At 40.2% G+C, this 72,089-nt stretch overlaps 2 protein-coding genes and 2 long non-coding RNA genes across 4 annotated transcripts; all 4 read left to right on the plus strand.

The window, feature by feature from the left end:
* The first annotated feature begins 8,298 nt into the window (after positions 1-8,298).
* On the plus strand, positions 8,299-9,680 carry LOC134637998 (uncharacterized). The gene is made up of 3 exons (XR_010095214.1): positions 8,299-8,491; positions 9,182-9,293; positions 9,602-9,680. It is a non-coding gene; the product is annotated as an uncharacterized LOC134637998 (long non-coding RNA).
* A 1,782-nt stretch (positions 9,681-11,462) lies between these two features.
* LOC134637948 (uncharacterized) lies at positions 11,463-13,523 on the plus strand. Its single transcript, XR_010095206.2, has 6 exons — positions 11,463-11,571; positions 12,220-12,331; positions 12,643-12,731; positions 12,845-12,996; positions 13,112-13,144; positions 13,449-13,523. It is a non-coding gene; the product is annotated as an uncharacterized LOC134637948 (long non-coding RNA).
* A 9,134-nt stretch (positions 13,524-22,657) lies between these two features.
* On the plus strand, positions 22,658-24,152 carry LOC134635621 (phospholipase A2 inhibitor and Ly6/PLAUR domain-containing protein-like). Its single transcript, XM_063485020.1, has 5 exons — positions 22,658-22,703; positions 22,968-23,084; positions 23,164-23,307; positions 23,713-23,823; positions 23,908-24,152. Exons 1-5 carry the CDS (start codon positions 22,658-22,660, stop codon positions 24,150-24,152), a joined length of 663 nt encoding a protein of 220 aa, XP_063341090.1.
* A 19,637-nt stretch (positions 24,153-43,789) lies between these two features.
* Positions 43,790-52,847, plus strand: LOC134636965 (4-galactosyl-N-acetylglucosaminide 3-alpha-L-fucosyltransferase 9-like). Its single transcript, XM_063487249.1, has 2 exons — positions 43,790-43,814; positions 51,757-52,847. The coding sequence occupies exon 2, from the start codon at positions 51,765-51,767 to the stop codon at positions 52,845-52,847; it is 1,083 nt and encodes a 360-aa protein (XP_063343319.1). The 5' UTR covers positions 43,790-43,814; positions 51,757-51,764.
* Positions 52,848-72,089: the final 19,242 nt, after the last annotated feature.

Consider the following 72,089-nt stretch of genomic DNA (forward strand, 5'->3'; position numbering starts at 1 on the left):
GTTGAGCATAGCCTTTTCTGAGTCCCTAAACAGTAGAGAGGGACAGCACTGGCTACACATGCAATGAGACGTGCATGACATTTAGCTGGGGAGAGTGTAACCCAGTAGAGAAAACAGCTTTTGTTGTTATTCTTTCTTGGTTTCTTTTTATTTGTATAAATGTATTTTCATTCTTTTATTTTGAAAAGCAACATTTATTTTGAAAAAAGGAAGTGTGATCCTCCAGCAAACTTTATTTTTCTGTTGCCAGATCACAAGGGGTAAATGCCTTTTTCATTGGTTGAAGGTGGTTTTAGCCCCGTCTTCCAAAACACCAGACCATCATTTCACATGAGCTAGGTCTTTTCGCATGTGGAAGTAGACGAGACAGGCCACGGATAGCTCGTGTGAAATTTTCTAACATTTTGGCTAGGTTTTTTTCCCTTGTTCGTGTGGAAGGAACTAAGATTCTGGATTATGATGGATTCTCTCCGGATGGAGATGGCGAGCCTGAGCCCGGACTGAACTTTGCAGAGGAACTTACTCTTCTTCCTCGACGGAGACTTCGAAGTGGTAACACACAAACCACAAACGAAAGAGAAAAAGAACTAGACTAAGAATTTTTGACATGACGAATGACCAAAGACAAAAAGACAATTGAACATTGAGCTCATAGGGACTATTTTTGGGGTTATTTTTGTTTGCCGGCTTATTCTTATTATTGTTATTGTTATTATTACCATTACTACTGTCAATGTGGAATTTGTGTCTTGTTTATTTCATTTTTGTGCAAAATAATAACCGTTGCTGCTCAGATTCCTGTCTCCAGCCATTTCATTCCGTATTCGCCTCACTTTCTGTTGTAACCCTGCCGAACCTAGCAACTGGTCCGTAGTTTGGCTGTCCTAAACTATTTTAAATGAGTCAGTGGTTACAACACTCTTGGCATTCCCTCGATGAGTTTCATGAGGTAGTCTCCTGGAATGGTTTTCCAACAGTCTTGAAGGTATTCCCAGAGATGCTGAGCACTTGTTGGCCCCTTTGCCTTCACTCTGCAGTCCATCTCATTCCAAACCATCTCGACTGGGTTTAGGTCAGGCGACTGTGGAGGCCAGGCCATCTGGAGTAGTACTTCATCAGTCTTCTTCTTCAGTCTCCTTCTTGGTCAAGTAGTCTTTACACAGCCTGGAGGTGTGTTTGAGGTCATTGTCCTGTTGAAAAATAAATGATAGTCTAACTAAACGCAAACCGGATGGGATGGCATGTTGCTGCAGGATGATGTGGAAATCATGCTGGCTCAGTGTGCCAATAGTGTCACCAGCAAAACACGCAGACACCATTACACCTCTTCCTCCATGCTTCACAATGAGAACCATGCATGTAGAGACCATCTGTTCACCTTTTCTGCATCGCACAAAGACATGGCGGTTGGAGCAGAAGATCTCAAATTTGGAATCCAGTAAAAGGACTAGATGTTACAGTCCCTGAAAACGCATTGCTTTAAATGGAGAGAATCTTGAGGGATGGCTGTTACGAGGAAAGGCAGCCCATCGTTGTGTGTCTCAACTTTCGGTCTTTTACCCAAGCTAATCTGCCATTTTTTCTTCCTTGGTTAGGTTTAGGGATTAGAGATCTGATCTAGATTATCATATTAAAATTTGGACACACTGTCAGGAGTGAACCTTCACGATGGGAACCATGCATGCAGAGACCATCTGTTCACCTTTTATGCATTGCACAAAGACATGGCGGTTGGAGTAGAAGATCTCAAATTTGGAATCATTAAATCAAAGCACAGATTTCCACTTGTCTAATATCAATTCCTTGTGTTTCTTGACCCAAACAAATCTCTTCTGCTTGGTGCTTTTCCTTAGTAGTGGTTTCTTAGCAGCCATTTGACCATAAAGTCCTGATTCGCGCAATCTCCTCTGAAAGAGCTGATGTAGAGATGTGTCTGCTACTGGAACTCTGTGTGGCATTTTTAGGGCTCTAATCTGAGTATGTAGTATCTTCAGTCTTCAGTGGACACTCCATTTCTGGCACAAAACACCTGTAAAAGATGGTCGATTTAGGAGGTGACCCAACAACTAAAGCCTGTCAAACATAGCAATGGAGCAGTATGTTTTAAAAAAAACTAATTAAGCATGCACTCAGTACCCTAAGAATTATTATGGTAGTTAAACACAGTGATAGTCACATATCATATCACTTCAAACAGAGGTGATCCAGTAATGCTGCACTAATGAATTAGACTAACTATTCACTTTAGCTAAAGTTATTAAGTTAGCTAAAGAGTTGGGATGCTGTGTAAGACATAAATAAAGCTAAAATACAAAGGTTTGGACACCGTTTTGCATGTTTCCCTACTGTAGGGGTCTCTGCAAGCATACAGGGCTCTGAGAGGGTACAAGATGACAACTTTGGAATTCTACTAGAAACAGTCGATCATATTTGTTTGTCAAAGCTGAATCCAGGGCAAACTATGCTAAATTAGCGTTTTTAGCTAACAGCTACAATAAGCATAAAAGTTACTGTACGGCTATCATTTGTTAACATGACGCTTGTTCTTATACATGTAATACATTTATTACCAACCTGAGAGTTTATCCGCTGGTCATTCGACATGACGAATGACTTCTGAAGTCTTAATTCAGCTCAAGATGCTTTAGATTCCCGTCAGTAACACTTTCGGTCCGCTAGTAAAACATAGTTCTATTAATCTGCGCTCATTACTCTTGAACCGGAACCGGATGTAAGTCCCAAAAAACTGAATTTTGGAACTGAAATTGAATTGTAGAACTGAAACTGAATGGTGAGAAGTGAATGTGAAATTATTCGAGAGCTAAATTTTTAAAGGCTAAAATACGGCTTCAAAGCAAATGAATTCATTTTCAAAATATAAAATTCCATTTCAATTTAGTGATGATCATTTTCAAACCAATAAACTGAATTTCAAATTAGGCTAATTCATATTCAGTTTTTAAAAGCATTTATTCAAGTTACAATTCAGATTCAATCCGAGCAATTCAAATTCAAATTTAACTTATTCAAATTCAGTTTCTGATGGCACAGATTTCTGCCCATATCTGAGGTGCTGTTAACTTGTGATTTCTGAGACTGGTGACTAGGATGATTTTATCCTCAGCATTAGAGGTGACTCTTGGTCTTTCTTTCTTGGGGTGGTCCTCATGTGAGCCAGTTTCGTCATAGCCAGCTTGGTGGTTTTTGTGACTGCACTTGGGGAGACATTTAAGGTTTTAGCAATTTTTCAGACTGATTGACCTTCAATTCTTAAAATAATGATGGACTGTTGTTTCTCTTAGCTTAGCTATTTGGTTCTTGCCATAATATGAATTCTAACAGTTGTCAAATAAGACTACCAGCGAGTACCAACGTGACTTCTCCACTACACAAGTGATGGTCCCAACCCCATTAAGAAGGCAAGAAATTCCACAAATGAAGCCTGAAAAAGCACACCTGTAAGGTGGAAACCATTTCAGGTGACTACATAATGAAACTCTTTGACCTCCAGTGTGTCTTTTCTTCTCCCCTCATGCTTAACCTGTCATGGGAAATGGCTACCCCACCTTGAGTCTGGTTCTGCTGGAGGTTTCTTCCTACCCAATGTCACCAAGTGCCTGTCACCAGGCACACGTTTCGTCACTCATCCAAGTGACTTCTTGACTTCTTGAGTGACGAAACGTTTCTCCCACAAAACGCTACGTCCAGATGAACAGAATCAACTTTTGGAGATTTACTTTCCTGGATGATTGAGAATGCATCAAGACTTGGTGACATTGGTTCGCCTGGGTTCGTCTGATTGTTTGGGGTTTCTCCGTGTTATTGTAGGGTCTTTACCTTACAATATACAGCAAAGGGACTGTTGTTGTCATTTTGTGCTGTATAATATCAATATTTGAATTGAATTGAAGCCAGCCAGACATAATGGCTGTTTTAGTGATACATGTTCTACAGAGTGTACACAGGAATGTTGCTTTGGTGCCGGATGTTTCCTTAGAACAAAGAAAAGCTGGTGTTTCATCAACCTAAAATAAACTGACTACCTCAAATGTCTTGTTTCATTCACATCACACTGGTTCAGAACCACTGGTCCAACATAGAATAAAGCGTAATGCTACTGGCTGTTAGCGTTAGCTTTCTGCTAAAATTGTGATGGATACAAATGATTGCGTCGCATAACTTTCAGTTGCTGATTTTTTTCCTGTCATATGTAAAAACAGTAGAGTGAAAGGGCACAAGAACAGTATAGCATCTAAAATCGGTATTTCTGGTTTTTAGTGATGTACTGTTCTTATTCATATGCATATGATATATTGTCTGCATCAACAACACATAATTATAATTTGTGTGTGCAGTAACTTTCATTACTCCTAAACCACAGTAAGTTTCATTTTTGCTTTGTGCTTAACTGGGCAGCAACTTTTAATTATCTAGACTCAGAAAGTTAGAGGTCCTATGAAGTGCTTCCAATGTGATGGAAACGATTGCAATAAAATTTATTTTTATGATTGAACTTCTCATTATTACAGCAAAAAAAACCTCAAACAATAACCATATTATTAACATAATTAAGCTGTTTTGTTTTTAAGCTGATGTTTTTGGGCACTTAGCTAAAATAAGCAGGGAAACAAATATTACGTATATTTGTTATATATGTTTCATAGATGGCAGCTTGTCCTCTCCAAATGGGAAAAAGTGTTTCCAATGTGATGGAAATGATTGCACTAAAACTCTAAACTGCAATGGAAATAAGGACTATTGCATCTCAGCAGCAGGTAACAGGTCTACCGCGTTCAGTGTCTGCATGTTTGTTCTTTTCTGCTCAGAGGAATGTTCAGTGATTCTTTCCTTTCATGTCCTCAGTAACTGCAGGAGAGGAAACTACTAAATTAAAGGGCTGTGCCTCCAAGCTGCAACAGCCCCAGCAGTACAACTGCCAGCCTTCTGCTCTTTGTGAAACTGCTGATTCCTTTGGTCTTGTTATCTTAGCTGATGGAAACAACATCATTATAGCCCAATTTTTTTCCTCATCTTAACAATGCTTCCACTCTGCAGGTGGGGGAGAGACATAGGAGAGGTGGAGAATAAACCTAACCTGGGTGTCTGTTGTCTTGTGTAGTCTGGAGATGATTGAATGTTGGGGTGGGTACAGTTTCCTCTGCGGTGGGGTAGGGTGGGCTTCCCCAGGTCCTGTGGGGCTTGGCGGTGCTGCTGCCATAGGCCCCGGTCTGGATGGGCCTGGGCTCCCTTGCCTTGGTGGGTACCAGAGGACGGGGGTGCCTACTGGGGTCAGCGGGGGAGCTGGCCCTAAGGAGGGGCATCTTGCCCCTCCCTTCTTTTCCTCCCCATCCCCGGCTGCCTCCCTCTTCCCGCTCCACCACACGCACCCACACAGGTGTGCCTTGGGGTGCGGGTGTGTCACCAGGGTGCAGGGGAGGCATTCCCCCCCACCCTCTGTCCCCTTCTGGCCACCTGTGCCTCAATTTTATTCCACAACTTAGACATCCACATTATTCACACTCTCATAACACACACATATATATAGGGCCTTGAGGGTGACCACGTTAACGGCGTCCAGTGGACGGTCTGTGTATTCAACCCTACCTCTGGCGCCGGTGCCCACCTCTCAATTTTAAATCCATGTAGACATTGAGGGTTCTCGGGAGGGGCCGTGCTAACACCTGCTGCTCTCTGGCAGCAGCACCATGCCCTCCCTTGTTTTAAATGCACTTTAGAACAACACGCAGCAACACTACACATGAGCGGGAGGAGGGAGGTATGGGGTCTTCACACACCCCCGTTCTCTACTAGCCATCGGGGCGGGGGACTGGGAGGAGGTGTTGGCTGTCCGATTGGCCTCCCTGCTGCTGCGGAGCCTGGGGCGGTCTGCTTGCCTCCACCCCGGGGGAAAGGGTCACTTCTCTTGGGTCTGGGTGCCGTTTCCCCCTCTGGGGGCGAGGGTACCTGGACCCGTGATATAGAGTATGTTTGGGGAGTATGATTGTGTGTACATGTCCATGTATGTCTATCCCTACGTTGGGTGAGTGCTGAGTGTTTGTATATGTGTGCATGAGGGTGGGAAAGCATGTTTGTGTCTGTGTGTGCCTGTTTGTCTGTGTCTATATGTCAGGTCGGGTCTTAGACTCCACCTCCCTGGGAACTCCCAGGCCCTCCAAAGTGTGGAGGCCTATCTCCCCTCACCACACTCCCTGCCGGTAACTGATGCCCTCAGGGGTTGGTGCATTGGTGGTTCTTGGTGTCCGGGGCTGGGCGCTCAGGTATGCACCAGCTCACTCCCAGTGGCTACTTGGCGGGGCCTGGTGCCTGTCGCTCGGTCAGGCCTCTTCCGGGGCAAAGGGGGCCCTCGGGCCTCCGGCCTCGGGGCCTGCAACTCGGTTCACTCTGGCACAGCTGGCTGCCGGCAGAGCCGGCGGGCACGCCAGTGCAGCCCCCTCTGGCTTCTGCTCCGTGGCTACTGGGTGACCCCTCGTCTGGGGATCTCCTCAGCCCTTCCCAGGAGGGTGGCACGGATGCCCCTCCGGTGGTACTCCTTGGGCTCTCGCACTCTGGGGCCTCTGGATGTCTGGAGCCTGGATCTCCTCCATGCCTGGTCCATGCCCTGGGGGACGGGGCTATGGCCCTCCACACCCTCTAGCAGACCATTACATGGAGAAACCTTTTGTATACAAGGAATTTTGGGTTTTCATGAGTTATGTATGCCAAAATCATCAATATTAAAACAATGAAAGGCTTGAACTACTTCAGTTGTGTGTAATGAATCTAAAATATATGAAAGTCTAATGTTTATCAGTACATTACAGGAAATAATGAACTTTATCACAATATGCTAATTTTTTGAGAAGGACCTGTATTTAAAAATGTGCGCGGCAGTAGTCGCTTGTTCTGTCATCCAGATACAGCTTTGCTCACGTATCTGCTTCATAATCCGCTCAGCTGTTCGCACTGTGGGGAAACACTGGGACAGAGCAGCATCATGACTTATATATCATGTTTAACCTGAGTAGCGAAAGACCGCGGGGGTCTGAAAACGATGAAGCCGGGAGTCCGCTGTTCTCGCCGGCTCGAGTGACCATTGAACCCCCCATGCTAGCTATCGAGCTGGTGGGTAACAGACGTCTCCGAAAACATCGGAGCACTTTTGCAAATATGTGATGTCTTGATAAACCAAGCAGATATTTGAAGTTTACACAGCTACTTTCTCGCCTGAAAATATGTTAAAAGTTTATTTTGTGACCCAGAAAGATTAATAAGAGTAATATTAAAACTTAGTAGCGGCCGCCATTGTTGGAAACTGGAATTGGCTGTGCCGCACTATGAATTCTGGGATATGGTGGGCCACGAAGGACACACTCGACCCATGACTGTTAGGTTAATTGGTCTCTCTAAATTGTCCTTAGGTGTGAGTGTGTGCGTGCATGGTTGTTTATCCTGTCTGTCTCTATGTTGCCTTGCGATTGAATGTCCAGGGTGTACCCAGCCTCTCACCTGTTGAAAGCTGGAGATAGGATAGGCACCAGCCCCCCACCCCCACCCCAAGGGGATAAGGGGTATAGAAAGTGATGTTAATATTGCTTTGTTGTGCACAAAGTTAACCTCCTCACCAACATATCAAACTACCTTTTAACATCAATCTGTGAAATGTTATACAATGTTTTTGTTTTTAAGGAATTCAGTCTTAATGTATATAAATCACTCGACTTAGTCTTTTCACTAAATTGTATCTCCCTACAGACACAGAGCATTGAGAAGAAAAGGGATGTCCTTATCTGCTGCCTCATTAGCTACCTCGGGGAAAGACAAGAAGATCTTTTTCATGACTGCCAGGTATGTCATATTGATAACAGATTACTTATTAACTCAAGGGATCCTACCCAGATAGCAAGACGACATTGAATCTATGTTGATTTTTCATCCGAACCGTCGTATATGGTCGGGGTTGAAATGCCAATGTTGTAACAACATTGAAATACTGTGGTAAACCGACGGTCTTACTATAGAGACGTTGTAACGATGTTGATTCACCGTTGTTTTTTTGTCATTGATATTTGATCTATTTATAGTCGACCAGGTGACAACAACAACATCGAGGAAACGTCTATTTATAGTTGACGATCATTCGGCTCTGGTCACCATCAAAAACCATCGATTTGTAGTTGAGCATTAAATTGCATTGCAACTGATCGGGTATAAAGTACCAGAGAAAGTAGATTTATTGTTCATTTGTTATCAATGACTTGGTCTAGTTCACCAGCTTTAAAAAATCGCGTCTACGTGCAATTTATGTATAGTTGACCGGGAAATTAAAGCAGCGATCACTTGGACTATTCCACAGCACCCCTCTCACATTGGTACATCCCCCCAGGTATTGTCTTCTACAGTAGAGCGGGACATTTGATTTACTCTCAGCGGAATTGACCGGAGAAGGCATCAGTTCATGCACTGCACTGGCCTGCACCATGATTAGTATAAGGTAAGAATGAATGATTTTTTTTCCTACTCGTTATTTCCATGTTTGCATTTGAATAACAGTAAAAAACTCATTAATGTTGTACATTAACAAGTTTTTTACAGTTATTTACGTTGCTCCCACAAAATGTGGGAGCCCGAAATTGTGTCTATACTTCTTACAATCCGGCAACAAATAAATTGCACTGCGAACAAAGTATATCAACAAAGAAAACATTTTCGTTTCATAATTTCTTCGTTATATTCCCTTACAAAGCTAGCTTTAACGCTTCGAGGTTTCCTTTGTTCTTGCCGTCGCCTCGGCGCTTGACCCAGACTTTCGCTCTGTAGTTGCTTAGTACTACAAAAAATTCTAAATCTGTGATATATGATTGATAAACGTAAAGTTAACTGTATAAACGTGTTCAGTGACTTTGTTACTTTTGATGATTGGAGAGCACTCGCTTCAATTCGCACACGAAAACTTTAGACTCAGTTTGAAAGCTCACGCAGCATGCCCACGTGACTGTACGTTGCACGCTCACCTAACTTTAAGTTGCACTCGTACATGACTTTCCGTTTGTGCCTTGAATAATGAATAAGGCTACGTCCACACGTACCAGCGTATTTTTGAAACCGCTGATTTTTCTATGCGTTTGCACCTTTTGTCCACACGTAATGTATGTCTGGCCGTACATTGTGTTTGTATTTCCAGGCACATTTCACGAAGCAGAACGCAGTCTTCAGAGATATCCACGTGAACGCTGTGATACGTCTGACCTTCAGTCCGAAGAAGAAACCCAGACCAGTCTTAAAAGAAAGCACAAGTAAAACCTTTATATTCACAAACATATCTTTGATTGTTAAGAATTTATGATCTTGTCTTTTATACATATCTGTGGTGCTTGCATACTGCAATATCACCACATAATATAGTCCAAAAAGTGGAAGTTTGTAAACTTTTTAAAAATGCAAAGCCTACACTTGTGCACTTCAAAAATTCATTGTATACTGTACCTTCTTGCACGTCTCTGTTTCCTGTGTGTGTTGTTAGAAATCAAACTAACTTTAGGAAACAATATGCCAAAAGCATATTTACAATTACTTAAGACTGTTTTTAATTTATTTTCTTTAGACCAAATCCCCTGTACACATATACGGACTCAGAGGATGAGCAGCCTACAAAAAAACGGTTTCCCCAGGCCCCTCGAGTGAAAATACCAGGTAATAAAATACTGTCTAGTGTCTGTGTACATATCTGTGTCTGACACAAGGAAACTTTTTTGACAAGTTGTCTGTATTCTTAAATACTTAAAAAATTATCTTTTTCTAAACAGCCCTCATCACTCCGAAGTCTGCCCCCCAGCCCACTGATAGCAACCATCATAATGCCCCACCCAGCTTCCGGCACCTTTCGCCACTCCGGCACAAACCGACACAGCTTTGCGATCTCCCCAGCATGCAGAGTCTGATGTCTTCCCTATAGATGGTATGCTTTTAAAAAAGCTTTAAAGCTGCATCACAATGTCATTGTACTCTTATCTTCAAAACACCAGTTTATACTCCTGAATGTCATCTTGTTGTGATTTTTTTTTCTGTAGATTCCAGAGACTCTGTGAAGCCACTATTGCAAGGCAAGTTTGAAAATCTTGGAATTTCACAGTTTACATGGTATAACAAATATATGTGACAGGCAAAAACTAGTAAACACTTTTAGCAGTTACAAGAACTAACAAATGAATATCCAACAAAAGGGAATAGAAATACATTGCACTGCCAATACTTTGGTTTATTCTTTGTATGACTTGAAAATCAGGCTTTAGGGAAAACCAAATGACATGTTTCTATCATCAATTACATGAAGTAAACACACAAGCACTTGCATACACATTTAAGACATGAGACACGCTAATTCCATCTCTTAAAATGTGTCTATAGGTGAGACGCTTTGCGTTGATTGGTGCTGCTGGACCACACTGGAGGTGCGAGTCCACCGTGTAATGGTTTATGCCATTACAAAGGAGCTGGCCTCTGTACTCAACTGGGCAGGGAAAAAATACCAAGGACCAGACAAAGCAAAAAAGGGCATTTAAAGAGACAGCGCTGTGCAGATGCATATTTGGTAAGTTTTAACATTTATTGTAGTTTTATGAGCCTAAAGTGAACAATAAAGGGATCAATTGATGTGCTGGGTGCATTTCACATTTCCTATGTCTGTTTTTTGCTATATTACTTTGTCTTTCTTAATAACAAGACTTTCATGTCCGGTTAATCTGGAGATGGAGTCTTTGGTCTTCGGCTTGTTTTGTCCTCGGGTTGTACACTTTGTACAGCCCGAGGACCCATGTTTTCTTTTTTTTTTTTTAAAGGATACACGGCACACCATGCTAAGACATATCACATTTTCAGCTTATAGCTCTTTGGGAATCAAATGCGGCAGTTTGCTGATTTCCGCCTGGTGACTTTCATGTTTATTAGCCTAGGAGTTTACATCCCAGATAGCAAGACGACATTGAATCTATGTTGATTTTTCATCCGAACCGTCGTATATGGTCGGGGTTGAAATGCCAATGTTGTAACAACATTGAAATACTGTGGTAAACCGACGGTCTTACTATAGAGACGTTGTAACGATGTTGATTCACCGTTGTTTTTTTGTCATTGATATTTGATCTATTTATAGTCGACCAGGTGACAACAACAACGTCGAGAAAACGTCTATTTATAGTTGACGATCATTCGGCTCCGGTCACCATCAAAAACCATCGATTTGTAGTTGAGCATTAAATTGCATTGCAACTGATCGGGTATAAAGTACCAGAGAAAGTAGATTTATTGTTCATTTGTTATCAATGACTTGGTGTGGTTCACCAGCTTTAAAAAATCGTGTCTACGTGCAATTTATGTATAGTTGACCGGGAAATTAAAGCAGCGATCACTTGGACTATTCCGCAGCACCCCTCTCACATTGGTACACCCCCCCCCCTCCCCCGGTATTCATTGTCTTCTACAGTAGAGCGGGACATTTGATTTACTCTCAGCGGAATTGACCGGAGAAGGCATCAGTTCATGCACTGCACTGGCCCGCACCACGATTAGTATAAGGTAAGAATGAATGATTTTTTTTTCCTACTCGGTATTTCCATGTTTGCATTTGAATAACAGTAAAAAAAACTTGTTAATGTTGTACATTAACGAGTTTTTTAAATTGTGTCTACTTCTTACAATCCGGCAACAAATAAATTGCACTGCGAACAAAGTATATCAACAAAGAAAACATTTTCGTTTCATAATTTCTTCGTTATATTCCCTTACAAAGCTAGCTTTAACGCTTCGAGGTTTCCTTTGTTCTTGCCGTCGCCTCGGCGCTTGACCCAGACTTTCGCTCTGTAGTTGCTTAGTACTACAAAAAATTCTAAATCTGTGATATATGATTGATAAACGTAAAGTTAACTGTATAAACGTGTTCAATGACTTTGTTACTTTTGATGATTGGAGAGCACTCGCTTCAATTCGCACACGAAAACTTTAGACTCAGTTTGAATGCTCACGCAGCATGCGTGACTGTACGTTGCACGCTCACCTAACTTTACGTTGCACGCGTACATGACTTTCCGTTTGTGCCTTGAATAATGAATAAGGCTACGTCCACACGTACCAGCGTATTTTTGAAACCGCTGATTTTTCTATGCGTTTGCACCTTTTGTCCACACGTAATGTATGTCTGGCCGTACATTGTGTTTGTATTTCCAGGCACATTTCACGAAGCAGAACGCAGTCTTCAGAGATATCCACGTGAACGCTGTGATACGTCTGACCTTCAGTCCGAAGAAGAAACCCAGACCAGTCTTAAAAGAAAGCACAAGTAAAACCTTTTTATTCACAAACATATCTTTGATTGTTAAGAATTTATGATCTTGTCTTTTATACATATCTGTGGTGCTTGCATACTGCAATATCACCACATAATATAGTCCAAAAAGTGGAAGTTTGTAAACTTTTTAAAAATGCAAAGCCGTGTACACTTGTGCACTTCAAAAATTCATTGTATACTGTACCTTCTTGCACGTCTCTGTTTCCTGTGTGTGTTGTTAGAAATCAAACTAACTTTAGGAAACAATATGCCAAAAGCATATTTACAATTACTTAAGACCGTTTTTAATTTATTTTCTTTAGACCAAATCCCCTGTACACATATACGGACTCAGAGGATGAGCAGCCTACAAAAAAACGGTTTCCCCAGGCCCCTCGAGTGAAAATACCAGGTAATAAAATACTGTCTAGTGTCTGTGTACATATCTGTGTCTGACACAAGGAAACTTTTTTGACAAGTTGTCTGTATTCTTAAATACTTAAAAAATTATCTTTTTCTAAACAGCCCTCATCACTCCGCAGTCTGCCCCCCAGCCCACTGATAGCAACCATCATAATGCCCCACCCAGCTTCCGGCACCTTTCGCCACTCCGGCACAAACCGACACAGCTTTGCGATCTCCCCAGCATGCAGAGTCTGATGTCTTCCCTATAGATGGTATGCTTTTAAAAAAGCTTTAAAGCTGCATCACAATGTCATTGTACTCTTATCTAAAAAGAAAACCCAATTTATACTCCTGAATGTCATCTTGTTGTGATTTTTTTTTCTGTAGATTCCAGAGACTCTGTGAAGCCACTATTACAAGGCAAGTTTGAAAATCTTGGAATTTCACAGTTTACATGGTATAACAAATATATGTGACAGGCAAAAACTAGTAAACACTTTTAGCAGTTACAAGAACTAACAAATGAATATCCAACAAAAGTGAATAGAAATACATTGCACTGCCAATACTTTGGTTTATTCTTTGTATGACTTGAAAATCAGGCTTTAGGGAAAACCAAATGACATGTTTCTATCATCAATTACATGAAGTGAACACACAAGCACTTGCATACACATTTAAGACATGAGACTCGCTAATTCCATCTCATAAAATGTGTCTATAGGTGAGACGCTTTGCGTTGATTGGTGCTGCTGGACCACACTGGAGGTGCGAGTCCGCCATGTAATGGTTTATGCCATTACAAAGGAGCTGGCCTCTGTACTCAACTGGGCAGGGGAAAAAAAACAAGGACCAGACAAAGCAAAAAAGGGCATTTAAAGAGACAGCGCTGTGTAGATGCATATTTGGTAAGTTTTAACATTTATTGTAGTTTTATGAGCCTAAAGTGAACAATAAAGGGATCAATTGATGTGCTGGGTGCGTTTCACATTTCCTATGTCTGTTTTTTGCTATATTACTTTGTCTTTCTTAATAACAAGACTTTCATGTCCGGTTAATCTGGAGATGGAGTCTTTGGTCTTCGGCTTGTTTTGTCCTCGGGTTGTACACTTTGTACAGCCCGAGGACCCCATGTTTTCTTTTTTTTTTTAAAGGATACACGGCACACCATGCTAAGACATATCACATTTTCAGCTTATAGCTCTTTGGGAATCAAATGCGGCAGTTTGCTGATTTCCGCCTGGTGACTTTCATGTTTATTAGCCTAGGAGTTTACATACTTTCTCCCTGCTGAAGACAATTAACAAGAGTTTATTCTTGTGCTCTAATTCCCTTTTTTTGTCTTTGTTTTTTTGTGTGTGTGTCTATTTTTGTCCTAGATTGCCTGGCGCAGCAGGTAGGGGCGAACTTTATGTCTGAGTTGGTCTTTGCTCAAGCAGTCCAGAAATGGCTCAGATATGCTCCAGATCGTACGGGTGGCACGCAGGACGCACATCATCCATCCCCATCCCGGAGTAAATAATAAAAAGTGACGTGAAACATAGAAATGTAAATAGGAAACTTTGTCTTTTAATAAAGTATTTTGCAAATGATACATGTCTATTGACCTTTTTTGTTTTTTTTCAATAAAAAGCAACTGTGCGAAAGAGGTGGAAAATCAACACCATAGCTCAACAGTGTTTCAATATCAGAATCTGACATTGTTTCAATGTCAACAGTGTTAGAAAATATAACATCGAATCAATGTCAGGTTTCAACATTGATTCAACATCAAAACCTGACGTTGTTTCAACATTAAAAATGGGTGCAAGAGTGACGTTGGGTCAACGTCAGATCTCAACGTTGGTTCAATGACATCGCCTGATATTGACTCAACATTGTTTCAGTGTTTCCTTGCTATCTGGGATACTTTCTCCCTGCTGAAGACAATTAACAAGAGCTTATTCATGTGCTCTAATTCCCTTTTTTTGTCTTTGTTTTTTTGTGTGTGTGTCTATTTTTGTCCTAGATGGCCTGGCGCAGCAGGTAGGGGCGAACTCTATGTCTGAGTTGGTCTTTGCTCAAGCAGTCCAGAAATGGCTCAGATATGCTCCAGATCGTACGGGTGGCACGCAGGACGCACATCATCCATCCCCATCCCGGAGTAAATAATAAAAAGTGACGTGAAACATAGAAATGTAAATAGGAAACTTTGTCTTTTAATAAAGTATTTTGCAAATGATACATGTCTATTGACCTTTTTTGTTTTTTTGTTTTTTTTCAATAAAAAGCAACTGTGCGAAAGAGGTGGAAAATCAACACCATAGCTCAACAGTGTTTCAATATCAGAATCTGACATTGTTTCAATGTCAACAGTGTTAGAAAATATAACATCGAATCAATGTCAGGTTTCAACATTGATTCAACATCAAAACCTGATGTTGTTTCAACATTAAAAATGGGTGCAAGAGTGACGTTGGGTCAACGTCAGATCTCAACGTTGGTTCAATGACATCGCCTGATATTGACTCAACATTGTTTCAATGTTTCCTTGCTATCTGGGTAATGTTCTTCTCTCCTGTCCTCTCCTATCCCGTTCTCCCCTTCTCCATTCATCTTCTGTCCACTCCCCTCTTTAGATAAACTGAAATGTATTAAAAAAGCATCTTAACTAAGCTGCTAACTAAAATAAAACATGTGTATCCTTTTTGTTTCTTTCTTTTTAACACGTAGGAATGTGAGGTTTACACAGACAGTATGATGAAGGTGATCGTGATCCACAACATCACGGCTGAGGAGGATCCATCAGATGTGTTCATTGTGATTGAGGGACACCAAGTGATGGAAGGATGTGGAAGCCGAACAAAGGCATGTGTACTGCTGATGGGACTGATATATGCCCTCAACCTCGAATATCCGAAGGAGCTGAAGAACACATTTGACACTTTTCAAAAATGTTTTTTGGAACTTGACGGGGCGAAACTACTGAAAAAGAGAGAAACTCCTCTTCTGCTTCTCTGTTCCATTTGCTTCCTCATCTGTTCCAGCTGATCATATAAAGACTGATTTTCAGATTTGATGTCTTCCAGTTCTGCTTTGATTACACTGATCTCAAAGCCCATCTTGAAAAAAAAGGGATGTGTTACTGTCCAACATTATTGAAACAACTTTTAAAGTTGTTAGTTTAGAAGTTATAAAACAGGTTCATTACTTGAAATCTTGCTTGAAGCTGTTGTGTTGCACTTTATTCTGTGTTTTTATGGAATAAAAACATTGAGATGATGAACCATCTGTCTTTTTTGGGGGGTACATTTTACCTTATATGAATAGGTAATGTTTATCAAGTGATAATAATTAAATTTTATTAGTAATTATCAGGTATTACCAACTAGCAAACAAGAGATAATTTTACCTAATTTCAATGAGTAAGTAACTGTTGAATAGATACATGAATATGGGGTAAATTTTACCCAATTTAATTAAGTATTTCATAGCTTTTTATTGAAGCTATTTTATACACAATATATTGAATTAAATCTACCCCAAAAAAGTCAATGCAAGTTGTTACCTCAGATTTATTGGGTAAATTCTATAGATTACTTCTTACAGTGTGGGAGTAAGGGCGCCCTCCGCTTGCGAGGTGCGCCTGCTGCTTGCGGCACAGAGAGGAGTGGGCGGGGCAGCGGGGGATTCTCTGCTGGCTGGAGCAGCATCTAATAACCAACTCGCAAAATAAAACAAAATAAAAACAAACCAACAAACACGAAACCCCCAGACATTATGATACAGACTTATAATTTGCACCGATGTTTTTCGAAATTCTATAAAGTGAGCGTGAGAGCCCTCGGTGCGCCTGCTTGCTGCTGTGATGAAGTCAAAGTAAACTTTATTGTAATCGAGACGACGAGGCTCCAGTTACATCAGTGAAAGTAAACAAACAATAATTATATGAAGAGTAAAAAAATAAATATCCACTTCAGGACTGGGGGTAAAGGGATCAATAACAATTTAAAATTTATAATTTACAGTTTGATGATTTAAAGCAGGGGTTCCCAATCCCAGTCCATGAGGGCCCGTGTCCCTGCAGGTTTTAGATCTTACCCTGGGTCAACACACCTGACTCACATGATTAGTTCATTGCCAGGCCTCTGGAGAACTTCAAGACATGTTGAGAAGGTAATTTATCCATTTAAATCAGCTGTGATGGATCAAGGACACATCTAAAACCTGCAGGGACACCGGCCCTCGTGGACTGGGATTGGGGACCCCTAATTTAAAGTCTCACACACAACCTGTCGAAAGGGGAGAGGGACCGGCTGCTTCCAAATAGAGCACATTTCATTCATAATGTTATAAATCCAAGCCCATTATGCATTCATGATTTTAATCCTGGGTTGTGTGAAATCCCTGAAACAAACCCTAGACGAAGTGAGTCTGTGAACAAAGGTGTAGGTCTGTTAGGTTATGTTGTGGTGATCCTCAGGTTGGGGGATGGGTGTTCATACTGGAGTGCAAAATGGAACCAATGGAAGATGGACAAGAAAAGTTCAAAGCCATCAGGTGCTCAGTTTAGAAAAATGAGAAAAGAAGAGGAGGAGAAACGAGCAAAAGATACAGGTAAGCAGATGTGTCATTGGATAATGGCAGGTCATGTATCCTGAAACAATCAGAATCATAATCAGAATACTTTATTAATCCCTAAGGAAATTATGTGGGTTGGTCCAAGAAGAAATTGTAAAAATAGTAACAGTAACAGAATAAACTCCAAACAATACATTATGTTACAGATTTTACACATTTAAGAAATAGCACGAATATATACAGATCACTCAATTATAAATATCAAGAATTAACAGGTGATTATAAATAAATAAATAAATATCAAGAAAATTCACAAGAATATTACAGAGTAGAAAAGAGCGTGTGTAAAAAGGGTGTAACTATTGCAGTGTTCACAGTGTGTTAGATGGAGGAGTTGTACAGGGAGATGGCCACGGGCAGGAATGATTTCCTGTGTCGTTAAGTGGTTCTTTTTGGTAATCTCAGTCGCTCACTGAACATGCTCCTGTGAGTAGCCAGTAAGTAATGGAGTGGGTGGGAGGTAGTATCCATGATTGTCCTTATCTTGGAAAACATCTGCCTCTCAGACATCACCCTAACGGACTTCAGCTCCATCCCCACAACATTAGTGGCCTTGTGGATCAGTTTATTTAGTCTGTTGGCGTCTGTGACCCTCAACCTGCTGCCCCAGCATGCAACAGCATAGAGGATAGCACTGACCACAACAGAGATACAACAAGATAACATTAATTAGTAGGGATAGTGAAAACGTCCGTTTCCGTTTGTTAGCCACTTGGCTATGATAGTGTAACACACCCCAAGCAAGAGGGCGGCTGACAGATTATGTCTGGTTCTGAAAAAAACAGATAAATCATGAGATGGACGACAGGTAGTGTGTTTCCTCTCTGGCTTCTGCCAGATCTTTATTTAAACACATTCATGTGTTCACAACAGGTTGCAAAAACTTCTTAACATCTCTGTCTCACATTCCCAAAGCCCAAAATCAGAATAAACTAAAATAGTATAAACAAAAATCTAAACAGTCATCTCTGTTGTTTTTTACTAAGAGCTATAAATTACACTTTTTTTCACACATAGTTTGATAAAGCAAACATTCCAGTACTGTACCATATACTAATGGCATATCTGTATAGTGGAAATCTCCACATCAACATTGCAGAGCGATCAGAATTATTATAGGTTATTACACTAACTTTAGACAATAACAGTGACAACACATCAAACTGTCTCTGCGAACACATTAACTCAAATATACAGGAGCCGTGGTGTACTTTTGTTACAAGAGGGTGCCTTAAGTTTAGGAAACAACAAAGCCGACGGCTACTCCAGCATGCAGCGAGCTAAGCTAGTTCCTACTCTCGATCGTAACACATTTCAATGAGCAAAACAGACGAATATAGATCTCAGCAAAACAAACTGCTGGTCGGGTTTTACCCTTATTTGGCATGTAAATTATGTGGACCACATGTGTGGCCTTATTACTTACTAACCTGAAAAAAACAGATAAATCATGAGATGGACGACAGGTAGTGTGTTTCCTCTCTCGCTTCTGCCAGATCTGAAGACGAGCAGTAGCGTCACACTAAACCATCTCACTAGGGCGGAAGTGCCCCCTTGTGGCGTAACTAGGGATCACACCACATGTTGGATCTCCAACAAAAATCACAAGATTAAGGTCCTTCCTTAACAAAACTACACCTAAAAGCTTATACAATATACGAAAATTAAATCACATAATGTGACCACACATTACAGTGTGTCACAATAGTAAACAGTAGACAATGATTTAGCTTAGTGAATCTTTTGGACTGTGTTCAGCACAATATTAATTAGACATTGTCAGTTGTTGATTTGTCCTATTCTCATTGTCTGATGAATTATAATGGTTGTTTGTAAGCCAAGTTTGCATACTATGCATACTCTCTGTCTTTTCATATATATATATTTATGTGTGTGTGTGTGTGTGTGTGTGCGTGTGTGTGTATGTGCGTGTTTATGTTTATCTGGTTAAATTCAGTATGGTTCCAACAACAGTTTTTACAGTAAAAGCCAGGGGGGGGGGGTGTTTGCCCAGGGCACCAAACAGGCTAGGACTGCCACTGCCTCAGTTGATGAATCCCAAATATTCCAGGATGTAGCAAGCTACTGTGTAGTGTCTGTAATAGGTAAATATATGTTTTGTAGTAAAGGGGTAGTAAAAAACAAAAACAAAAAAAAAAAACCCTTCATAAAAATGAAGAATCATCATCTGCCCACCGGGCAAATGCCCGGTATGCCCGATGGCAAGTCCAGCTATGGTCGTGCCATCAGTTAACCCTTCATGTCCAGGGTTCCCGACCCCTGGTCTAGTAACACCATAGATATACTCTGTTGCTGATATGGACACATGTGGAACTGATTTTTAGGGTGCTATTAGGTGAAAGCCTATGGGCTCAAAATGTGGTCATAAATATTTTGTACTTGTAAATCAGTTTTGTACTTGTAAATCAGGATTTGTATGTGTAAAAAGAATTTGTGTGTGTGTAAAAAAGATTTGTATGTGTAAAAAAGATTTGTGTGTGTGTAAAAAAGATTTATACTTTAGGATTAGTTTAACACAAAGTCAGGGCTGACCCGGGACCATTGCTGTGAGTCACAGTGCGCAGCATAAAAGTCCTTTCACATCGGACGCAGGATGTGCTGCTAATGCTAACTAAAAGCAAAGGATCCAGAATTTGTTGCGCTGGCTGCTGGGCTCTGTGGGTTTTTGCAGCAGCTCTACCTGTACTAGATGCACCTGCTCCTTGTCGTTTCTATCTCTGACTTTATGTCCTCTACAAGAGTTTCGTTTTTTTTTGCTAGTTCTTCAAATGTTCAATAAAAACATGTATGCTAATTCATAATGAAGAAAGCTTTGTAATGAAGACTGTCATTTCCAAAACACTGCCCCCCGCGGTCCTTTTTGGGTATGAAAAAGGATGGCGATGGCTAGGAGCAGGAATCATTCTGCATTGAAGCTTCCACTGGTCTGGTAGGAAGTTATCAAAGACGACGCTCTGTCCCCATTTTCCGAATACACTGATTTCCACAATCATACACACCATTCCCCCTGTTTATGGACAGTAGCGCTTGGACATCTCTCATGGACATTCAGATAAAACTCATGGACTTTCTCCTCTTCAGTGTGGATCAGTGTTTTTGATGTTGACAGGGGAACATTTTTTGAGAATCTATATTGCTTAGTATAAGCCAGAAGAATTGCTTAGTTGTCTTTGTGCACCCCCACTGGGTTTTTGATTAATTGAATAGCTGCAGCAGGAGTGATTATTTAAGTTTTCCTTTTCTTTTCTTGTTATTTTTCTTTGGTTTTGGTTAAATACATGGTACCTGCAAAAGCATTTTGTGTTGTGTGTATTTATTAATTACTGCCCATCAGCTCCAGTAGCATTCCTAAATCTTCTGACTAATAATAACCTAATATTTCACTTAATACCTAGCCTGAATTAATTCATTAGCGCTTCATCAGTGTTACACTGTCAACCAGTGGTTCTCAAACTGTGGTATGCGTACCACTGGTGCTATATGGGCTCCCTCTAGTGGTACACGGGAAGTCTCAAAAAATAAATTTTTAGGATTAAATAATATACCATGTGAGGGATTTCTGAAACAAATTAAAATGTACAGTTCTGCTGTCACTTCTGACATAAATGAAGGCAGAATACTAAACAGCAGTGACGTCTGTAGGGTTACTGAAGTTGGACTAGCTGGTATATAATGATGTGCTACATGGTGGCTAGCGACACAGCTATGTTAACATAATATAAACACACTGAGTGTGGAGGATGAACGCTGACTTTTTTCCACTTAATAAAAGTTAAAACGAGCATTCCCAACAGTTAGGGACAAATGCAATTGCATGGCTGGATGCTGTAAATGGACCAAACTTCTGTTAGGAGAACAACTGAGATAATCCATCCACAATAAGGAGTTTAGTCATTAATTTTCTGGGCTGGGCTGGGCTGTAGTTACATCGTAAGATTTTAAAACTTAGATAGTTTAAAATGAACAGTGGTAATAAAAACAGAGAGAGGCCGACAGTGATCACTCCCTTTTTGTAGGGGTTGTTCAGATTAAATAGAACAAGATACAAAGCATTAAAACATGTTAAAACCACAACAGCCTTCCGGGTCCAAACTACAGAGTAGTTTGGACCCGGAAGCAGGGTTCATACGTCATCACTTAAAGACTGGATATCCCACCTGCTGTGAATGTTTTAATGCAGTACAGCTGTTATTATTATCACTTGTCACATCCTGTTTATGACAGTTCAAATAAATAACATTATATAAGAAATAAAATTGTCTCATCTAAACTGTATATGGTATTAAATACTACTATCATGTCGATCATAAGGGTGGTACTTTAAGAGCAATATATTTTGTAAACAAAGCAGCACTTTTGAGCCGCTTCAACAGGCAGGCCACACCTTTTCTCATCCTATAACACATGGTTTATTCTCAGAAACGTTATCCATGCTTGACTGCAATATTTTCCCAGTCCTGGGGCAGGACTATCTGACAGCCGAGGTCAATATGTTGGGGAGGATAATTTGACCAAAGCAGGTTACAGAAAATGCTTCTTCTCATAAGGTAAAACTAAAGTTGCTTCTTGTGTATTGTGTAAAAAGTAAATAAATCTTTACATGTTGTTTAGGGTCAGGAACATACCCACTGTTCTCCCCGCTCCTCGGCTATAGAGGACACCCTGCCTTACTCCACAGCCAAATACTGGCAATTCCCCGCTGTCAGCTGTCACACACTATTATCATTCAGAAACACTGGTGAACTTTATGAACTTCTATTCACATTTAGAATAGATGATTTGGTCATTTTATTCATATGCTACCATTCAAAATCTACCATTCCAAAAAAAACCAAAAAAAACCAGGACAATATGAATGTAGAAATACAGTTCTTATGCCTGGATTTTAACTTATTACATTTCATTAGTTGCTTTTCCAAAAGCCAATCAGTCATTGAAGTTAACCAAATCATATGCAAAGTGTTATTGTTGGACTAGCCTTCTCTTTGAAATAGAGACTGATGGCAACTATGTTTCAGTTTTACCAGCTTTCACAGGATCTCAGAAGCATATCTAAAAAGTTCAAAAATCTTTTCAAATAACCTAAGTGTTTTTGTAATTTATCTACAAATCGAAAAAGGCTGTTATTTGTTGTGCAAATAAAATTTTTTGATAGTCAGGTTCTTTCACTGCCAAAGGCAGAATTAAGGGAGTGGTCAGAGTGAGAAGACCACTCCCCCCAAGTAGAATGAGAATTACTTATAACCTGAACAGAAACTAAACTAAAATTCACTTCTATCTGACCATCACACAATGCAGATCCTTGTGCTGATTCTTGGAATCGTGCTGCTCCCTAAAGGCAAGTTTTTCTTTAGTTATCTGTTCTTTAACACTTTAAAGAAAGTATGTTCTGTAATATTCAATGATTTTTTTTTTTGCTTTTACAACATGTGTTATTACAACCCAGCAAAAATGTATCTACTTCCTACAAATGATTGTACTATTTATTGTACCGTTGGCCCTCTTTGTTTGAATCCATTTATTTTAGTCAGTGTTTCATAATTTGTCCATACAGTTAAGGCAAGAAAAGTTTATTTTTAAACAATATTTTGTGTTTTATCAGTCTGTCCATTGAAATGCTATGACTGCATACCTGGACCATCTGGAAGCTGCAATGAGACAACAAGAGAATGCCCATCATATACTCAGTGTGGTTCAGTCAAAATGACTTCAAATATGGGTAAAATGGTATTTTATAGTTCTTCTTCTTCTATTTTTTTGACCTTACTGAGTTTACAATGGTTCCTCTTTGGTTTCAGGTGGTTCAGAATTTAAACTTACAGGGAGAACTTGTGTTACGCCTGATCAGTGCTTCAATGGCTCAGTCAACCTTGGATTTGTCCAAACTGTATTTAACACCATGTGTTGCACCTCTGATCTTTGCAACTCTCAAGATCTCCCTGGTAATCTACACCATGTTTCTTGGTATTTTGAAATGGTACTTGCAGTTGTTGAAACTCAAATTTTGTTTTATGAGCAAAAACTGTTAAAATTGAAACATTTTGGATAAACAAGTCTGATTTTACCAGTTAAGTGGAAAAAGTTCTAGAGTGAGTCAGTTTGAGGAAAATTTATTTTTACTGTAATCATCATGTTCACTTGAGGGCTAAGGGCACAGTGACCCCATCTGTGAATTTGTTATAGAGGAAGTAAAATCCATAAAACCTTTAAATATTTTAGAATCTCAGGAAATACAGAAATTACACATATCAATAACATAAATATATACTTTTTGGATATCTGATTTTTTGGCACTTTATTAAAATAAACAGTAAAATAAATATTGCAAATATTTCTGTATTTAACAGAGGGCAGCATAGGCTCCCCAAATGGGAGAAAGTGCTTCCAATGTGTCGAAAACGATTGCACCAAAACTCTAAGCTGCAGTGGAAATGAGGACTATTGCATCTCAGTAGCAGGTAACAGGCCTACGATATTTATTTAGTGTCTGCATGTTTATTCTTTTCTGCTCAGACGAATGTTCATTCCTTTCATTTCCTCAGTGACTGCAGAAGAGCAAAAGGTGACTCTAAAGGGCTGCGCCTCCAAGCTGATTTGCTCAAACACACAATATGCAGAGATCTTTGGAGCAGAAATTAGCTGCTGCCAGGGTGACCTCTGCAACAGTGCCAGCACTGCTGACACAACAACAACATCACAGCCCAGCAGTAAAACTGTTGGCACTACAACAAGTGCTGGCCTTTTGGTCTTTGTGACATTGCTGATCATATTGGTTTTGTTCTCTTAGCTGATGGCAAGAACACCATCATGTCCCAGTTTTTCTTCTCACCTTGCTCTCACAATGCTTCCACCCATTTATCCCAGAACTCAGAAAAAATAAAAATGAAATGGCCAATGTAATTTTCACTGAATGATTAACAAATTTTCACAATGAATAAATGTATTGAAATCCTTAATTTTTAACATTTGTTTTAAAAATAATTTCTAAAACATGTTGCTCTCAGTGGATCTAGGGATATAAGCGTTTGAGATAGTTTGAGATTCAGAGTGAGTCAAATATCATATCCATTCCACAAGTTGTCCACAAGTTGTTATCAGAGCAGTATAGATCATGAATGAAGGAAAGTTAGTCGTCATCTGCTAAGCAACTTCTGAGTCATGACATGTTCAGATTTTAAAAAATATTGGCCAGTGTTTAATGTAGTGATGCAACTGCTCAGAATTATTCTGCAATAACTTAAAGATATCTTTTAGTTATTTAGGACAGAACATTTACTTTCGTTTCTTTAAATATGTAGTTTTGAAGTAATTGAAAATAAAACCTATCATCACGCCAACTTCTACCTTTAACAGTGTGTATGTCATAAACACAGAATGTTTGAGGCAGAACCAAAAGCAGTCTTGAGCTGATTCACTTCTTCACCAGATTTTATATACACAGCAAAATTGTCATGGTCCTGGGTTGTCAGACCCAGCGTTTTGTGTTTAATATTACGTTATTTTATGTTTTGGATTAATTCTTGTTTTCTTGTTCTTAGGGTTTTGGTTCTTGTGTTTAGTGTTCTGTTATCGCTACCTGTGTCCTCCCCCGGTGCTCTGTTCGTGTCTCTGAGTTTGTGTTTGTAAAACAGTAAGTGAATTTCCTGTTTTACTTGGTTTACTACCCCAAAAGATAACAGAAAGAGGGTAAAAGAAAAACAAACATACAAAAAACAAACAAACAAACAAAAACCCCTACAAAGCAAACAAAAACAGCAACAACAACAAAACACAAATATAAAAATAAAATGTATAAGGGACACGCAGTGTACAGTTAACTACCACAGTAATATAGAGGTTTGGTCCCAGCCCATGATAAGGTGGTCATTTTAAATGTTTCCATGTACATTAGAAATGGCTGCAATGCCTTAAGAAATTTGGTGGTTGAACCTGCCAGTGTATATCTCATCTTTTCCAGATGCAAAAACCTCATGAGCTCTGCAAGCCACTGCTCATGTGTGGGAAGAGCTTCCTGTTTCCATCTAGTATCAGGCACCTTACAATGAGCGAAGCAAAGGCAATTGAATTTGAGTAGTATTTTGTGTTGTGTTTGAGTGACGTTTTGAGGTATCACTCCAAAGATAGCTGTTAGAGCAGAAGGATCAAATTTAATGTTATATATCTCTAAAAGGTATTAAATATAGACACCCAATAGTTATGAAGATTGGGGCATGTCCAAAAAGTATGAAGGAGTCACCCTGTTTATGCATGTTACACATGCAGTGGTAGGGGGAGTAACAGAATACATGCACCTGCGTTATGTATTTAAAAAACAAAATATGAGTAACTGTATTCCGTTGCAGTTACCGTTTAAAAAGGTGATATTCAGAATGCAGTTACTTTGTTAAAATAAATGGATTACACGGCGGTCTTTTCCTGTTTCATATGTTAGGCTATGCCCTCTCTATTTTTAGTAATTCCACGCCGGTAGAAACCCAAACAAAACACACATTAATAGGCGCTAATGTCTGTGTCTCAATCTCGTGGCCTATGTCACCTCTACTTGTGGCCCACATAATGACGTGAAGAAATATTTTTAAAAATTATAATTCAAAAAAATTAATATGAAGGCAAGTAGACAGAGTGTTACAGGCATAGCCCTAAAGAATGTGTCCTCATGGGCAGTGTAGTCCGGGCTGCAGGAAGAATGGACTGTGTGAAAGAGACAATGCCGGTCTCTCTCTGATTCTTTTTGTCTTCGTAGAGATCACGCAGAGATGTTTCCATGTTTTACACAGTCCTTTTATTACCTTACAGATGCATCTGGAGATCAGCCCACTGCATCCTAAGCTGTCCTATGCTAAAGGCTGATCTAAAGAATTCCACACAACAGTTACAGTAAACACCCCCACAGTGGAAAAACACTGGTACAGTGGCCAGGGGTGCTGACACCCTGACCCCCATCTCCTTTTAAGGTAGTGTCCGTTTGCCCTTTGTCTGCCCCTCACCCTCAGAGAATCGTCTCTCAGTAACTCTGAAATTAAAAAAAAGAAAAAAAATGTAAGAATGCTTTTTAATTTCAAGCCATTATTGACTGTGTTTTAGTTTTGATGTACTGATGGCAAACTTGTTTTACGAGATGAAAATATAGATTGCAGTCTTGTCATGTCATTTGTAGAACAAGTGGGGTAAAAATGTCAGGTAAAAAGTCAACAGTATATCAACAGAAACTGAACTGGTATTTCTGGAGTTCCTGGATATACTGTACACAATTCATACACGTGATGATAGAATGTCTGCAGCAATAACACTTCACTTAATTGCACGGTTAAAGCATACTTTGCTGACATTTTAAACAGTCACTGGTAATAAAACAAATTACAAGTCGGTTCATGAAAACAATTATTTATACTTATTTAGTTAGTTATTATATAACAACACTAGCAATAAAATTACATTTGGCTTACAGAGGATTCTGTCAAATATCTGACACAAAAATAAGTAAAGCATTTTAATAAAACTGAAATTTCAACTAAATGAACTCTAAACTACAATTCAGGTCTTAAAGTAGTTTTAACAGAGTGCTTCTGCAAAATCAAGACTAAAAGCATAACACAGCATAGATGTTATTCCATAGACTTGAGGCAGCCAGGTATCCCAGAATGCATTTCAAATCACAGGCAGCAATGGTGGTGGTGTCGTTTTAAAATACCCCGTTTTTCTGTCACCAACTACACTTTTAACAGTGTTTTAGCCACGAATGTCGAGCCGCAATCTTCACGTCTGGTCAGGTTGTCAGCATAGAACATGTTTGCAAAAGTGCTCAGATGTTTTCAGAGATTTCACTGCTCTGCTAACAGTCAGCATGCAGAGTGCACCGAGGGGGTTACGTCAACCGGTTTGTTTACATATTCCACTCTCCGTGTTCCACATGTTGCATTCCCATATTCTCATTTTCACCAAACGATCGTCTCTTTCCGCCTGGTCTTGTGTGCTTCTGTAACATAGAGAACGAGCTGACAATTTTCTCACGAAACCAGCGATCAGCTCAACAGACCGTCAGTTTACCTGCATACATTCTCCTCCTCACCTGTCAGCTGTTTAACACCTGCTGCTGATTCAAGAAACACGCCCACGTCACAGTTTAACTGGGCAGCCGGTGCTCGATATAACGCAATGTCAGCGCATTTTTCTGCATAAGATAAGTAAATATAGTATTTCTCCCGAGCGCAGAGCTGCTGGAGCTTGTTTCCTTACAGAGCACTTTATAGGCAAACCCACTTTATCGGCGGCTGATGTCCAATCACCGCACACAGCTTTGAAACCTCACCTGAGTTTTAGCTCTCAGTGGTTAAACGCTGGACTTAATTCACTCAGGTTTTGTCTGTCGGGTCACGTTTACTTCGCTGTTTTATTTACAACTGAGCAAATCGGTTTGGCTGAGGTTAAAGTTACGTTTCATAACTGCAGAGTTTTACAGATGTTTAATGGTTCACTGGCACATGTGTTAGACTGAACTATTCGCTTTTCTTTATCTGGTGTGTTTAGAATTTAACGGTGAATTTTGAGATTAAACTGACTTTTCAAATGTTTTTATTCAAAGAGGAAAGAGAAGGCACATTTCCAGCGAGAGGAGCAGAGTTTCCTACAGCATGTTCATCATGAAGACTGCAACCTGGACAGAAATATTATATCATCTGTTTTTTAATAGTTATTCAACTGTATTAGCACCAGCTGTCTGTTAGAATTTTTAGAGTTTACTTAACTAAAAATAAATGAGGTTAACATATAATTTGTGTGATTTCTCTCTCTCTCTCTCTCTCTTTTTTTTTTTTTTTTTCTTTTTCGGTCATGTTATGTTTAACTGTCAAAGGTTTGTTACAAACTATGAAACACATCGTGCAGACTTCTGGATGTTAGAAGAAAACTAATACTGCTCATGAATGAGACTAAAGGCAGGAAGGTGTCCTTTAAAACTAAACATGTTAATAGGACCTCCCTGTTTATATCATAGTTTATGATATAGCAGGTGTATTTCAGTAATAGCCTACTGATTTCAGTGTAGTGGTGAACAGTCACACAGCTCACATGGACGTTATCTGTGATACTCCTTAACTATAATTTATCCAAGTTAACGTCAGTTACCCATTCAGACAGTTCTTTTGCAATGAAAAACATAAACACATATGCTGCGTATTGTTTACATTACAGCTGCTTATGCAGTAACCATGGTAACCACGGATTCTGAGCGGCTGGATCGACGGAGGTCAGACAACAATTTAACATGTATGATCTTAAAACAGGACACAGCCACTTTACGTCCTGGCCTCATATCAAATGTGAACGCAGACTGAGTCTATGTTTGACGTTTGCTTTATATCTAACCTTCCTCTCAAACATTTAAACAGCAGCGAGTCTGCAGCTGAGGGAATACAAACTCAAACTGTCGGAACAGGTTCGATCGTGGATTCATTTGGTAATTTATTAAATGTATAAGTGTTATTCTAATCTGCTGCTGAGTCTCTTACACTGATGAAAATGCAGATAACACAGATCATGAACACCTGTTCAACCGATCACTTTCATTCCACTTTGATCTGCGACAAACTGACGGTTCATCTCTGTTACAGTGTTGCGTTAGACTGCTATATTTTTGTGTTCTTTATGCTGTAGATTTTCAAGTCTCTGGAATAGTTGGCAGTATTAAGGATGCTTTTCTGTAAAATCATATTGATATGACCCGTGACATATTCGTAGATGACAGTTAGATAGTCAGCTGTGAAACTCTGGGTTAACTCAGAGAGCTGAAGATATCGTGGATATGCTGACCTCGCTCCGTGGTATACCAACCCATGATTAATATTCACGTTAAAAATATCAGCCGAACATCATGAAGTCTGTATGTGTTTCATAGTGTCGAACAACCTTTGTACAGTTAAAGCCAGCAGTTACTACATGACGGAAACACCAACGTTATCTCTCTTCTGCGATTATACGCAGGTCACGCTGATTACTGAACAAAAACCCAAAGACCAGCTGTTAATCGAATTTATTTGCTCTCTCTCTCCTCCTTAAACATGTTTTTAATGTTAGTTATAATTCAGAATTGGCGACTGAAACACGTAGAACACATACGAACATCAGGAAATAAAACCCCGATAAATAACCTCAGTAAAAGAAGTCAGTGTCAGCGGGGGTTATTACAGCTGTGTACCGGGGCCTGCGCTTTGTCGGCGGTAATAACAGCTCGATTGCTTGCGAGGCGAGCGGGTCTATCCCAGGCTTTGCCGTGAGACTGGGCAGACATCTCCGAAATCATCGAAGCACTTTTGCAAAGAGGCTGTATCTTGACAAACCGACCACACATATGAAGATTAAACCACTACATTCTTGGCTAAAAAAATAATAAAACGGTATTTAGTGACACACAAACAGGGTTTTTCAAAGTTCAGTTCTGTTAGTTTCCACATGCCGGTTGTTGTGTGCTAAAAACAATGGCCACCAGGCCAAAGCAATGGCTTTGACTCGATCAGCGTTAACCCCGCCCCCTGAGTTTGATGGGTGAGGCTGACAGATAAAATTAATTCATGATGAGAGCCAGGCGCCAGGACTGCCAAAATGAAATAAATAAATATTTAAATAATTAATTAAATGTGTCAATAATTAATTAAAATGTGAAATACATAAATAATTAATTAAATGTGTCAATAATTAATTAATTAAATGTGTCAATAATTAATTAAAATGTGAAATACATAAATAATTAATTAAATGTGTCAATAATTAATTTATTACATGTGTCATAACTATGTATTTAATTAATTAATTCCAATTTTAATTAATTATTGCCACATTTAATTAATTATTTAATGGTGTATTTAATTAATTCATTATGGCAGTCCTGGCGTTCCATAGGAGTCAGTGATCACATGTAATGAGTAGGAGAACAAAAATTTCAGGAAATTTCACTGCACAAACTTCTGTGCAAATATATTGAACATACAAATAATAATAATAGTAATAATAATAGTAATAAAAATAATAATAATAATAATAATAATATGTTTTATTTAAAAATAGCGCCTTTCAGAGCACCCAAGGACACTGTACAACAAATAAAAGAGATATATATAAAACAAAAACAGAAAAACTGGAAATATACACAATAATAAGAGTAACAGATAAAAGTTAAAAGCATGCAGAGATTTAAACATAAGCAATTTTAAACAGGTGAGTTTTGAGGGTGGACTGTTAAAGAGGGAATGAAGTAATGTTTCTGAGGTCAGGGGGTAAGGAATTCCAAAGTCAAGGGGCAGAGCAACTAAAAGGCCTGCCCCCCATTGTAATCAGACGAGCGGAAGGAGCAGAGAGAGAAAGAGAAGATGAAGATTTGAGGCACCTGGATGGGAAGTTCATCTGTACTAAATCGGAAAGGTATGGAGAGAGAGAATGAATAGCCTTAAATGTATAAAGGATTATTTTAAAATGAATGCGGAATATAACCGGGAGCCAGTGAAGCTGCTTCAGGATTGGGGAGATGTGGTGGGTAGAGGAAGTCCTAGTAATAATACGGGCAGCAGAGTTCTGGACACGTTCGAGCTTGTTAATTGATTTTTGTGTAAGGCCAAATAATAGTGAATTACAGTAATCAATTCGAGAGATAACAAGATTATGGACGAGAATGGCAGTGGCATGAGGAGTGAGGAAGGGGCGGAGGCGATTGATGTTACGGAGTTGAAAATATGCTGCACGTGTGACATTATTGATATGTGAATTAAAGGATAATGTACTGCCGAGAATGACACCCAAGCTTTTCACAGAGGGAGAGATAGGAACCGATGAATTATTGATAGTGAGAGGAAAATCGTTAATTTTGGATAGCGATAGTTTAGTGCCAACCAGGAGAAGTTCTGATTTATTGCTGTTGAGTTTAAGGAAGTTGGATGAGAACCATGAATTGTGTTCAGCTAAGCAGAGGGTGAGGGAGGGTGGAGGAAGAGTAGAGTCGGGTTTGGTAGAGAGGTAAAGCTGGGTGTCATCGGCATAGCAGTGGAACTGAATGTTGTATTTTTATTAACTTCCAAGCTGGTTTGCTCAAACACAAAAACTGGCAAGATGAAAGAATTTATTAAAGGAGAAATCAGCTACTGCCAGGGTGACCTCTGCAAAAGTGTCAGCAGTACAATTGCTGACCTACTGCTCTTTGTGACACCGTGATTCTTGTTTTTTTTTTTAGGTCAATAAAGATATATCGTCATTCCACCCTGCCACCCGTCCTTGGCTTGTGATAGGATGTTCTTGTGTGAATGGGTGAATAATGTAATTTGATTTAAGTTCTTTGAATGCTCAGGCATTTTATCACTGCAGAAGCGCTGCAGAATCAGGCCATTTACTTTTTACCAATTCAGCTGAAGGTAAACTTCAAAGAAGCAGACCCTAACGGTGACTTCCAGTGGTCATTTGCGATTATAGCAGCCACACAAATCCAGTTCCAACACAAGCGCAAAAAATTCAGTATGAAGCAGCTGTGTACATGAAAATGTTACAACACTGAAATGAATACCAATAACATGTTTGAATGTGTTAATCTGGTACTACTTATAATTACTTTAAACATAATTTATATTGATACAACAGGCAAATGATTTATTTTATTGTGTGTGGGGTGCAGGTGCCCATCATAATGAATGAATTTCCTTGATAATGAATTTTTATGAAATAAAGTTTTTGTTTTGAAATGAGATGACAACATCAGTGTTGTGTAGATCTAACTAAAACTTTGCTGGAAGTTCTTATACAGTTTGGTGGAAAACATTTATGGTGGTAATATTAACGAGGACATCCCTGGATTTGGATCATATGTCTTTCCCTGATTTCCATTAGGACAGCATGGTTGTGATATATCACACAATATGAAAAACTATCACTGTAGAGATACATGAAGAGATTGTGGTATATGTATGTGGCTTTGCAACATTTTATTTTATTTACAAGATTTTATCCAACACTAAAATTGCTCAGTCATGCTTGGCTTCAAACATCTTTTCTTTGGAAAATGATTCATATAGAGAGACTGTCTCAAAAGGGCTGCAAAGGCTTAGAATATGACCCACAAGTGTAAACTAAGATTTACAAATGTGTACAATGATTTGTGTGCAACTTTTGAAGACTCACACATGCATGCTTTAATCCACACACAAATACGAAGCAATTTGACAACAAGATTTTTTACAAATGCGTACTGTATACCTGCTTTCTTGAGAGTGGATGTTTCTTTTTCTAAATAATTTTAAAAAACACTGTTTATGGGGTTGCCTTCACCCAAGTAGTGCAGAAATGTCACCCCTAAGCTCCAGATCAGATGGGTGGAGTGGGGTGCCAAATATCCAGCGCGGCCCCTAGGTAAACAAAAAAAAAGTGACTTGTAACTAATACATGCAACAAAGAAACTTTTTCATATAATAAATTATTTTGTTTTTGATATAGAGATGTCTGTTGTCATTTTTTTTATTACATAATGCCCGATGCTTCATATTATAGGGATATTATTGTGGACTTGACAAATTGTAAGATAATGTCCAGCATATGAAGTGTATCCTGTTTGTGGATCATACACAATTGTCTTTTTTGCAGTGATGGTAATTTGCAGTGGTTTAGTATTGATTGAAATACCTATTAAGTACTGTTGATTTTTAATCATGATTTTGATTCAATAGTAACCAGGGGTGCAAATGTGAAGGAAAATCAACATCAGCGTTCAACATTGACTCAATATCAAATTCTGACATTGTTTCAATATTAACAGAGGATGCAAAAGGATTCTTCTTCTATCTGTAGCTGAGCACTGACTGACTTTTCCCAACAGCAGGATGTACAACATGTTGCAGCAGCTTATTTAAATAATATATTAACCTTTATAGTCTACTGTGTACCCAGATAGCAAATATCCATTGAAACAATGTTAAATCAATATCAGGCAATTCTATTGAATCAACGGTAGACTGGTGGGTATTAATGAAGCCAATAACTCAGAAAATTGAGATTTTTTAAGGGAAACTGTTCTTAAAGTACACTGAGAGAGAGAGAGAGAGAGAGAGAGAGAGAGAGAGAGAGAGAGAGAGCTCTGCAGGAAGTGTGATTTTATCGTACTGGAAGCAAAACAGAAAAAAGTAAGAGGGAATTCATGACGATGTTTATGTGAAGCAAAACGTGAAGCTTAGTTTGGATCTTCTTTTGCTGCTGGTTCATGAATTTTGGTTGGAGAGTGATGAAACCTGCAGCTTCAGAATGTTGTGCAAAAAAAGACGTAAACACAAAGCGCGGAGCCTACGCTGTGAGTTGTTGGCTTTCGGCCCCGACGGTGGGTCCATGGATGTGCCGTCGAGTGAGAAAGCCGACAGCTCACTGATTCTGATGCATCGGGTCTGCGCTTCGTGTTTACGTCTTTGTGCAGAATCCGTATACCTGCTCTCATTCGCTGTTTTAGCTGTTTGGTGGTTGTTTTGTGAGGTTTAACCTGAGATCCTGGCATTTCTGGCAAAATACATGTATATTTAAAATCGATTCAGGATTTCAATAAATCGATATTACTTTATTAAAGGTAGAATCGATTTTAATCGATACATGGATTAATAACCCACCCCAGATTGTACGTATATATAATACATGTATTATATATATTTATTTATATATACACCTATATCTTCAGACACTTCACCCGTTGCCTACTGGTGGTGGTCAGAGGGCCCGGTGGCGCCAGTGTCCGGCAGCCTCGCCTCTGTCAATGCGCCCCAGGGTGGCTGTGGCTACAGTGTAGCTTGCCATCACCAGTGTGTGAATGTGTGTGTGAATGGGTGGATGCCTGAATGTGTAAAGCGCTTTGGGGTCGTTAGGGACCAAGTAAAGCGCTATACAAATACAGGCCATTCACCATTTACATACTGTTGTGTTCTATTTTAGAAAGAGAAGATAAATATGCACAAGATACAAGTTTTCATCACAATAAACACAAAAAGAAGACAGTATAAAAAGCAGCACAATGAGACAGTTGAATGCACATTATCCATTGTCAGGGTGAGGTCTGCAGCAGTATCTCTGGCCCTTTTTTGGATCTGTCCAGCGTACACTGAGTCCAGATGTGGAAGTGGACTTCCCACAATTCCTTGTGCTGTTTTCACCACCCAGGCTAAGTTCTTTCTGTCCTGTGATGTGCAGCTGCCGTACCACACTGTCATACTAAGAGGATGCTTTCTATTGTGGCTCTGTGAAAGTTCACAAGCAGTCAATAAGAGAGTCCAGTCTGTCTTAGCGTCCTGAGGAAGAAGAGCATTTGTTGGGCTTTCTTCACCAGGTGTGATGTGTTCAAGATGGATAGAGGGAACACCACGGTTGTGATATTCTTATAATTTAAGTAATAATGCAAGCAATGTGGAATAACACTTTTAATGTTAACCTCACCATTCTCTAATAACAGCAGGCTAACGTTAATGTCACTGTAATGAATAATCCTGAACATGTGTAGGTTCTCAGTCATCCAGGTCATAGTAGACTACTGTAAGCTGGATGACTGGGAATCTACAAAGACATATTACCTTGCATTTTGGGAGGAACACACTTCAGTTGATGAATCTCAAATATTTCAGGATGTAGCAGGCCACTGTGTGGTGTCTATAACTGGTAAAACAAAAAGCAAAAAAAACAACAAAAAAAAAACCCAAACCAAAAACATAAAATGCAGGTACAGTTGAAGCCCAGATGCCCCAGTTTGAAACTGGATAGTGTTTCATGCAGGTCTGCTTCAATAGAGTAAAACAGGCTTTGGTGGGTTTGTATATGGTATTAAGCTGTTGACATAAGAAGAGAAAATGCTCTCAATTATGGAGACAGTCAAATGGTCCACTTATGTTTGATGTGGGCTTTATGTTTGTGTGGCTGTAAATAAAGTTGGGGCACGCTAGGGGGCGTATGCATTCATCAAAATGGCCGAAGGCTGATGTGTGTTTATTCCTCCCAAGTATCGTTGGTGAAGTTAGCCATGCACGTCAGATTTTCCTGCGCAGTTTCATATCTCTGCCAACAGGTTATGGGCCCAGAGAGGTAAGAAGTTTTCTGAAAGAGTCCGTGTGGTTTTGCCGACGAGCCGCTGAGTCAAATAGCCGTTGGGCTCGGCTAGTCTTTGATGGAGACGAAAAAAAGTACGAACTATGGGAGACGAAATTTTTGGGCCACCTTCGTTTGCAAGGTTTAAGAGACATTATTTTGAAGCAGCCTACCAACGCGGAGGGAGAAGAAGACAGAGCAAAGAATGCAGAGGCCTACGCGGAGCTGATCCAGTTTCTGGATGACAAAAGTTTGTCTCTTGTTATGCGAGAAGCAGCGGATGATGGACGAAAGGCACTGGGGATTCTAAGAAACTATTATGCAGGTAAAGGGAAGCCTCGTATAATTAGCCTGTATACAGAACTCACTTCGCTCCAAGAGTCCAGCAGTGAGAGTGTGACTGAGTATGTGATACGAGCAGAGACAATAATCACAGCCCTGAGGAATGCTGGAGAAACATTGAGTGATGGGCTATTGGTAGCAATGGTTTTGAAGGGACTGCCAGAATCATTCAAACCGTTTACTATCCATGTCACACAAAGTGAAGTTGAAGTGATTTTTGCTGAATTTAAAACTAAACTGCGAAGCTATGAAGACACAGAGAAAATGCGCGCCGCAGCATCAGATGACAACATCATGAAAGCACGTGCACGTGCGTTTGAAAAATCGAAGGACCGTGGGGCCGACAACGCAGACATAGTGTGTTTCAGATGCGGACTAAAGGGACACAAAGCCAGGACGTGTCATCGCAAGCAGTGGTGTACCGAGTGTAAAAGTACCACCCATCGGGACTCGACCTGCAGACGGAAACGGCGGCAGGACAACGCACGGAAAGTTTCCGAGGAGTCGGGTAGCAAAAACTACGCATTCCAGGTAAGCAGCGAGGATGCAGCGTTCCAGTCAGAGCATGGCATCAACAAAAAGGGTCTGATGGTGGACACAGGGGCAACGTCGCATATTGTTACAGATATAACGAAGTTCAGAAGATTCGACGACAGTTTCCAGCCCAAGTCACACTACGTAGAGTTGGCTGACGGCACTAAGTGCACTGGAGTTGCAGAGCAAAGAGGGGAGGCAGAGTTTTGCTTGATGGACAGCAGGGGGCAGTGCCACAAAACAACCTTGAAACAGGCACTGTACATCCCATCGTATCCACAAGACATCTTCTCTGTGAAAGCAGCTACCTCAAATGGAGCAACTGTGATCTTCAAGCAAGGAAAAGACACCTTACAACACAAAGACGGTACAAGGTTCCCAATATATGAGTACAACAGACTGTACTACCTACAAACAGTAAACACTGAAGGTAAAGACCAGTGTAAGGGTTGCTATGACATGCAAAGGTGGCATGAAATTCTTGGTCACTGTGATTATGATGACATTCAGAAATTACAGGGTGTTGTTGATGGTATGGCAATCAAAGGAAAAACAGATAAATCTGTCTTGCATTGTGAAGTGTGCACACAGGGAAAGTTTGTTCAAACTAGAAACAGGGACCCTGATGCACGAGCCAAAACCGCTTTAGAGCTGGTACACACAGATCTAGCTGGACCAGTAGACCCAGAGTCCAGAGATGGATATAGATTTGCACTATCATTCACTGATGACTATTCCAGTGCAGTGTTTGTGTATTTTCTGAAAAATAAGAGTGACACAGCAAAAGCAACACAGAAGTTTTTGGCTGATACGGCCCCGTATGGGCAAGTTAAATGTATCAGGTCTGACAATGGAACAGAGTTTATGGGAAATGAGTATCAGGCACTCCTTAGCAAAAATGGAATCAGGCATGAAACCTCAGCACCATACTCACCACACCAAAATGGTACTGCAGAACGCAATTGGCGCACTCTTTTTGATATGGCCAGGTGTATGTTAATAGAGAAAGAGTTACCTAAAGAGTTGTGGACTTACGCAGTGCAAACAGCAGCTGTAGTGAGGAACAGATGTTTTAACAGACGCACAGAACAGACACCATATTTAATGCTGACAGGAAGAAGGCCAAACCTTTCCAGGATGCAGACATTTGGGTCAGTGTGTTATGCCTACAGGCAGAACAAGAGAAAACTAGACTCAAGGTGTGAGAAAGGAATTTTTGTGGGATATGACAAGAACAGTCCAGCTTATATGGTCTACTACCCAGACAGTGGGAAAGTACAGAAGCATAGACTGGTGAAGTTTGAGACCAAAACAAGAGTAGAGAGACAAACACAGACTGACATGGTGCCAGATGATGAGGGTGACTTTGAGACACCAAACAGGTTCACCAAGACCAGAGAAAAGACTGATGTGAGTACAGAACACACAGATGCTCAGGAACAGATCCCAGTAAGCATGTCTGAGATGAGCAGCCAGTCACAGGAGAATGAACTCGACTGCGAGGCTGCAAGGTACCCTTCCAGAGTGAGAAAGAGGCCTGGGTATTTAAGTGAATATGTTACTGACAAGGAGGATTGTGATCAAGTGCTCACAAACATGGATTATTGTTACAGAGCAATGTGTAACATACCCCAAACATTCAAGGAAGCAATAACTTCATCTAACTCAGAGAAATGGGTCAGTGCAATGGATGAAGAGATGCAATCACTAAGAGAAAATGACACATTTACTTTAACCACTTTGCCTGAGGGTAAGAAGACAGTGGGGGGTAGATGGGTGTACGCAGTCAAAAACAATGTTGATGGATCTGAGAAATACAAGGCACGTTATGTTGCCAAAGGATACAGTCAGAGGATAGGTGTGGATTATGAAGAAACATTTTCCCCTACTGCTAACCTGACTAGTATCAGAGTGTTGATGCAAAAGGCAGCACAAGAAAACATGCTTTTACATCAGATGGATGTTAAAGCTGCCTATCTTCACGCATCAATAGATTGTGAGGTATTCATGGAACAACCTGAGGGCTATGAGGTAAAATCCGACACAAATGAAAAATTGGTGTGCAAGTTGAAAAAGTCGCTATATGGGCTAAAACAATCAGGCCGAAATTGGAACAAGTTGTTGCATTAATATCTGAGTGAGAACAATTTTGTGCAAAATCCTGCTGATCATTGTGTTTACACAAAGATGACAGAAAATAAGAAGGTGATTCTGATTATATGGGTAGATGGCCTGATCATTGCTGCTAGCGATGAAAGTGAACTGTTGTGAAGAAAATGCTTGCAGCAAAATTCAAAATGAAGGATTTGGGTAAACTGAGACATTTCATTGGTATAGATTATGACCAGAGTGATAACTGTGTAAAAATGTCACAAAAACAATATGTGGAAAGAATACTTGAAAGATTCAACATGCAGGATTGTAAAGAAAGACAGACACCTTGTGAGCAAAAACTGAACTATGCTGATGATGCAGAAAAGATGAGTAATGTCAAAAGGTACAGAGAAGCAGTTGGTAGTCTGATCTATTTGGCTACATGCACAAGACCAGACTTGAGTTTTATAGTCAGTAAACTTTCACAGTATTTTACTGAGCCAACTGAAGACCAATGGACTGCAGTAAAACATGTACTGAGATATCTGAAAGGGACAACCGAGAAAGAACTGTGTTACAGAAAATGTGACAACAAAGAACTGAGGTTGTGGGCATACAGCGATGCTGATTGGGCAGCTGATGTAACAGACAGACGGAGTACAACTGGTTATTACATAAGCTTGTCTGTAGATGGTCCTTTAATCTCATGGAAAACCAAAAGACAACCTACTGTTGCATTTTCTACTTGTGAAGCTGAGTACATGGCTTTAGCTGCAACCCTACAAGAAGTTTTGTACCTAATGCAACTGTTACAAGGTATCGATGGACAAAAATATGCACCGCCAAAAGTTCATGAAGATAATCAGGGTGCAATTGCTTTGGCGAAGAATCCTGTGACGAGACAGAGATGTAAACATGTTGACATAAAGTACCACTTTGTGAGGTCAACTGTGAGTGCAGGAAAAGTAACTCTGGATTATTGTTCAACAGAAGAAATGGAAGCAGATGTAATGACCAAACCTGCGACAAAAGTTAAGTTGTTCAAGTTTGAGAAGTTTATGTTTGGACATTAACATGGTATACGGACAGGTATACAGTACTGAGGAAGAAGCCCTATATGTGGTTTTTTTTTTGTTACTTAAGAGCATCATAATATGAGAGCAAGTGGGGGTGTTGACATAAGAAGAAAAAAAATGCTCTCAATTATGGAGACAGTCAAATGGTCCATTTATGTTTGATGTGGGCTTTATGTTTGTGTGGCTGTAAATAAAGTTGGCGCACGCTAGGGGGCGTATGCGTTCATCAAAATGGCCGAAGGCTGATGTGTGTTTATTCCTCCCAAGTATCATCGGTGAAGTTAGCCATGCACGTCAGATTTTCCTGCGCAGTTTCATATCTCTGCCAACATAAACAAATCATATTCAGAGTATGTGAACACAATGTATATTTAGCAGAATCATTTATAAAAAGAGAACTATAAAAGAAATATTTAGGCAAGCCACGTTAGTGCGCGCTGGTATTGTGTATTTTTTTGCCATTCATTGTTCATAAAAGCATTTTATAATATCCTCTCAGTTCTACCCTACTTAAATTGGCTTAAATAAGGCTTAACTCTCTCGTCACTGTTGTCATAATAAAGAGGAGTCTGAATGTCTGAATGTAGGCATCCTCTAGCAGACCAGTCTGTACATACATACTGAAGAACAAATGGCTGTAAAGCCTACTCAACAACACAATGTATGATCTATTTTTCTTTCACACATAATAGGAAAAGGTTTGAAGTAATCTGAATATATTAATGCACAAGACTGATGTAAGATTGTAGCACCACTTGCACCACTTTGCATTCTTCCCATAGAAGAGGGTTAGGGTTAACAAGTTTTGATGTATCACTGATATCATCAAAAAAGCCCATGAATTCCCTAGAACCTTTAAAAGTCCTTTGTACAAAATTTTCCAACAGGTAACCTTCACAGTGGTGACCCAGTTAGTGTAAACATGTGAGAACAAAATGAACTATGGTATTCCTTTGCCACATCGTGGTTCACCTTTTGCGGTCTTATTAGAAATGTGTGCTGTTCAGTAACATTGTGACTGTTATTTATGTATATGTTGGTTGTTGCTGTGGTCTCTCTGCTGTTTTTTTTCCCTCTCAGCAGTTGTTGAAGCAAATTCTCAGTGTTTTTTCTCTCTCTCACTTTCTCTTCCTATCCATCTTCTTCTCCGCTATTTTTCTCTGCCTTTCATTCTGTTAATTTTCTCCCCAACTTCGCTTTCTTTCTTTTTGATCTTTTCTGTCCCCGTGTTGTCCATTGTGGCTGTAATAACTCAAAATAAAAAAGTACTACTAAAGTTCAAATAAAACACGACTATCAGGTGGACCACTATAGCAAATGGTGTATTGGTGTATTAAGAGTTTTTTTCATGTGCTATCTGCAGAGGTGTTTTTTTCTGTTCTCAAACTGATCTCCCTATTGGAGCTCAGTCTGGGGGGAGTTATTTTTTTCTCCTTATCTTTTCTCATGTTGTGCTTTTTCCATGTTATATCCCTCTGACCTGTCTTCCCCATGTGATGTTTGTGTAATGTATGTATGGTCGGAAGGGTAAGACGGCGCTGGCACTGCTGGCAGCCTTAACCCAATTTCCCTCGGGAGGAATAAAGTATGATCAATCAATCAAATGCCATAATGCTCCACTTGTGAAAGCAAATGTTTTGGGCAATTTTTGGCCATTTAGACAACAATTCTGATTGCTACACTGTCGGACAGGAGAAGAAGAAAAAAAAAGCAATCGACACTAATGATTGCTTGAAACAATTTCTCTTTTATCACTATATGAGCTCAGCTTGCACCACATCTTGCACATCACCTGGGGAGGTGCCTGCAGCTTAATTCTTTCGCGTTTTCTTGAATTAAGGCTGTAAGGTTGAAATAAGGTATGAGTTTTATGATGTTAAGTTGTTCTAACAATGGTTTATGGTTTTAACGAATTGCAGTTGAATTCATCGAATTCCTAAGAATGAAAGGTTGCAAACAAAAATAAATTGTCATTTGAGACTAGCAAGAGCAAGCAGTGTAGTCAGTATCTCTTTCCTCCCCATTACAATGCCTCTGTCAAATGTGTGAGAATATTAGTAGAGTGTAATTATCACATAATTCTCTCTGTTGTCAGAGACAGGGCCTAAATAAGTTTACCTAAATTTTAAGTCAGACCACTGTTACGTTTTCTACAAGACACAAATGTGGAGTAAAAAGACAGTTTAAAAGTTGCAGAGACTACAGTACAGGTCATTCTCTGAATAAGTGAAATTATTTAAAAAAATAGCAGCATTTCTTTCTACTTATAATTTTGCTTTAAATGCAAATTCAGTGATAATTTCATTGTATAATATTTGTTATCATCCCAGGACATTACTAAGAGACTTCAGTTGGTGGGGTAAAGTACTCAGGAGCAACATAACCCTCCTAGAACAGAGTGCTGCAGAATACTTCCTGCAGAAAGGCTGAGAACAAGCTTATGTTGTCTGTCTCATTGTACAGAAACATACAATTAAATCAATCTCTATTAGTCTTAATGTGCAGTCAGGGGGACATCCTGGGGTTCATAGTATGTGTATAGTATATACAGTAACTTTTGCAGGGGTTTGACTAACAGAGTGATGCACCCTCTGTCTATTACAGATAAGAAGCACTATGTAAGCTAGGACTTTGAAATGTTTTTAACGCCACAACATGTAGAAGAGGCACTTCAGCAGAACACACACACTATATTCTTATTTCTGATGTATGTTATACATATTTTCTAAACTGTACCTTTTCTTTCTTTGTCAATTCAGTTTCAACCCTACTGAAAATGGAGCAACAATGACCACAATCAGGAAGCCTGTAGGCCCTCACACAACCAACCAATCACAATCAACACAAAATAGGCCACCGCGTTTTAGAAAAAACATCAGAGCACCTTGAAAGGAAAAAATAACTTCAACCTGTCTACAGCTGTAGTCAGAGGTTTACATACACTCATGTTCTTATTTCAGGGTGGAATGATCGTACAGCGTACATTTTTAATAATTCTAACGAGCAAGAACTAGGATTTTCTTTAATCCACACAGAATCAAAAGTGTACATAAAGGCTCAAATTTATGAATGCATTCAAATATTATAATATGGCTCTACATTGTATTTTAACTCAATACGGACAAGACTATTTATAATAATAGTCAACTTACTCATTTACCTTTCAAAAACTGCGTAGATGACAAATCACAAAATAGCCAAATATGGATCCGAACTGGTGAAATAACGTAGCCAAGACAATAATCATATTTGTGTTTAAACTGATTTGGTTCCTAAATGTCAGCCTTTTACAGGATTTTCTTCGCAAACTCCTTTGACTTTTACAGGATTAGGAACCAAATGCAGACTTCAAGATAGTCTAAGAAAAAGCAAGCCTTTTATTTTGCCTGATACTAAGTCTGAAAAAATAGGCCAGTCTACAGTCAAAGGCAAATAAATCCAAAGCAAGCAGAGAACCAACAGGTTTAACAGACATCACAACAAACCACAAAGGGAAGACAGCAGTGTTCAAGTACCCAGCCTCAGCACAGGAAATCACTCAAAATAACATCACGGAACCAAAGCCATCACAGCAATCAACTGACTTTGAAACATTAAGAAACTTATGAAAAGTGTTTCTCATTCATGTGGGAAAACTGTAACATTTCCACTCAGGATGAACTGGATGAAAAAAGTCTCTCTGCTCTCATTACTCTCTTTACATATTTTACACCAAAAGCAATGACAATGACAATGACATTCTGCTACAGCAAACTGTGACACCGAGCGCTTTGCAGTTTACCGCTTCATAGACATGAAACCATCTCTGTGGCTTTGTGCAGCGCCTATGAGCAGACCAAACTGCTCAGCAAACTGCACTGTTGTGAAAAAACTGTGTTGCTCATGATTTCAAGACATATTGTTCTAAAGTGCTTAAACGAATATCAGTTGAAAATCTAAAAGTCAGGTGGAAAGAATCCAATTAATTTTTAAAACTATGATTAAAGTGGATAATTTACAATTGTGTCCATGGAAAAAACGATTTCACAAAACTTCTATAATGCAATAATACAAAAAATACAAAAAATATGGAAACAAACACAGTTTGTGTCTTGAAATGAGCTAGGGTACCTCTGAAAAAGCAGGACCAAATAATGGCAAGATAGTTCTCATTAAATTTTATTGTGTACTTGATTAACTATCCTGGATAGCACTGTTAGTCTGGGGCCTTCAAGGTCTAGACTTTGCCCAGCTGCTTGCTTAGTTGTGCAATAAAGACATGCAGAACAGCAGTCATGTTATAAAAGGGCTTTATGTTAAATTGGTTAAAAATGCATGTGTAGAAGGTGATTTTGTCATATTTGTATATTGTGCTGTGAATTTTACTGAGACTAATGTTCTCTTACTCATTACATTAGTAAGAGAACAAAAGAGAGAATTTGACCAGCTGACTAGCTTTCAGACTTCTCTAAAAGCTAGTCAGCTGATAAGATAAGACTGAAAGTGTGGGTTGTACCACTTCCCTTCACATAGAGAAACTCTGCTCTTAGAAAAATTCTACAATGTTTTAAGTGTGTAAAAAGAAATGTTGAATATTTAAAGTGCAAAGCTTGTGTAGATGTAGTTCTTTTGTTTAACCAATTTCCACATTTCCACTCATGGTAACCAGTAAATTGTCCCATTAGAATATGCTTCTAAGAATTATTATCTAGAGAAAAAGAAACACGTAAGTATTTTTATTTGCAAAGTCAGCCACTAGCTGCCTGGCAAATGTGGATCAGTGGCTGTCAAGGCTGTAAATTCGGTAGGTGGAAGTAGACCCAGGTCCAGACACAACACGGAGTGGCAATGAGATTTCAAAAAGTTTTATTGAAAGCAAGGAATAAACGATGGCGAAATGCGAGCACCTGGCGGGGAAATCTCTGATGAGGAGACACTGAAACAGAGGGAGAGTATGGTTAGAATCTAAGTGAACGAGAGCCTAAGTAGAGAGGTGCTGGTTACTGATTTGTGACTTACTTGCAGATGGAGGGCATAAGGTTCTGGAGGTGGGTATCTGGGTGAGCGTCTGAGTGATGAGTGAGTAAGTGAGAGGGATTCTAACCTTGTATTCCAGTAATCCAGATGAGTCAGTGGGCAGGAGGACAGGCAGGTGGAACGATGAGTTATTAGAGTCCAGGGAAGCAAGTTGTGGAATGAAGCCGGTGATTTGACCGTGGAGGCAGTGTCCAGAGGAAGGTGCTGCAGAGGAGTAATGTGGTGACTTGATGAGATTCCTGAAAGCACATAGAAATCATGGTAAATACGGCATGAGCATAAAAACAAGAAGTTACGAGGCCTGGTTACTTACTGTCCTGAGGTAGCTGACGACTGGCAAAGTACAGATGGCAATGCTGATCTTAAGTACTGTCCTGTTGAGTGCTGCAGATGGACAACAGGTGGAGAAGTGTAGGTGTGGAGACAGGGCTCTGCCTAAAAGGGTGGATGCAGGATGCAGGAGAAACAAAGCAGGAACAGAAAAATACCAGACACTTCCACGGATCATGACACTGGCACAACCAAATGTAAGATGCAGATGTGAAAAAATTTGAAATATTATCTACTTGAGTTTTTGTTCTTGAAAAACCAAAACAAATGAGGGGAAAAAAAACCCTGACTAACTGACTTGTGATAAGGGTTTGACTGACATTATCGACCAGCAGATGCAAGAGTAAATGCACTGAAGCTGGGATATATACAGGGCTGAAAATGAATCAGTACATGAAACATTTACTTCAGATAATTATGGATTTATGGGTTTGCACATCAGCTGGTTAGATAGCTCAGAAACTATAAGCTGAGTAAAGAAGATTAATTTAAACATTCACACTTTTAAATTTTTTATGTTCTGTTTACATATGTGATATGCAACATTGTGACTTATCAAAGTGAGAAATTATGACTAGACTAATCAACTCTTGGCTTATGAAACTTGAAAATATGTTACTTGTACTTTCTTACTTTGCCCTTTGTTATTTGTGGATAATGCCCATGAACAATTTTCAATTTGTCTGTCTTAAAGATGGGGTCATAGGTGCAGTGCCATCATAAATTATGTTTAGCAAGCCAGCGCACAAAAAGTATTGATCAGATTGGAAAATAGGAAGCAGGTTGAGTACACTGCCAGGACATTCGATTTGAGCAGTTGTGCAGCAGCTGTGAGGCCCTGTGGTTAATGATGTTCTCTCTTTTGTTCCATGCTTGCATTACAGTTGTACATTGCAGATCCAGGAAGTGTTGACGTTACATACAAGGCATTGTGCAGAAAATGTAACAGAGCAGGCGATGACCACTTTTTAGCCCTATACTGGAAAGGACGTTCAGCATAGCCAGGATATCTTTCTGTTATCTGAATTCAGTTATGATAACAGAACACTGGCAGTTAGGATAAGTTAACACAGGTTTTCTCCTGCATGTTCACATCAAGGCACATGGCCAGTCATGATTATAACATATGACAATAAAAAAGGGATCAACTGCAAAAAAAAAGAGCGTTTTTCAATGCTTCCCTGTCCTTTTATGTGCAATATCCTTGCTTATATCGGTGGACTGTAGTCAATGAAAGGGTAGTTTATGAAAGGGTTCCATATAAAATAAAGAAATAACCTGTTTTGCAAATATCTTTATCCTCTTATTAGATCCTTTGTTGCACTAATTAATCACATCATTTTTGTCCACTTAAAATGTCTTTTTAGAACTCTGAGGTTATTTTGCTGCAATTTCTGATGCCCTCTTGGCCAAATATACTTTCACTGTCAATGACACTTTTTTTGCTCGGATAAATAAATAAAGTTTAGATAAGAGTCACCATGTTGTTCTTCCTCTCCTAACCTAACATGAGGGCGAGAGAGGAGAGATGACAGGCTGGGGAAACGTAGAATGGAATACAAAGATGAAAACAGGACACAAGGGCTCATATAACACCCATAAAGACACAGAGAGAGAGACACAGAGGGCAAAGTTACAAGGGGAAGATACTAAGTAATGAAGAAACTAAACAGGGAATATAAGAAACTCAAAACAGGAAAGCTAAGACTACTAATGAACCAGAACAGAACCCATAAAACAAAGTATCCCAAGAATACAGGAAACACAAGATGCTGGACCAAAAGGATCCAGAATCTTGACGGTTTCTTCCTGTAAAAAGGGAGTTTTTCTTTCCCACTCTCCCAAAATGCTGCTCATACACTGGGGTTAGTTAATCCCAGTTGAAAGTACAACGTTATTTTTACTTTTTATTATTGTTTTTATTGCAGCTTTTACCTTGTAAAGTGGATGTTCTCTCCAGCTCTGAATGAATGCAAATCATTCATGCTAGACAGCTTATTAACCAACAAGTCATTAATTTCCGTTTAAATATGGTGAGTCATTTTTTGACAGATATGGGAAACCACTTGCCAGACGATCGGCAGAGCAGCTGATTTTACAAAGGAAGTATAAATGAGAACAAAATGAAAACGTTTCCACTGTGGTTATAACCACAGTGGAAAACAGAACAGAGCAACAATAGGGGAGTATTAAAAGCACTGTGTGAGTGCTTGAGCGTTTTCGGTGCTTTGATGAGTTAGACTTGCGTTGAGCTGCTATAACAAAAGTCAGAAAATCCGTCAAAAAAAATTCTTTTTTTTTTTTTTTTGCCTGTCCCGTTTGGATCTTTTGCCATTAGAATTATTGTCTAAAGGCGAAGAAAGATGCCCAACGGATTTACTTTACCAAATGGACCATCCCAGCCTTGCCGTAATGGTCTATTTGATTCACCTTTAATTGTTTATTTTATTTTTACTTGTTGTATGCGGGACAGACTTTACTGGGGGAAAGAAAGGGGAGAAAGAAAGAGGGAAAGAAAAACAGCTGGGAGGAAGGACAGGGAAAAAGGGCAAAAAACAAAAACCAACAGAATAAGCAGACAGACAAAAAAAAACCATATTGACCACCTGGATCACCTGTTGAGAAAGAAAAAAGAAAACAAGCAGAAGAAAACAAGAGTAATAGAATAAACAACATCACAATGATATATGGGAATATGGCAGTAAATATTAAATGTTAAACATTGTTGTGCAGCACGTAAGATTGACAGCGCACAGTGTGCTTTGAGGTAGGAGCCAAAAAGGGTGTAGTTTGTGTGTGTGATCACCCGTGTGTACACCTGTGGACATGGACGCGCTTGATTTTTTTTAAAAGGTTCCTTCATGTAATGATCTGCTAGAGGGTGTGGGGGGCCACTGCCCCGTCCTCCAGGGCATGAAGCAGGTGTGGAGGAGATCAAAACTCCAGACATCCAGAGGCCCCCAGAACACAAGAGACCAAGGAAGACCAACAGAGGGGCAGCCGCGCCACTGTCCCAGAAAGAGCTGAGGAGAGTCCCAGATGAGGGGTCACTCAGCAGCCGCGGAGCAGAGGCCAGGGGGGGTTGCAGTGACGTGCCCGTGAGCTCCGCCGGCAGCCGGCTGCGCCAGAGTGACCGAGCCCCGGGCCGAGAGGCCGAGGGCACCCCACCTCCGAAGTGGCCCAAGCGAGCCCCAGGCTCCAGGCCCCGATAAGCAGCCGCCAAGGAGTGAGCCGGTGTGTATCTGGACGCCCACCCCCGGACACAAAGAACCACCAACGCACCGATGTCTGGGGGCGTCCGCCACCGGCAGGGGAAGTGGTGGGGGGAGATAGGCCTCCAAACCTTGGAGGACCTGAGATGTCCCCAGAGAGGTGGCGTCTGATACCCAACCTGACATATAGACACAGACATACAGGCACACACAGATACAAACATCCACTCCCACCCTCATGCTCTCAATTGCAATTACTCCACACTCAACCAACGTGGAGACAGACATAAAGAGACACTGTACACACAATCACACTCCCCAAGCGTACTCTAAGAACTGGGTCTAGGTACCCTTGCCCCTGGAGGGGGAAACTGCACCCAGACCCAGGTGGTTCAAAAAAAATTCTGACTATGCAAGTTCAAACCTATCAGTATTACAACTCTGCCATTAAGAAAATATTGAATTTGATCAATTATAATTGCGTATTTCTTTAAAAAGATTAAAGAGTTTTAGGTTTGTTTTTGTGTTTTTTTCTTTCAACTGCAGCTTCTTTGGTGCTGAACGGATTGCGAGTAAAGATTAAATATAAACACAGAATTGAAACATTAATTTAAAATAAGGTTAATAAGAACAAATATGTGTTTTGTTTTAGGATTCTATTTAAAGACTTATAGAACAATGCAATTCAATTTCAAAATGCTTGGAGACAAGAGGAAAACGTCAATGAAGTCTATATTTAATACTGATACTCATCGGGGAAACACAGAACTTTAAACCAGTGCACAGAGGCTCGAGGAATCTTCCGTGAAAGGTTATGGCTATTTCCTGAAGAACTGATTGGCTGGTGGGCGGCGATTTCATAGCTTTGATCTCTTAACTTGATCATTCACTGCTCCGGAGGAGGTTAGTTCTGCAATATAAATTACAGCTGTGATGTACCCTAGTGAGAAGTGAACGGACGTTAACGATCTTCGCTTCTGATGAAAGACTGATTACTGATTGGTTATTAAAGATAGAAACGATGAAGAGCTGAGGTATCTCCAACTGCTAAGGTAAACTCACTTAAAAGTCACTTAAAATAAGAATAGCTTTTGTAATTTGTCAGGCTTACGAATGAATATGTAGGACTTTTGCTTTTCAGAGCGCAAAGTTTTGGAAAGGGAGAACGACACAAACGTGATTACCTAGTTTGCAGCAGCAATTTACTGCAACTTTTACTAAATGTAATTCCGAAAAAGTTAGACCTATTTGCCTCGTGCAGTTGTGATAAGTGCTGATATGAATGCTCCTTTATGTGGAATTAGATAGAAATGGTTTCAGAAAGAGTGTGTAACTGACGCGAGTGGATAGCTCAAAGCTGTGAGCGCGGTGTGGAATCTTTGGCTGTCATCCGTAGCTATTGAATCAGTCCTCACTAAGGCCACACATATTTATGTTCCTTAAAAACACTGGTATTTGGCGAGACAGTACGAACATAACTGAAACTTGGAACTGTATTTGAGACGGGCTTTCCCAGTCCTCAAAAATGAAAACTTTCATTAATTTAACACAATTATTTTCTGTGTTGTATTTAGAGTATCACCTATTTGTGTTTTCTGTAGTACAAATTGTCGTGTTTATTCAATCCATTTATTTAATCCATTTAAATAAAAAAATAATAATAATAACACACACACACACACACACACACACACACACACACAAATATATTTTAACTAGCCAATACTAAGACATTGTTTGACATATTGGTCCCAAATTAAAAATCGAAATTCTTTTTGATGGTAAAAAAAAAAAAAGTGAAAGTGAAAGACAAAGTTCCTGGCCTTTATGTCGTTTTTGAGATATCCATGTTGAGATATCTCTTGCCTCAGATTTCAGTGTGTGAACAAACGGTTTGCAGTGGGTCAGTGGACCATTTAGCAAGAAATTTTAAATGCTGATTTGAGACCGAACGACCCACTTTTAACCACTTTTTTTCAGTTTCTAATTTTTCTCATTCTCATACCTGTTTCTCAGCGTGTTCACGCAGGCAACCAAAATACTCTGTGTTCTTGGTTTGAAGTGAGGGATGTTTTCTGTGGAGATGGCATTTCAGCTTGCTTGGGACCATGGCACTGTTTCCCCACACGCCAAAAAGAAAGGAGTTGGTGCAGTCGGATCTCCAGTGAAAGTAAATCCAAACTGAAAGCTAACTTTCGCTGTATTGCCTTGAGCTCGCCCTTTTTAGCGTTCTTTTGACCACCACTCGTACGAGGCTCTTCTGGATTAGAGTTTTGCAGGGCAAATTCGGAGTCTGCAATTTTCTTTTCAAATATGTATCCATCTTTGTTGTGGGTCCTGCAACTGCCACGTACCGCACGCATCACTAATTCTTAACACCACTGACATGAAAGAGAAATTACTCTACCAGTCACTGGCACAGATGCCCAACAATGTTTTTATTATTTGCAATAATTATTCAATTATATTTTTTGGACCAATTAATTGAAATGAAATAATTTCCCACGGGACACCTGACGCACACTAGTGCACCAGGTGTACCGCAAAAACCACACATCCACTGTTCCAACTGTTAGCCTAAGGGATGAGGTCCAGAACAATAAAAGCAAAAACAAACCTGCCAAAAAACCTACAGCTCACATCCCTGGGCAGGTGCCAATAATAAATTATGAATAATAACCTGCACTTTTTCCACCACGAGCATTCTCTTTTTAATATTTGTACATAGGAAAAGAATGTTTAGTAAGCTAATAAGATCAATGTCTTTTCACTGAATGGAACTGCATACAATGTTGTATTTTTTGTATAATGATAATAAAAAAATTTGTTTTGATTCTGACCTTGCCTCATGTGATGAGGAGGATTTTGAGAAAGGTGACTGATCAGCTCAAAACTTGTTAAGGAGCTTGTTAATGATCTAAATGCAATTGGGACTACAGTCACAAGAACACCATTGGTAATACATTGCAGCAGTAAATCTTAAATCTTGCAGTACCTGCTCAAGAAGGCACATGTACAGGCTTATCTTAAGTTTGCTAGAACACTGAAGATCGGTCATGATTTTTTTTCCAGCAATGACCCAGACTATACCACCAAGGCAGCAGCACCTTATGATCATGGAGCAACCGAGCCAGTCTCCAGACCTCCATAATATTTTTTGAGGGAGCTGAAATGTTCATTTCTCTTTAAGTGAGCGTATTTACATATTCTTCAAAACATCTAATAATTATTTCTCCCACTGGCCTGTATTTGTATAGCGCCTTACTAGTCCCTAAGGACTCCAAAGCGCTTTACACATCCAGTCATCCACCCACTCACACACACATTCACACACTGGTGATGGCAAGCTACACTGTAGCCACAGCCACCCTGGGGCGCACTGACAGAGGCGAGGCTGCCGGACACTGGCGCCACCGGGCCCTCTGACCATCAGAGGACCACCAGTAAAATCCATCAGATTGTTGTCGATAAGTTTTAATTGTTTTTTCTTTTTGAGCGTTGATTGAAGGTATTGCCTTACACACAGTGCAGGGTAAATTATTAACAGTGAATATTTAAATAGGCTATAAAATCTTGTTCAGTGTCAAGTAGATATTATTAAATGGTGACATCTGCAAAATCTAACAGGATTAGATGCCCAGCTTGATCTCATCTCCAGAGCATGAGTTTGTTGTTTTGTAATTTTCCCCCTTTGATTTTCCCTTTTTAGGAAAGATCATGGAATCTGGACCTTTTCACAGAATCCTGCGACCGATTCTGCTCAGTGCTTTTATACTGGGATGCTCTGTTACTCTGTTTTTTTTGTATTTTAAACCAGCTACTAGCTGGTTACCAGGTCCCCTAGAGTCATCAATATTCACAGAACCTGACCTGAACCTTTTCTCCAACAACATCAACAAAAATGTGACCATTGTGCTGATCTGGATTTGGCCCTTTGGAAGAACGTTTGACCTGAACATTTGTAGCTCACTCTTTAATATTGATGGCTGCTTCATCACAGCAGACAAGAATTTCTACAGTAAAGCAGATGGGGTCATCATACATCACCAAGACATCAGAACTGACCTTTCCAATCTCCCACAGTACAAGCGGCCATCATTCCAGAAGTGGATATGGATGAACTCAGAGTCACCATCACACTCATCCCAGCTGCCTGGGTTAGAGAACCTGTTCAACCTGACTCTCAATTATCGTCAGGATGCTGACATTCAAGTGCCTTATGGGTACATCATACCAGCAGAGAGTCAGGAAAAATTTATACCACCAAAGAAAAACAAGCTGATCTGCTGGATTGTGAGCAACTGGAACCAGAACCACAAGCGGGTGAAATATTACAATGAGTTGAGCAAATACGTGGAGATTCACACATATGGACGAGCCTTTGGGAAGTACATCTCTGACCAAGACCATTTCCCCACCATCACCAGCTGCAAGTTTTATTTAGCGTTTGAGAACTCCATTCACAAGGACTACATTACTGAGAAACTGTACAACCCACTCTTAGTGGGGACAGTGCCAGTGGTTCTTGGCCCACCCAGGCAGAATTACGAGAATTTTATCCAGGGAGATGCCTTCATTCATGTGGAAGACTTCACCTCGCCCCAGAAACTGTCAGATTACCTGCTGCTCCTGGACAAGGATGAGGAGATGTACCTCAGGTACTTTGAGTGGAGGCGGGACTTTAAAGTAAAAAAGGCCTATTTTGGGGCTGAGCATACATGCCTGAGCTGTGATTATTTGTGTAGGCACAAGGAGTACAAGGCATTCAACAACCTTAACAAGTGGTACTGGGGTGGCTAGTGCGTTTTAGTAGAAGGAGGGGCTAGAGTGCATGTGATAGAGCAGGATGATGATAATAATAATAATAATAATAACAACGACAGCATAATTATTATTATTATTATTATCATTAATAATAATAATAATAATAAGAATCATTATTATAAAGTATTGTAAATACTAGCAATACTTATGAAATAGAGTACCACATTACAATAAGACTCCCCTACATGGCTAATAAGCAGTATATAAATATGTTGTTATTTACTCTCTAAACATTGTAAATCATTCATAACTGCTTATTATGCTTTAATTAAGGTTGAGAAAGAGAAAACCCTGACCAGTTTCTTGCCAAATCTGTTAAGCTATATATTTCATTAAGAGTTGAAATATTAAACGTTTCAGACATTTGAAAACATTTTTAGCATATAATAATAGCAGTTTGTCAATGCATTACAAATATCCACAGGTATCAAAGGGAGCGTTGTTGTAAAGTGTAAAACATGTCACTATTTATTAATGACTAATAAACATGTATAAATGCCAAAAGTGAGTCTTAAATGTAAACATGTCACCATTTATTACACCTAGGCCTAAATTACAATCAGTGCTTGAAATCACATGTAACTACCGTCAAAAATGGTAATGTATTGTAAGAGTAACACACGTAAAATTAAATGTGTTGTTAAAAACACCAAATAGCCCCCCCTTTCAAAAAAAGTTGCAATTGCAAGACATTCAGGTTCAGACTGGAAACTTCTTTTGTATATCCTTGAATAAGTGTCCCACAAGATAACCATTCAAGAACCAAGAGGTGTTCCTCCAACAACATCTCAGTATGATTGTCTATGGACATGTCTTTGTTGGTCATCCAAGCTCTTTCAATATGTTGTGTATGACTGCCAGATTGAGGACCTACAAACCACCTGCTGTGATTTATCACGTAACGTCTGTACCCCATGTCAGTCAAAACATTCTTGCAGGCTCTCCACTCATCACTGATAATACTATTTGTTGGTGGAATGCCTGTTTTCTGGGATTTAATTTTCTTTTGGGATTAAAGTAACTATTAAAATTTTTAATTGAATTATTTGAATTCTGACTCAAATATTAAAATAATTATAGTAATTAATTACTATAATAAGTATATATTTATTAACTGATTGTAGTGATTTGTTTCAAGAACAATGTAGTTACTACACTGAAAACTAATTTCTTACTTGTAATGTTTAAGGCTTCCATGTTTAGAGGACACATTCAGATCTGGATTGTTTCAAAAAAAAAAAAAAACTGGTCTGAGACCACCAACCTTTCGCTTATGATGGAGACAGCTCGTTTAGACTGTAGTTCTGTCACTTCTATTTCTCTTGGTACCATCGACTTAGTACAGATGGGATTCGCCAGGAGTTTTTTTTCCCCTTTAAAATTTTATTGCAGTGTAAAAAATACACAATAATAGGTAATTACTGCCAAGTACTGAAACTTGATGTTGCATTGGACAAAAGCACTCACTTGTTACACTATTTTTTTGATGAATGTTATAATAATATCATCATCGTCAGAATCAGAATTGAGATGCATCATTCCAGTTGTGGAATGACAGGCTATGACAAGAGAGGGAGGTTAAGGAGTGAAATTGGGGGAGCATCCCCATGGGCCAGCCATTTCATCTTCAGTCTCCAAACTTTCCTCATCCCCAGCGAAAGGCATCTCTGCAGTAGCCATGGAAGCAGAGGCATCACCTCACTTTGGAGGAGAAAGTCTGGCAGAACTTAAATGATCACTCAGGTGATGTACAGAACAGCATCCACATTTTACATTGGGTAAAATTTGTTTGTTAGCTTAATGGCTTTGGTAGATGGCGTGAGCATCTGATATGTCCCTTGCTACCCTTTACCAGGACACACCTCTTCCACTTGCAGGGTATAGAGCAGACTTGGGACTTTGGCTTTCCCCTGAGGACAGGTCACATCTCATCAGCCAGAGCCAGGGGATTGGCTCTGGCTGGATTCAATTCGATTCAATTCGATATGAATCTGGGAAATTTTGACAGTCAGAAATATTATAATTCAGATCAGTACATTTACATATTTTTGTATCTATAAAAAGGAAGCTGACACACGCAAGACTTTATCAAAGGTGTAAGCGTCACAACAGATGCCTTTGTGTCAAAGTAGCTGAAGATAAAACACAGAAAAACATGAAGGAGATTTTCCTGGCCTGGGATTTTATAAAAATATTCTGCAGTACATCAAAAACGAAAGAAACCCATTAATCAACATATGAACATTACCTCTGAAGTTACAGAGGTTTTATTAGAGACACGGCTAAGCGTTTTGCATTTTGCATAATTTTAAAAAGTTTAAATTTGTTCAGTATTGAACGGCAGAAATTAGGTTTTCTTTTCGGAAGTATGTAAAATTTTATCGTGGTGGAAGCAAAACAGTAAAAGTCAGAGGGAATTCATAACAATGTTTATGTGAAGTGTAGTTTGGATCTTCTTTTGCTGCTGGTTCGGTCAATATTGTTTGGAGAGATAAAACTAACAGCTTTAGAATCAGCGCAAAAAGGGCTTAAACACAAAGCGCGGACCCGCCAACGCATCAGAATCAGCGAGCTGTCGGCTTTCAGTCCCGACCGTGTCCGTGCCGTCAGGTGAGAAAGGCGACATCTCACTGATTCTGATCCGCGGGTCCGCGCTGTGTGTTTACATCCTTGTGCAGAATCCGTGTACCTGCTCTCATTTACTGTCTTAGCTGTTTGGTGGTTGTTGAAATTTTGTGAGATTTCACCTGAGATTCTGGCATTTCGGGCAAAATAAATTTATATTAAAAAATCGATTCAGGATTTTAATGAATCGATTTCACGTTATCCAAGCCAGAATCAATTTTAATCGATAAATCGATTATAAAAACCCACCCCTAGTAGGACGCATCATCATCAGCTGTCATCTAACAGACAACTTTTATTTTACACATTCGATTCCACAGTGGGAGTATTTGTCAAGTTCATAATCACCTTTATTGCTATAAATGTCTCTGTAATGTGCTCTAAGTCCGGTGTCCAGCTCAGTGTTGCTCTGGTTAAAGCGCGACTTCATCTCCCTGATCAGATGATCCGAGGCACTGCAGTCTCCGTAGCTCAGTTTTGTCTCTGTCCTTTGATCTGGTCGTGTTGGTTAAGTTCGTTTTTATGGAATTTTGTTTTTATATTTTTGTTTTTGTTTGCTAATTTTAGGAGATACCCCCTCTTGTGGTGCAATGGAGGAGTAACTACTCTTTCAGTACTGTGTCTGTTTGGAGACTGGGACACACATTATTTTGAAACCACTAAAGAAATTTAAATATTTGAACAACCAGAGCATTTAACATAATATATTATTGTAATGAAATTACAATTATGGAGAGGTGGCTTATTTTTTGTCACAATCACACATTTCTTGCCCTTACACTTGCTAATGTCCTAAAGGAGTTATCTACATCACACATGCTGGTGGTCAAGGTGCTTAGCAAAAACGTATCTGTTATTTAAATTCAATTTAATTCAATACATTTATATAGCGCCATAACAACAGTGACCTCAAGGCGGCTTATTTCTACAACAATAAAGAGAAACTGTAACAACCAAACGACCACCTTTGAGCAAGCACTTGGTGACAGTTGTAAAGAAAAACTCCCTTTTAACAGGAAGAAACCTTAGGCAGAAACAGGCTCAGGCAAGGCTTCCATCTGAGCCATCTGACAGGTTTGGGGTCAAGGGAGAAACACAGGACAAAGACACACTGTGGAAGAGAGCCAGAAATGAACAATGAATAATGACTAAATATAGAATGGTGTATAAACACATAGTGAGTAAAGAAGAAATACTAAGAAATAAGCCTATTGCAGTATAACTAATGGAGAATTTAGGACCCCTGATCCAATCTCAACTATATGCTTTAGCAAAACGGAAAGTTTTGTTCCTTAATCTTAAACGCAGATAGTGTATTTGTCTCATGAATCAAAACTAGGAACTGTTCCAACAAAACAAAAGTCCTAAAAACCTAAGGCTTCCTCCTGTTGTAACACCACACAAACCACAATTAAAACAGCAGTCTGAGAGCAAGGCGACCTTTAATAAAAGATGGGGGCTGATTTTTCAAGACATTGTATGTGATGAGAAAAATTTCAAATTCAATTTTGGATTTAACATGGAGCTAATGAAGAAAGGCCAGTATGAGAGAAGGCTTCTCATGGAGTTTTTAAGACAACCTGAAACTAATGAATTACCAGCTGAAAAAGCCAAAGAGTAATAAATGATGACTTTATGACATGACAACCAGTTTCTCAGCTTCACTCTGAGACAAGATGTTTTGCACAAATGACATGAATTGCAAATCATTGAAGTTTGCTAGCAGCTGTGTTTCACAAAGTGCAGATTGTTACTGATTTGGATTCTGACAGGTAGGGCTGGATCAGATGACCATCAACGATCCCTTATAGTTATGTAGGCTTAGACTATAGGGATTAGACTTTCTGCTCTCTTTTCTTTCCGCTTTCCCCCATCTGCTTGCTGTGTTTTTTTCCCAGATGTTGTTAAAACACATATACTTTAGACCTATTTTCAAATACTTGTCAAATTATGATTGTCTAAAATTAGCCTGAATGTTTAAGAATATGTTCATGCTTTGTACAAATGTTGAAAGAAACACTGATTTAACTTCACTTTATTTTTTCATATCTTGTGTTTTGTCAGCCTGTGCACTGAAATGTTATGATTGCATAGGGGAATCCTCTGAAAACTGCAATAAGACAACAGAATGTTCTTTCAGTACTCAGTGTGCTTCAATCAGACAGATTACATATGCAGGTATAGTATTTTATAGTTCTTGTTTTAATCAGCTTTGCACTAGCCCAATTTACAATGGCTACTCTTTGGCTGCAGGTGGTTCAAAAGTTGATCTCACAGTGAAAACTTGTGCTGGATTTTGTGATGAGGGCTCTTTCAGCACTGGAGTCGGCAGGAACTTTTTTACCACCAAGTGTTGCAGTTCTGACCTTTGCAACACTGAAATCTCTGGTAACTTTCATTGTGTTTCTCAGTATTTGGATGTTATTGTTTGAACTGGCATTGTTCCATGAGCAAAAAGTGTCCAAAATGAATAAGAGATGAGTCCCTGTATTTTGTATATCAGTAATATTTGCTGTTAAACCTGTTAATCAGCTGGGAAAAACCCACTTGATGAATTAACTTTGAAAAAGGAATTAAGGCTTCAACCTCATAATCCATGCTTTCTTCTCTAATTATTACATATACTTTTATATTTCACAGTTGGCAATATCCTCTCTCTGAATGGAAAAAAGTGCTTCTACTGTGATCAACAAAATTGCAAAAAACACATAACTGCTACAAAAATGAGGACTTCTGCTTCTCAGCAACAGGTAACAGGTTTCTTCTTCCTTTGTTCATAAGACTATTCAGAGATTCCTCTGTTAAAAAGTGCAGTGTAGTAAAAATATTTTCATTTCCTCAGTGAATTCAGAAGGGGCACAGGCAACTGCAAAGGGCTGCATCTCCAAGTTTTTTTTGCCAAAAGCCAAAAACTGTATTTGAGAAAGGATTCATTCAAGAAGTTAACTGCTGCCAGGGCGACTTCTGCAACAGCGCCAGCAGTACAAGTGCAAGTTTTCTGGTGGCATTGCTAATCTCTACTAATCTGTTGTCTTCGTTTTTTTTTCTCATGTTCAAACTGCTTCCAGCCGTTTCTCCAAAACCCACAAATGATTTAAAGTTTAGTGAGAAAATTACTAAATATAATTAATATTTGTGTCCTTCGTCAAAATGTTCAAAATCATTTTTTTTAAATATTGCCTGTAAATGTTCTCTTGTATGTAGTAATAAATTGCCTTTTATGATTGCCGATGTAAAACACTGATGCAATTAATAAAATACTTTAAAGTTATATTTCATTTATATATAACTATAAAATAAAATGTGGCTGATTCATACACAATCCCTTCAATAAGATCTTGATATGAAGACAAATCTTAAGTATGGCTTAAAGTCTACAGTGCTATTGCTGCTCCATAACCAACAGCTGCGGCAGGCTAAACATAGGGTACTAAAGACGTACACCAAGAAAAATCGAATGAACTAATCTGCTGAATATTCTATTTATTCAGCTATAACACTGTCCTAACAACAAATCAGTACATGGGATCCTTAAAACTAAACAAAAGCACAAGAAAACGCAACTGTGACAGACAAATTGTCACACTAATTATTACACCAAATTGCATCATTAAGGTGCTGTATCAACCCACATATGAAAAGGTGTATCAAATTGTATATCAAACTGAACAGAAAGTCTTACATTATGCTCACCCAGCCCTTGCGCTGATCAAACACCAGGTGAGAAGAAAGGTGAGTGCAACCATATTATCATGAAATACACACCCATAAGTTGTGCTCCACAAGCATGCACTAATGTAGTGTGTGCATCCCCCCCCCCCCCCCCCCCCCCCCCCCCCCAAAAAAAAAAAAGTAAGCTCAGAAATCATTGGTACTGGAGCAAAATTACTAATGAAAGTACGACATGACAACTAAAAGTATAATAATTCTAACTATTAATATACACATGGGAGATTACACTCTTCTTCCACACTTTGATCTGTTGGCTACATAGAAACATGCAAGATTGATCGATATTGATTGCATTCAAAGGAACCATATAAAGAATACAGTTTCTTTTGTTTTGTTTATGGAGAATGGCTATTAATTTGCAAAAAGTATTTCTTCAAGTTCCCAATTAAAAAAAAATCTTCTCGGGGATGAAATTTACTGAGCAGCTGATAGACAAACCTGATACATTATGCAAAATGTGTGAATTATCTGAAGAATAACCAGCTCTGCCACTCTTATTGCTGTATTTCATGTATTGTAAAATGTCTGTGAAGGTTCTCAGTCATCCAGGTCATCGAGGGTCTTTCAGACCCAGACCCAGCAACACACTCAGACAGAAACTGGTTCACCCGAAAGACAAAACTCCAAAACACAGACTTAACAACGTGGTGTATGCTGTACAGTGCAGCGAGGAATGCCCAGACCTCTACATTGGAGAGACCAAACAGCCACTTCACAAGCGCATGGCACAACATAGAAGAGCCACCTCCACAGGACAAGACTCAGCAGTCCATCTGCATCTTAAGGATAAAGGTCACTCTTTCGAGGATGCCAATGTTCACATTTTGGACAGAGAGGACAGATGGTTTGAAAGAGGAGTGAAAGAGGCCATCTATGTCCACTGTGAGCGACCATCTTTGAACAGAGGCGGTGGTTTACGACACCAACTGTCTGCCATCTATAATCCAGTTTTGAGTTCCCTCCCCAGACGCCTTAATGCCCACTCACATCCTGGGCCATCTGACCTCAGGAATTCACATGACAATGTGGGGCCAGGTTTCACAATGGGCACACCCGAAACCCTGGCTGATTAGGTCCCACACCCGCTTTCACACCTTGGCTCATGTGATTAGAGGATCACCAGGGGGTCCTTTGTCCCTCTTTGGGGGGATACTCCCACTGGGTTTAAATCTGGGACTCTCGGCCATTTGACCTTAGAACTGAAGAAGCTTCTCGGATGAGAGGTGAAACGTCTTCAAGCAACTTAAAGAAGTCCAGACGCTTTTCTTTCCAAGCTCCTTAGACCATGTATTGTGAAGAAAGTTTGGAATAGTGCTCTGAAAATAAATTAATCACTATTAAAAATCACCAATTGCATTATTCTAAAGTACCAGATTTTGTGCATTTCACATTTAAGACTTAATAATCTTGCAAATAAAGCAATTTGTGGAAAATCAATTTTCAAGAGTGTCTATATATAGCAACACAAAGACATTGAATAAGTTGTCCTAAAAATAAGTGAACAAAGGTATGATTCAATTAGCTTTTTTTTCCACCTTCCACCTTCACTGTTGCTGTATTTCTCTTGACGTTTTTCATTTAAACTGTGGAAGCTTCTTTTAGAGAACTGAGTTCTTCTCCTGGGATCTGGGATAAGTGCTTTAGGTTTGCAAGGTGTATTGAGGACATTATTGATGCTGCTTGTTGTTCAGTTTACTTCTTTGGTCCAGTTAGAGCTGGTAGGCATCCTTTTGAGCTGCCATTGGATCAAACTGTACCACTGCTATCTGAAAGTCTGATGGGGCCACTGATGGTCTACTGGAGATGGCGAAGTCTCATTTAGCTGTCTTGGCACACCTTATGCTATCCAGCCTCCTTTAGAAAAGTTACTATTTATAACACTAACTATGTTTAATTAAATGTAATCTTTATTGCTACCTGAAGACAGCGTGCTTCAGGAGGAGAGAGATTAGATGAAGATCCATGTATTTGTGTTGTCAGTGTATATGTGTGTTAGAGGGAGAAAGAGTAATGAAGAGGTAAGTACAGAAAGAGCTTTTAAAACATGTGTAAGAAGGAGTAGCAATAGTAATAGTGCAAACACAATAATAAGAGAAAAATATCAACATACAGGCACTCCACTTTAGGCAATTAATAATTTATACTTTTTTATATTGTTACTACAGGTCTCATTACACTAATTAGAACTTAGGTTTTACTAAAGCACGTGTCACACATCGACTGCAGGTCTGAACTCTTCTAGACATTTCTCAGTGAGGCTGTGTGCAAGAACTGTTTCACTGTCCCTGACCATAAGCATGCCTTTAATCTGCCGCCTCCCTTATACAAAGTCTGAGCAAAAGTCTTCCAATAGCAAGAACATATCTAAATCTTATAATTAACATCTTAGTAAATTGGTCCTATGTGTGTATTTGAGAGTGAGTAAATAAACATTAATAAGCAGGGATTTCTGCTGGCCTTTTGGTTAGCTAAAGTGATTCGTAACTGAGTTACAAGAGAAGCAAGTTAGTACTGAGATAAGTAACACACTCAGGTAGTTTTAAAAATTTTAAGGACTATCTTTAAATGTACTCACGTTTTGTTTTTGCCTGTTTTAGTCACATTACTGGCCTGGACTGAGTACTCTGCTGTGTTGGAAATGTCTTTTGAATCTTTTACTGATGGTGACCATTTTGAAATTGGAACAACATTAACAGAATTTGTTTGTTAACTTTCAATTTTGACGGCTGTTTTAATCATTAAATTAAGTGTCCTTTATATAGTAAATATTTAAAATCAAGCAAACAGATACGGCCATTATAATACCCGTGGCTTATAATCTGTGACTTCTGTGGCTTCTGCTGCTGTCTGATGCAGCAGGTCTACTCAGTACGAAAAAAATAAAAACGTTAGGAAGCAGCAATCTAAATTCAACTGTACTACATGCCAAATTGTGAGAAAGTGAGGAAAAACTTATCGTACATAAGATTTGTGGTTATATTTAGAGCTGTCTTTGTGTTCTCTGTCGACTAAGGGTTCTCTCTCTCTTTTGTGCTTTTTCTCTAACATGTTATTAATATTTAGAGCATTCACCAAACCAGTCATAAATGTTCATTATTAGAGAGCTGCACAGTTTGAGATGCAGTAGAAGAATCCTTATATGTCCTTATCTGTAGCGGTAGACTACTGTTCCCATAAGGTTGTGTGTGGGGGGAACTTCCGGGTTACGAGTAAAGTTGGTAAGCATCACCCGAACGCGCTGCGTCCAGTGTCATCATTTATACGTGGTGTCAGAAGTGCGAATGGCGGTCTCCACAGTATTTTCGAGTACAGTACGGTGCAGTTAACTGCGAGAGAAGTTTTCGCATCGGTAACCCGAACAAGACCGGCATGCTGGTGAAGCGCGGCCGAGGCTGTGACCGGCTCTAGCAACAAGGCGTGTGTGCGCGCTCGGTCGAGCACGAGCCTCACATGTTGGAGGGAGGAGACGGGGTCGGTGCACCGGAAAGCTTGGATTCTGAACGCGAGGAAGCCAGGGATCCACACGTCACGATGGCGACCACGGTACAAATAACACCCCCAGAAACATTTGACTTTTCTCATCCTGCCGAATGGCCAAAGTGGATCAGAAGGTTCGAAAGATTTCGCATTGCAACCGCTCTTGATAACAAATCAGACGAGTATCAAGTTAACGCACTCCTGTACGCTATGGGAGATGCTGCTGCTGATGTTTTGGCAGTTTTACCACTGTGCGATGCAGATAAAAAGAAATATGCAACTGTCAAAGAGGCATTTGACAAACATTACGTAGGAAAACACAACGTAATTTTTGAAAGAGCACAGTTTAACTCCAGACAGCAACAGGATGGGGAAAGTACAGAGTCGTTCATCACTGCTGTGCTCAAACTTGCAGAAAATTGTGCATTTGGTGCACTGAAAGACGAACTCATAAGGGACAGAATTGTGGTCGGCATAAAAGACAAAAGACTGTCCGAGCAGCTGCAAATGGACTCAGAGTTGACTCTTGCTAAAGCCATTGAGAAAGTTAGGCAGAGCGAAACGGTAAAGAAACAACAATCAATACGTCACAGCAGCGCGGCAGTGGAGAAAACACTGAACATGGACACAATACGGACAAATACAAAACGTGGGAAAACGCAGACGTGGCAGAAGAAAGAACAAAAGCCAATCAAGCAAAGTGAAAAGGAATGTGGCCGCTGTGGTCGCAAGAACAAACACTCATGGAAAGAATGTCCAGCCAAAGAGGTACAGTGTCGAAAATGTCAGAAAAAAGGACACTTTGCTGTGGTCTGTCGCAGTAGTGGAGCTGCAGCGCTACGCGAAGTGACAGAAAATCAGAAAGATACAGACAGCGAAGATTGTGTGTTCTTGGGTGAAGTAGAGACTGGGAGGTCAAAGCCCTGGGTGCAAAAGGTCAAGTTAAATGGGGAAAATGTATATTTTAAACTCAACACAGGGGCGGATGTTACATCTATTCCAGAGGGTCCAGACAGAGATGGTAAGCTGCAGAGACCCAGAAAGAAGTTACTAGGGCCAGGCAGTAGCCCACTCAATGTTAAAGGCTGCTTTGAGGCACAGCTAGCAGTGAAAGGGCGCAGTGTTTCTCAAGACGTCTACCTTGTGTCAGGTCTAGTACAGCCACTAATAAGCAGGCCAGCGTGTGAGGCTCTGGGTCTTGTGTACAGAGTAAGCACAGTAACGGAATTGGTGACAGATTTCAGGGCAGCATACCCAGACGTTTTTAAAGGTTTAGGCATGCAGAGGGAGCCTTACCACATTGAGATAGTGCAAGGAGCTGTACCAATAGCCCTATCTGCCCCAAGACGTGTTCCTCTTCCCCTCAGAGATGCAGTGAGAAATGAGCTGCACAGAATGGAAGAAATGGGAGTTATCTCCAAAATCACTGAGCCTACAGAGTGGTGTTCAGGCATGGTAGTGATCCCCAGACCAGCAGGAAAGCCCCCCAGAATATGTGTGGACCTCACACCCCTGAACACAGTAATCAAAAGAGAAAGGCACATCCTCCCAGCAGTAGATCAAACACTAGCGATGATGAAAGATGCTAAAGTGTTCACAAAGCTCGACGCCCGGTCTGGATTCTGGCATATTCCACTCACGCCAGAGTCAAGGCCACTCACTACCTTCATCACGCCTTTTGGAAGGTTTCAGTTCAACCGCCTTCCTTTTGGCATTGCATCGGCGCCGGAACATTTCCAAAGGCGAATGTCACAGATGCTGGAAGATTTTGAAGGGGTGATTTGTCACGCCGATGATGTGCTTGTATATGGCAGAGACAGGCAGGAGCACGACCAGAGGTTGCACTGTGTACTCCAAAAGTTTCAGAAGGAGGGTCTCACTCTGAATGAGAAGTGTGAGTTTGCAAAAAGTCAAATAATCTTTGTGGGACACAAAGTGTCAGCAAAAGGCATTGAGGCTGATCCCAACAAGGTAACAGCAATCCAGCAGCTGCCGCAGCCTCAGAGTGTGGAAGATGTGCGCCGTCTCATGGGCATGGCCAACTATCTTGCCAAGTTTATGCCACAACTAGCCACAATCACCACACCATTAAAGGAACTGCTAAAAGACAGAAACGAGTGGATATGGGCGGAGCCACAGGAAACAGCGTTTAGGAGACTAAAAGGGATATTAAGCTCTCCAGAAGTGCTTGCTCAGTACTCCAACTCAGCAGATACACGAGTTGCTGCAGATGCATCGCCATACGGTATCGGGGCTGTTCTCACTCAGAAACAGTCTGACAACTCCTGGCGACCAGTCACATATATCTCAAGAGGTCTCACAGACACAGAGAAACGCTATGCACAGATAGAAAAGGAGGCGCTCGCTGTAACGTGGGCGTGTGAACGACTGTCATCTTACCTGATGGGCTTACAGTTCACTCTTATCACAGATCACAAACCCCTGGTCCCTCTTCTGAGCACAAGAGGCCTGGACAACCTGCCTCCATGCATCCTGAGATTCTGCCTCAGGCTGCTGCGCTTTACTTTCACCATTGTCCATGTTCCAGGGAAGAACCTTGTCACTGCTGATGCCCTCTCACGGGCACCGCTGGCGGGGCCTCCTTCTGCTGGAGATCTTCAACTGGAAAAAGAGGTGGAGGTTTTCGTGGACGGTGTAGTTTCACATCTCCCAGGCACAGATAAAAGGCTGGAGGAGATTAAGTTGGCGCAGGAAATGGATGACCTGTGTAGAAAGGTGGTGTATCAATGTGGGACAGGCTGGCCAGAAAAAGGTAAACTAGATCCAGAGTTAAAGGGGTACTGGCAATACAGAATGGACTTCAATCTAGTTCATGGTCTTCTCATGAAAGGGGAGAGACTTGTGATACCACCTCCAATGAGAGCAGAGGTTTTGTCACGTTTGCATGAAGGCCACCAGGGCGTTTCAAAATGCAGGGCCAGAGCAAAAGAGTCGGTGTGGTGGCCGGGCATCTCAACTCAAATACGTCAGATGGTAGACAGGTGCGAAACATGTCAAAAACATAGGTTACAGTGCCGTGAACCAATGCTGGCGACTCCTGTTCCCGACCGCCCATGGCAAAAAGTCGGCATGGATCTGTTCGAGTGGTCAAAGAAACACTTCCTGCTGATTATTGATTTTTTCTCAATGTACATTGAGATAGCTGAACTGAGACACACAACTGCAGAGGTCACTATTAATGCTATAAAAGAGGCCTTTGCAAGACATGGAGTTGCCGAGACTGTGGTATCGGATAACGGGCCGCAATTTTCATCAGAACAGTTCAAGCACTTTGCCAAAGAGTTGTCATTTCTATGCTTGCCAACTCTGATGAAAGGGATTCCACTGTCCCTCCCCCCCAGATTCTCGAGGTTCTGGTTGGGGGGGGGGGGGGGGGGCTGTAATGTTTTATTGCAGATACATCCTATCTGGAAGATCTGCTTCTTTTGATGTAAGCTTCCTGCGTTTACGACCCTTTGGTCAGCAGGAGGTCTCACACACACACACACACATTCCTACTTACATATAGAAGTTCACACATATACATACAAAGCCTTGTCTTAGAACTATGTGGGTGTTACTTCTTGTGTGAACTGTCTCTCAATAAAAGGCAGCAGGAGGAGGCCATCGTCGGGGTCATTCGTGATGAGCTAAGATACCAACGAGGCCTCCCTTGCGCAAGTAATCGATCGATCGACTGTCTTGTTTTCTTTCATGATGAATAAGTCTCTAGAACTAGCGGGGTTTGTGGGAACAGACCCAACATTTATTTGGTCCTCCGAGCCGGAGCCCAACACATCGCCTCCACCGCGAGGAGAGGGAGAGGACGCCACCGCAACGTCTGAGGTGATTGACGGAAAGCCCTGGTGCTACTTTGTCACCAGGCCGGGAAGTTTGCGTCTGAACTCCCCTTGATGGCTGGCGATTGACGGGATACAGAGACTCTTCCCATGAACGGAAACAACACGAACAGTGAGTACAGAAGGCCTTAGAGAGCGGCTACGTGACCCTGCGTTGAACGCAGGTACGGGAGCGCGCTAGCTGCGTGAGAGAGACGCAGGCTTCGCCGCCGTGAGATAACCTAGGTTCGGTGACTCCGCCGTGAGGAGTGTTCGGAATCTCCGCCATTTGGAGAGTGTCCGATGGTTGAATTCTCCGCCATATGGGGCGTTTGAGAGTTTTCAACAGAGAGCGCTAGCTGTGCGTGTAGACGCAAGCGATAGGCCTATTTTGTGTGTGTGCGGGCCAGACGTGGTCTGCGTGAGTGTGGCTGATTGTTGTCTTGTAATGGAGAATAAACTGTGTAAGTCTGCCTTGAAAGAGAATGAAATACACTGCAAAGTTTTTATTGGGCAGCACGTGGTGTGTGGATCGTTGACGAATGAAGTGAAATTGTGCTCTAAGCAGAAGCGGGTGTGAGTGTGTCTGACGTCACGGTGTGTATGAAAAGGTATCCAGCTGGGGCAGACATGATTCTGCAGGTCACCTGCCCAGTGGACAAAAAGAAATAAAATAGTTGTGTGGATGAATGATAACATGAAGAGTGTTTGGTGTTTCTCAGCCTGAAACAGCTGTAATGCTACTTTCTGTTTTGGAGAAAAGGACAGTTTAAAAAAAAACAGAGAGAGAGATGTGTGTTGTTTTAAGCAGTGATCAGAATAATGAAAATGTGATGAGAGAGGAACACAAAAACATACAGAAAATGCATTAACCATACTAACCCTACATGCATACACAATAAATGATACTTATGAAGACCAGACAGCATTTTAAGCATGAGATTCTGTTTGTCATCTTGTCCAAGTCACTAGTAAGATGAAAGTGATATATAGACTAGTGGACTGAATATTATAGGAGGACAGATGGTTGCATTATAGAGGAAAAAACAGAATGCTGATGAGGGGTCTCAAATGAGTGAGCTGATTGTGAGTTTCTGGTGTGTGAAGAAGTTTTAACATGGCACACATTTGGATACATGAGAAGAAACTTATTATGTGCTGAGACAACAGGGTGTTTGTAAAGGATTCAACACAGACAGACAAGTGACAATTGAGCAGATGTGCAGTGGTTACAGAATAGTTACATGGGGTTCATTATCTGACCATATTGGGCTCATGGTGAGTGACAAACTTAAGGAAAGTCACTGATTACAATGTGGAATGACGTTGAGATGTTCAATGATTTGGAACAAATTATGGAAAAAGTAGGAGTTTAATGAGTTTAGAATAAACCTGCAATGATACTTGTCTCTGTGATGCTGAATACTTTATTACACTTATGAGTTGCAGTTGGTTGCAAATGTGAAGTTGTTTTAACTTTAAGACTTTGTCTTCTAGGACACAGGCTCTGGGTGGAGCTGGGAGTTAAACAAGCTAAACATTTAATTGCTGACTAATGTGTTTTTTACACAGGGTTACAGCTTGGAGTGAAGCTGCTCCAAGGGACGAACCCTGGAGATTGTTTTAGGGAGACTGTGCAACATTCTTGTACATGTCTCATTGGGGAGTTGACACATGGCGAAAGCCATGTGGCGAGAGGAGTGTCATTTTTTAATTTGTAGATGTCGTGAGGTGCCATGACGAGAAGGAGTGGCTGAGGGGATCGTCCACAAGATAGAAGCTGAGGCCTGGAGAGAGTCTTCAGGAGGATCAGAGATCACCTTCAGCACAGAAGACATCGCGAAGAGAGCTGTGCTACTGGGCTTCCAGGAGATCTTCATGAGGAGACTCTGCACGGCAAAATCTTAAATAAGATGAAAGACTTTCGACGTTGACGTTGAGGAAAACAACTAAGGTGTACGACGTGCTCTGCCTTAAAAATCTTCAGCAGCGTTGGAACATGAGAACCTGAGGGAGCATGCCAAGTTCCAAAAGTGACAGCGCAGAGGAGGTCCAGCGATGGACTTGTGGTTCTGTGAACAGCACAAATGCCAGGTGACTGTGAAATAACTAACAGCACTTTTTCCACAAGTGAAGCCAGTAACTTACTATCCTAAAAAGATTAGCTCTAGTTGTTTGTGCTTTACTTCCATGCGTGAGATCAGTATGTGCAGCAACTTAAGCTGTACAATGTTTCAGGAAATAGTTTATTTCACCTTTTTGACACTGTTAGTTCCACACGAGGTAGATGTCTACTACTGCAGACTAAAATTACATTTCTGTCACCTACAAGACACTTGTCTTTAATATTACTCTTATTCTCACAACCACACATAACCATATAGTGGTGCACAATTCTGAATCTGTCAACCCTTTTGCCAACGAAAGAAGAGGGCACTTCTCATGAGTGTAGAGAGCACGTGGAGAAGGAGTGTAAGCCGAGGGATGACTTAACCCTTTAAGACCTACCATAGAACCAAGTCCGCCAGAGCTTATATTATATTTTTACATGCTGTAGTGCCATTTTTGGGAGCATTTCAAGTTGCTATACATCAATACAACCATTATAGCCCAAATTTTAATAATATGTATGCATTAAGTGCATAGTAATTACATAAATTGCAAAAAAGTGCAATAAACTACAAAAAATTTGAAAATCGTTTTTGTTTTTTTAACATATATTTCTAGTTAGAGAAATGTAAGAGGCTTATCCCTCAAAACTGTAAATACAAAAAATTTGCACAAAATAGTTTCCCACCACAGGAAATTTATTTTGAGTGTCTTCATAGTTTTATTTTTGAGATACACCAATTTTTATATACTGCAGGAAAAACGAAAATAAATATTATAGTGCAAATTTGCAAAAAAGCAGCATATGCATCAAAATAAACTATTTCCAGCAGTACAATATGAGTCCAAAGCATCCCAGAAACGACACAGAAAGTCATAAAGTCAAAGATAACTATATAAAAGATAATAAAAACACCAGTACAGGCTCATGAGGCCCTGATGGTAAAAAGACTACATTTCCGCGAAAATGACGTCACTTCCGGTTTCGGGCAGGTCATGGCGGACATGTGAAAGTTCGTGCTTAGTCTATTCCAACCTAGGAAGTGTTATGAACAGCTGATCGGATCGGCAAAGCTTGTTTCTGGAATATTATGTTTTTGTTGCTGCAAGACCTTTTTATGCAGTTTTTGCAAAGCTATATGTGGAAGGAAACTGTGACCTAGGACAAGCTGATGGCATGAGATGTAAGTACAACTCCTGCGGTTTCATATGCAAAAAAAAATTATTGCGCTAGCTTACGTGGTTGCAGAGCTACCGGGATTTAAAAATAGTTATACAAAACAGAGCGTGCCCGCTCCGACCGGTTTTAGATGTGCCACTTGTTGATGGAAAGGTTTGGTTTGTTGATGGGTTGAGTTTTACAACAGCAGAGGGACAGACTAAAACAGGTTTTACTGTAGTAGATAGTGAGAAAGTTATCTGTGCAGGACAACTAGCATGTTTCATATTTGCTTGAGCAGCAGGGATGCTAGCTTTAACAGAAGCGTGTAAAGCTGCAGAGAAACAAGATGTGACAATATACACTGATAGCCAGTATGCATTTGCTACATTACATTTCTTTGTAGTGCAGTGGGTGAGACGAGGTGTGACAACCTCTACAGGGAAACCTGTAGAACACACCAAACTCTTGCAAAATCTGCTGGAGGCAGTGTTATTACCCAGTAGAATTGCCGTTTTTAAATGTGCAGCACACATGTGAGGGAAAGATCCAGTTGCATTAGGGAATGCTTTTGCAGATAAGATCGCAAGAGAGGCAGCTTTAGGAGAACATGGTGTTAACATTTTAGCAATGCAACACCAACAGACGTTGCCTATTATGCGAGATGCACTGGCAGAGATGCAGGCCCACTCACCTACTGCAGGGAAACGGTTGTGACTTACAGAAGGAGCGAGCTTGCAGGATGGTGTTTATTATCTGTGTGATAAACCAATACTGCCTTAGAATTTGTATAAGACTGCTGCTATTTTGAGCCATGGGCCATGCCATGTCGCAACAGGAGGGAGAGTAATGATGGCAGCAGTAATTTATACTCTAGGATTAAATACCTTTTAAAAAAATTTTCAGGCAGAGAGAACTAATGGAACAGTAAAGTTAAGACTCAGGAAGTCAATGAAAGAGACACGCAGGACATGGTTAGACTGTATAGAATTAGTTAAGATGTACATGAGGATTACTCCAACAGAGAATGGTCTGACTCTTTGAGATTATATATGTTAGAGTATTTAGAGTTCTAGTCTTCTGTAGTGATGATAGAAGAGCAGAAGAGAGAGCATATTAGCAGATTAGATGCTTAAAATGTTTAAAAATAAAGAAGTCATGAGAACAAATGATCTGCCAGATGATTCTGTTTCTCCGCAGGAGCAGAGTCTGAAGTCTGGAGATTGGATGTTGATAAGGCCATGGAGAGGAAGTGCTGGTCCAGTCCACGGTGGGAAGGTCCCTATCGGGTGCTGCTGACGACGACCACAGCAGTGAAGATTGCTGAAAGGAACACTTGGATACATCAAGCGCACTGCAAAAAGGTGACACACATCCAGGCCAGCTCGGGGTAAGTGGCAGGAGGACCGGGTACAAAGGGGGGGGGGGGGGGGGGGGCCTCCAGGGCCCCTTGTCTCAATCCGGTGAAGAAACCAACTGAGCCACAGGTACTCATCAGAATGGCTGGGAATGTGCTGTGCACCTTCTTGAGCCTGTGGACCCTGAGTGGGATGACAGGAAGCGCACTGGGATAGAGCAAACCACACCCAGTACCCGTATGGGTTTTCAACAAACTACTGGTGGCAGTTTGTGAACTCAACCGCTTACATAAACAATAAGACCAATGGTTATGCTTGTGATGCCACTGGCTACACATTCTTCTGGACTGTGGCCATATAGCATCACTGAGAGCGAGACAGTTTGTTTGGTTGCCTTAGCAACACATCCAGGAGTAAACGTACTTGGAACACTGCCAACTTTTCAACTCCTCTGAACCTGAATGGAAGGTTGATTCACCAGCAGCTGTGAAGGTGAACTGCTCTGGTAAGACAGACCTGCTAGTCTGACTCCAAATATCTGACTCGCTGCAGGACATTGAACAGCTAAACGGACTGGAAACAGGCCAGTTACCTATGTGTATGAAGGGCAATGGATTAGTCCAAGTTGGAGATTTACCATGAAATCTGTGCAACGTCACCTATTCTTTTGTCCTCTGCAAGAAGGATGTAAACACAGAAGCCTTTTGTCTACATTTACATCATAAACACTTCTCTAAGCTGGTTGAGGTTTGAGCCAAGAAGATCAAAACACCTTGATCCAATTTCCTTTACAAAGCTGCAGTGACAACAGGACAGGAGAAGAGTTGTAAATGCAGATAATTCACCAGTTGACTCTAACCCCCACAGGATGCCTACAGTGAGAAGATTTGGGGGGTTGATAGGAGTCATAAAGAAGGGT

Source organism: Pelmatolapia mariae, linkage group LG10_11 (assembly GCF_036321145.2).
Source record: "Pelmatolapia mariae isolate MD_Pm_ZW linkage group LG10_11, Pm_UMD_F_2, whole genome shotgun sequence".
Lineage (NCBI taxonomy): Eukaryota > Metazoa > Chordata > Actinopteri > Cichliformes > Cichlidae > Pelmatolapia > Pelmatolapia mariae.

Coding starts and splice junctions, on each gene's coding strand:
- LOC134635621 (XM_063485020.1), top strand. CDS start 22,658: ATGCAGATCCTTGTGCTGATTCTTGGAATCGTGCTGCTCCCTAAAG. Junction 22,704..22,967: donor AATCGTGCTGCTCCCTAAAG/GCAAGTTTTTCT, acceptor GTGTTTTATCAG/TCTGTCCATTGAAATGCTAT. Junction 23,308..23,712: donor CAACTCTCAAGATCTCCCTG/GTAATCTACACC, acceptor TGTATTTAACAG/AGGGCAGCATAGGCTCCCCA.
- LOC134636965 (XM_063487249.1), top strand. CDS start 51,765: ATGGAATCTGGACCTTTTCACAGAATCCTGCGACCGATTCTGCTCAGT.